This window comes from Pollicipes pollicipes, unplaced genomic scaffold, assembly GCF_011947565.3.
Source record: "Pollicipes pollicipes isolate AB1234 unplaced genomic scaffold, Ppol_2.1 Scaffold_7261;HRSCAF=8764_pilon_pilon_pilon, whole genome shotgun sequence".
In the NCBI taxonomy this organism is placed as follows: domain Eukaryota; kingdom Metazoa; phylum Arthropoda; class Thecostraca; order Pollicipedomorpha; family Pollicipedidae; genus Pollicipes; species Pollicipes pollicipes.
Window position 1 is genome coordinate 23,473,272 of NW_023597054.1, and position 70,617 is coordinate 23,543,888.

Here is a 70,617-nt window from a genome sequence, read left to right on the forward strand (position 1 = left end):
TTATGATTTGTACCCACTCTTTATCTATCTCTGCGTTTTTCAGCACTTTGGCTCTGAATTATTAGTTCATAATGATACTTAAATGCTAAATCATTCTCAGCGCTTTAGTATAAGTGTGTTTCTGGATGGCTTACGCTCAAATCTCCTCTTTTGGGCTGAAATTTGCAAAAGGAAGGTGAATAGAGCTAATTATGACTAAAATAAGCTCAAGAAGTAAAGTCATATAGCATGTCCTGAAGCATCCACTCGAGGGGCGAATAGCCGGGGGGTTAACGCCTTCGGTTCCCGCTTGGTGTCCGGGTTCGAATCCCGGTCGCACCATGCACTTGGGTTCTAATGTGGATTCTGTAGGCGGTGGTGCTCTGCAAAAGGGCACGCGACGACGTGCATCGCGCTTCTTTTGTTAAGAAGCATCCACCCGGCATTTCGTAAACGACCCATAGCCGTAATTTTCTTAAATCTGGACCCCATTCAACCGTTACCCATTTCACGTGGGTACGCACGGGCTTACCCAACCGTTGAAGCCCTCTAGCTGTGATCACAGAGGAGAGTAGGAAAGGTGCTCTCTTCGTGGCATTGTCCTGGACGACTCGCATCTTGCCAGCTCGGCGATTGCTAAATTCACGGTGAATGTGTTTCGTTGGCCTGCTGGCTGCTGAAAGAAGGGACATGTGGGCTCTAAATTGTGCTTTAATGATCATCGGACGGCCGCTTTGATCCAGCGCGACATTAACGGCACTTCGCATCGGAGGGTGGGCCTAACCCAGAACCGTCCAGCTGACGGGCTGCGTTACGCCACCCCCCGCCGGCTGCGCCTGTGAGATGCGCGTGCGCGGCGCAGAGACCCGTGCCTGTGCCGTGGGAGCGACGCCGGCGGCTCCCTCGCCCCGCAGCTGCCGCCGGCCAGCAGTGCGTGTCGCCACCCTAGCCGGCCATCTGACGGCGGGCGGTGCGCCACCTGGCCGACGCGCACCTTTCGCCGCGCGTGGGGCTGGCGGTCCCGGCAGCCGGCCGGCGGCACGGCGACTGTCGCTGACGCGTCGGCCTGCTGTCGCTGCCGCCGCTGCACTGGGCCGGCCTCGGCAGCGGCCTTGTGCTCGTCTTTTCGGCAGATGGTCGCAGCTGATGTCTGCTATTATGTAACTGTGTTATTGTTGCATGCGGTGCTTGTGTTTGGCAGCGTGAAAGGCTCGCCCGCAAAGCAGGTCATCTTAGAATCTGTTGGCGCAATTTAACTCTCTCCAGACAAGGTGCTGGTGCGCTGCATCCGTCCGGTTTTTTGAATGTCCGAAGTGAGCCATTCGGCAGATCTTTATGCAACTTTCGCTGGCTGGGTTTGAAAATCTTTGACCCTGATCGGAGGGCTTGAATCTGTACCATATCAGATCATTGCGCGGTCAGCTAACTCCCAGAGGTCTGCACGCCAGAAATCTCCGAGAAATTAGCGCTTTGCGCCGCACTTTTGGCAATTTCGTATGCAATGGCGTAGCCAGGATTTCGCACGGGAGGGTGCCGAAAAACAGGGGACATTTTCATTTGAAGGCGGCTACTTCGTTGCTATATGGGGCTTTTGGATTCAGGTGGACTGTAAGGGCTCATGATCCCATTTGATGTCCCCAAGGGCCCGTTTTTTATATTTCAGAAGCCTTACAAGCGTCTCGAACTGTCCAAAAGTCCTGGGGCCTTGGATAATAGGGGACCCCGTCACCTCCCCGGGGGACGGGTTTGGGACACGGTCACAAAAGCCCATTCCTCTGCTAGACCACTGTCTAATCTGCACGAGATGACAATGTCTAGGTTTCGAAGATGTGAGACGGTAACATTATCAGCGTAGTCAATGCAGTGGTTTTTGAAAGGATCTTTCAATGTCTAGGTCATGTGATATGGAATGCTAATGTTTATATAAAAATACCCCACGAGGTCAATGCCACTCCATCATGAACTGAACTGACTAACACGTGGCAATGGTGACGTGAAAGTTATGGGACGCGAAAGGTCGAGACAGGGATTACTCGTCTTCTAAGTGTTTTAATTACGGGTCACCAATATCATCATGCTAAACGCAAGAACTACGTTTAGCAATGACTAAGCTCAAAACTCTGGATGTCTTAACTCGTGTCATGACACACACGTGAAATTTTTATGAAAATTTTCTACTAAAAGCTAGTGATGCTGGTTTTAAGTCAACGAGGTCGGTGGAGTCAATGCTGCTGCATGGCCTGAGCGGCTTTACTGGCCGTCTTATGATAAGCGCCGGAGCCAGGGCTGTGCATGACGCATCTCGCGCGCCGGAGATGGAGCTCAATAAGTGCTGGAGATGGGGCTCCATAAATGCCGGAGATGGGGCTCCATAGGTGCCGGAGATGGGACTCCATAAGTGCCGGGGGTGCGTTCCATGAGTGCCAGAGATGGGCTCCATAAGTGCCAGAGATTGGGTTCCATAAGTGCCGGAGGTGGGGTTCCATGAGTGCCAAAGATGGGCCCCATAGGTGCCGGAGATGGGACTCCATAAGTTCCGGAGATGGGACTCCATAAGTGTCGGAGGCGGGGTTCCATCAGTGCCAGAGATGGGGCTCCATAGGTGCCGGAGATAGGGCTCCGTCAGTGCCGGAGATAATGCTACATAAGGGCACTTGCAATGAAGTCAGATTGCCGGACCGCTACAAAGCATACATTCAGAAGCAGCGGAAACCCTTAAGTTGGTAGTCAATAGGGATTGTTTTGTTTTCTTTCCAGCCAACGCAACTGGGGTCGATGCTAAACTTTTCGGACCTAGTCTCTCTGATCTCATCGGTTCCCGTGCCTCCCCATACACAACTTTTTGCACATATGCGCAAACGTTTGAACAAATAACACGCCTTTTGCCAACAATCGTTTGAAAACCGAGTGCTGTCCCTTCACGCCGACGCATTCTTTGCGCGCTTTCCAAGTTCCAAACTGTAACCATCCCAGTCTGCTTTCGGCTAGTAAATGGTCAGGCACACATAAGGCACTCCAACGGAAAATTAGGCGCAGCTGTCCGTGAAGTGCACCGAATGAGAGACACACCCACCTTTAGTGCATTCACATCGGCTGTTGTGAGCATTGCTACCACTACCTTCCTTCGCCGCTACCACTGCCTTCCAGTGACGAGCAACGTGGATGGAAGTTCGAGCAAAGATGCCAGGGAGATACTGAAGATAACTAAAAATCTCAGCGCACTTAAAGTGACACACAGAGCATGGAAGGCTTGAGGCTGCTCTCGCTGTTTATGCTTGCATCATTATGGGCGTGTACGCCACGGAGCTGTGGTTTTTCCGGCCGCGTTTTTTTCCGCTAGACTGTCTGCTCGCTGAGGGTCGGCCAAAGGACCTTCGCTTTCTGGCCGCCGGTATTTTCTGCTCTGCCCATATTTCCCCATGTTTCTACGAGACGGCGTCGTCTTGTCTCCACATGTTTCAATATCTTTAATAGTCTCTGAGTCTCTCAATTTCGTTGTATTCTTGGCTAACTGCCTCGTGGTCTACCTGTTCTGCGGTATAATTCGTGCGCTGCTCCTTATTAACACCGCAGCTTGCTTTCTCCTAAAGGGTTGGGACTACGGCTAAGATGTCGCTGAATTATTACAATGTGGAGCAAAAACTGCTGTGATGAGGAAGGATGCACACATTAATTTGATTGTGCGGGATTGTCTCATAGGAAGTATACTCAATATAATTTTTCGGTGGAACTGTTCCCTTAAATCGTTTCGACCTAGTGTGGTGACGTGGCTCTGTGACGCTGAGAAGCCGCGACGCGGCGACATCTCTGACCAGCGACTGCGTCATTTGCGCGCCGACAGGAGGGTTCACCGTGTTTGCCTTCACGGACGAGGCCTGGGCCATGCTGCCATACAACCTGCGCGCTCAGCTGACGGCCGACCCGGAGCGGCTGCGCCGGCTGCTGCTGCACCACATCACGCCCGTGGCGCTCAAGCTGGCCAGCTTCAACGACAACATGGTGGTGAAGAGCGCCAGTCCCAGCGGCGCCACGCTGCGCATCAACATCTACCAGATGAGCCGCTACAGCAAGGTGAGCCCGGCCAAGCGCCGAGGCCGCCGCTGCCGGGCGGTGCGGGCGGCGCGGCTTGCCGAACGCGCCGACCCGAGAGGCGCGTCCGGAAGCAAACTGTCTCACTTCGCGTCCCACAAATGTTGCTGTTCCAGAGGAGTGTAAATATTCTGTGAGACAGCGGTGTGACGTTTCCTGCATGCAGCTTCGAATCCGTTAAACCCTGTTTCCTTTTCGGCAGTGGCGACCGAGATTTGCGCCGGATAGTTCGACACACATACCATCCGCTGTCCAGTCGCGCTCATCGGGCTCATAATGCCCGTTGTAAGCTCTCATTCCTGGCATTCACGTCAGTTCGCATAAGCTCGCAACTGCGCTCGCGGACCACGCACTGCTACGGGGCCTGCTGCCAAACCCCCGTCACCCGCCCGTCGTTACCAGAACACGAACGATATGTGACGGAGTTGGCGTCTCGTTGCAGCGCGTGGTGACCGTGAACGGGGCGCAGGTGCTGCGCAGCGACGCCAGCGCCTCCAGCGGCGTGGTGCACGTAATCGACAGGGCACTGGTGGCCGAAGCCAGCGTGAATGCGCTGGAGTACGTCACGACGCGGGAGTGCGCCGACCTCGACTTCGGCGGTGAGCTGCCGTGGCGACCAACCGGCCGACTGTGGTCGCAACTGATAGGACAACCGCGCGGATAGAATTGCAGACACGGAAACAGTTGTTAGCGTTCGAGTGCAGCACGCGGTGTGAGCTGGTGGCTTTCAGCGCGCTGCGGCGGCTTGTCGGTGCTGACAGTCGCTGTGCGGTCGCTGCAGGCATCGCCAGCATAGTGGCGAGGCTGGGGGTGACTGAGCTGCTGAGCCAGGAGGCGCCGCTGACGCTGTTCCTGCCCATCTCGGCGGCCTTCAGCGACACGGAGAATGTGTCCGAGGACTTCAGCAACAGCTCCATCGTCATGCAGAGTATGTGTGCTGAGCCGCTGTCAGCGGCGGACGGGGTGCGCCGGCCGCGTACTGTGGGCTGCCGTCGCCGCCGCTCCTCGCCTGCTCTTGGTGCCCGGCGGAAGCCGGTGCCCGCAGCATCCCGGGTCGCTGTGCGGCGGCAGGACTCTCACTCGCGACATCGCTGTACACTGTAACCGACGATCAGGCTGTGATTGGGGTCACACTGTGTGACGTGTGTCCGAACCAGTTATATATCCAGTTATACTTATATCCAGACCAGTTATAATCATATCGTTAAACATTGCTTAGATAGCTTGGGATGTCGTATTACTTGCAAAGGTTAGGTGCTACACCTGCACATACCTGTCGACTACATTCATGCAGCGGCGTACGCAGCATACATACGTGCAGATCGGCATACCGCGCCGACGGGCTGCGGCATGCGGTATCCGACAAGGACGGTGACGTGCCTCTGGCGTGCAGCACTAGAGGCCACTGCGGCGGAGGCAGTGGCCGTTACTGGGACGGTCACGGAGGCCGTGACGGCAGGCGGGCCGTAACGACAGACGGGGCGTGACGGCGACGCCAGCTGTCTGTCGGTAGCCGGCGTCGCGATGCCGGCAGCGGCCGCTCCTCGTTGACCGGCGCTGTGCTGCCGCGTTCGCAGACTCTCTGCTGTACCACCTGGTGCCGGGCGCGTTCTACAGCGCCGGCGTGCGCGACGGCCAGTGGCTGGAGACGCTGCTCGACGGGCAGGAGCTGCAGCTGCAGGTCGTCACCGACGGCTACACGCGTGAGTAGACGCCGCCGGGCGAGCGGCGGTCGCCTCTGTCGCTCGCCTGCTGTAGCAGACGCACCGGTGTCGTGTGTGTTAGAGGAGTGGCGCCTGACCGCGGCTCCGTTGGTGACCGCAGCGGAGCCCGCCTGCTGTAGCAGACGCGCCGGTGGCGTGTGTGTTAGAGGAGTGGCCCCTGAACGAGGCTCCGTTGGTGACCGCAGCGGAGCCCGCCTGCTGTAGCAGACGCGCCGGTGGCGTGTGTGTTAGAGGAGTGGCCCCTGAACGAGGCTCCGTTGGTGACCGCAGCGGAGCCCGCCTGCTGTAGCAGAAGCGCCGGTGGCGTGTGTGTTAGAGGAGTGCCCCCTGAACGAGGCTCTGTCGGTGACCGCAGCGGAGCCCGCCTGCTGTAGCAGACGCGCCGGTGTCGTGTGTGTTAGAGGAGTGGCCCCTGACCGCGGCTCTGTCGGTGACCGCAGCGGAGCCCGCCTGCTGTGGCAGACGCGTCGGTGTCGTGTGTGTTAGAGGAGTGGCCCCTGACCGCGGCTCTGTCGGTGACCGCAGCGGAGCCCGCCTGCTGTAGCAGACGCGCCGGTGTCGTGTGTGTTAGAGGAGTGACCCCTGAACGAGGCTCTGTCGGTGATCGCGGCGGAGCCCCGCCTGCCCCGCTCGGCCGCCGCCCGCTGACCGGTGCCCGCCCGCCGCCCGCCGGGCCGGGCCGCCGGCCGTCCAGCGGACGCCGCTGACGCCAGCGCCGTCGTTCCAGGCCGCATCTCCACCGTCAGCAAGCAGGCGCAGGTGATTCGCGCCGACATCCCCGTCGCCAACGGCGTGATCCACATCATCGACTTCGTGCTGCGGCCGGAGCGTAACCTGCAGCGGTGCGACGCGCGCTGAGGGGCGGCGTGCCCGGCCGACCAGCGGGGTCCAGCTGCCGACCCTCCTCCCGGAACACCTCCACAACCTCGCCTACGCGGACGGAGCTGGCACGGACCGGCAAGAGTTCAGGAGAATATGGACGCCTGTTAGGGCTATAGATGTTGTTACTACGTGGGATTATAACCTCGTTTTATCGTTGTTATGTTGCTAAGCGTTGTTGGCTGACAGGATAATGCGGAAGTGTTGTGAGTGATTGTGATCTGTTCTTCGCTCTTCTCGCTGTCTTTTTCATGCAGCCATTCTAAAAATCCTATTTTCTCAAACGCACGGTGAAGGTGTGGGAAGCAGTCCTTTTTAAGAGGCTCGTCCTATTCGAGGATAGACGTTCGGGCCATATTTTGCCCAGTTTTCGTCAAAGCGTGACCATGACCGTACGGCAATTCATGAAAAAACTGCCTTGCAATTTGGATCCTTCCTTCTTATCCATTTTGGAAGTTCCTACCTCCTTGTATTTAGAGGCACTGTGTGTTTTATTAAAATCACCGTCTCATATGAAGCCATGATCCGAGCGTTACTAGCTTGTGCATGGCATTCTGGTCTTCTTTAGGAGCAGGGTGGCGGTCTTACTGAACAACGTGAACACCAAACCACCCACAGGCTTGGTGCGATCCTGACACAATGTCTAGTCACGCTGGGGGTTGAGGGTGCAATTTGACTTACCAGGTATTTTTGACACAGTTTCGGAGCGTGTGAAGGACGGTCGGCGATCCATGTGGCAACTATGTGGCATCTCACCGTATCTGAAAACAGCTAACAGTTTGCTATGTCGGAGTGGAGCAGATCGACCTTTTCACCAATTATCCTTAAGAGTATAAGGCCTTAAGGACCTTAAGGGCCACGAACTGTGCTAGAATTTTAATTTGGCTGAAACGAGAAAAATATACAAATGCAATATCAGCTATCAGCCCCGCGAAATCCCTAATACTTGACTTATCACTGCACCACCTTTCCGATTTTCATACCGATTTTCCCGCATTGTCTTTGCCTGTGATGCCAGTGCACGAAATGCCGCTTTAGTGGAAGTAAGACTGGGGCGAAAATCGCGTTTCCGTGGGCCCGTGTGATGTTCTAATTTCTCCAAAATTATCACTGTGTAACGGAAGATCTCTTGCGAAGGAGGGGTACTGTATGGATAGCGGAAGTACCCCGCAGCTTTCCTCACGTGTAACTCAGCCAATTGTCGTGGTAGACGCGGCTTCTTGAGGCAACGCCTCGGATGTTCCGGCTGGGAATGCCCTCTGGATGACACACATGGTCAATTACAGCTGTCACACGTGCAGTCGCGCCTTAAATGGCTACTTGATACTGTAATTTTAAGTATCGGTTTGCTTGAAATATGTTCAATTATTGAAGCGCACGGCCCGCTGCTCACTTATGCAGGCTTCCAGGCCTATCGTCGCGGTGAAAGACAGGCCCCCTGGCCCGGGGTGGGACGCCCCACCCACTCGGCCTGCCCCCTGTTTCGAAATTATACACCTACAAGCACAACACGGTTTAAACTTGACTTCCGTGCCAATCCCGCTTTATTTAACGCGACCGCAATGCAAATAGAACAAAAAGAAACAATAGGGTCACGAATCCAGCAATCCCTCCGTCAAAAAGTCTTGGTGAAACATGAGCGGTCTACACGCTGGGCTGGTTACGCCACCTTATCTTGATCTAGGGATCTTCATGGCCAGAATTTTCGATACACGATCTTCCCACTCGTAGGCTCTGCTAGCGGCTCATAACCAGACCTACCTGACTGTTCACCGTGTTACAGGACTCCCTTTAATGACCGTAAAAGTTGTTCAGAATACCTTTCACCTGAACATTTTTCGACAGTGGGATAATTATATTATCGCTACCAATCGTGAAAAAGCGCGGCCAGCATCACTTGCTGCGTCTTGCAGCATGTACACGACATCTCTGGAGGTCTGCGTCGATACTGAGCTCTCTCCAGAGCTCTCTCTAGCGGTGCCTATCCCACCCAGGGACCGGCGGCTTTGTCCGCTCCACGTCTGCTCCAATCCAATGGGTCGATGACGTCATTGTTCATGCAGCATTGTCCGCCCCACGTCTGCTCCAATCCAATGGGTCCATGACGTTATTGTTGATCCAGCATTGTCCGCTCCACGTCTGCTCCAATCCAATGGATTCGTCACGTCATCGTTGATGCAGCATTGTCCGCTCCACGCCCACTCCTATCCAATGGGTCCATGACGTCATTGTTGATGCAGTATTGGAAAATAGGCAACGGCAACGGCGTCTATACTTTGCACCTACCTCAATCCAGCTATCTGCGCGATCCAGGGTGAGTGCTGACTTATTAAAAAGCTTATTTAGCCGGTAGCTATGGGCTACCAACGAATGGGGCGGCACCAGTGCCGGGCTTTGAGGTAATGATGGCTGTCACGCCCAGCGCATACTGTTGGTCGTATGGGCTCTTTACTCACACATGTGCAAACGACAGCGATCAGAGCAGTCGGACGATATATCAAATACATGGATGATAATCACGGGCGTGTTTTATTTACCCCAGAGCGTACGGCGTGCCACCACTGCGGTGGGAATGCCGCTTGTCAAACTCAGCTTCTGTAAAGACATCGGCAGTTGGCCTCTAACCTGTTTTCGCCAGCTAATCGTTCCGTCATGAGGTTCGCCATTAATGGCCTGAGCGCTCGATGCCTTTTTGTCTTGGTCAGATGGAATTAATCCCACGCGACAAAATGTGCACTAAAAGAACTTATACTCGTCATCATGCCTGCTGTCAAAACCTGTGTAGTCTACCTAGACGCGATATTGCTTCTAATGTCAATATTTGCTAGCTACATTTGTGCTCTACCATACTGGCTCACTTAAAAATTGTACCATTCAGCGCTACTCGTAGGTTTGACCTCACTTAAAACAAGAGGAAGCGAACACATGCAATCACTTCGACGGTCGAAATCAGACTGGAAGTTCCCGCTCCGTGGTTTCCACACATAATTACTGCTGCAAGTAATGCGATCGGCAAATCCACGACGGCAATAGTTTCACGTGTTTTTTTTGCTGCTGTGAAAACGCCTTAGTTCAGTGTCGTAGAGTTGCAAAACAAGTTTTGAGGGGCAAGCAAGAAAAACGGCCGTACCAGACCCAAACGCATACAGCACTTTCAAAAAAGCTATCAAGATATCTTCCCCGAATATGACACATTCTGAAAGATGAGGGTCAGGTAGAGTCCGACTGAATATAAAACTATCGCCGTACCCTGACGTTCACCAAAACGCGACATTGTTTGTTCTGCATTGACTTATATATGGCTAAGTGCGCTGCACGAAAATACTCATCTTTCAAAAACATATACCCACCATTGAGATTCTGCTACCTGATCATGCAACCCTAGACGGTCGTTGAAAGCAAAGTAGCCGAAAATTGACCGGGAAGGTGTGACATCACGGGCTGACTAAGTCACAGCGTAGCCAGCGTCAGAGAGTGAGAATAGGCGCTGACGCGCTCCCGGTGTACCTGCAGTGAGGGAATGTTCCGCGACATTTTTTATGTGTTCTGCTATACGTAATAATATAAACGTCATGTCGGGTAACCGAGATCAAGTCAGGTCGAGTTCATAATAGGTCAATGGGATTCGATTTACAAGGATGACAAGCCAAACCATGTAATACATCCAAAATGCAACATCATACAAGTTCCCTTGTAGGTCCCTGTAGCACCCACCCATCCTGGGAGTTTTGTTCCTCTACCGGCGTGTCCGAATTTGGGTTGGGGGCAGAGACTTAACGGAGGGCCGCCGAAACGATGGGTTCCTTTATTTCAGTACAGGCGCGCAACCAGAGACTTGGCGAGGGAGGGGCACAAGGCTCGCAAAGGGCCCCCCGATAGTAAAAACCAAACCATACATCACCGAATATGACCCATTTGTTAATCCGGGCATGCTTTTTCACCCTAAGTTCTATAACTGGAATAGAAGCCAGAAGCTACCGCGATATCGATTCCGCCTGAAATTTGTAGGCAATCAACTGAAGAAAAATTATGTGTCAAACGACTGCATGAAATAAATTACCAGCGTTCTTCTTTGTACAACGGTCCAGTAGACGTTTTCTGAATCCATACAAGTCAGGAGTTTTGTCGGAATCTTTCTCTGGGGTATGGGGAGATGTCAGGCCCATGCGAATTTAGATTGTAGATCGAAATCGGTCAACAATGCGCATTGACTTGGCCAAGCCATGTTTGTCTGGAAATGTTCAGCACTGAATCAAATGTTATTGATGATGCAAATGATGTACGTAGTTTTGAGCATGAACTCTCGCAAACCTTTAAAAACCCGCGACTCCACACGTTGCAGTCTCCGTAGGCAGCGCAGCGTCCGCCCCGTAGCCAACACCAAGCCATGGCCAACGGATGGACGAAACTAGTGACACATTTGACAGAAGTACCCTTGAACGCTATGGACTTTAAAACGTACATATAGAAGGTAGCCCGTCGAAGATTTCACCTGTGCGATTTTTAGATTGATAGATTAAATAGATTGGCCTTTGCAGCACCACTTTGTGTTGCTGCAATCTAGCCGCAGAACTGGAGGAGTGAAGGTAAAATCTCTATTTTTGTGTTGCTGCAGCTGTTGATCTGTCCAGAGGACAGCTTCAAAGATGTTGCAAAGATACGCCGCGTCTAAGGTTTGAACGGTACGAATTTATTTTGTTAAGGCATTCGGAAGTACTACTCCACGACGGTCGCTCTCGCGCGCACGGCACCCGCCGCCTGGTGTTACTTGCAGTGGCCACCGTCAGTCGGTTTTACGGAAACCGCAACCCAGACTTTCGCTGTCCTTGATTCGGAGATTGCAGGCGCGTAGGCTCAAACATTTTGATCATTTGCTTCGCCAGTCCACTCTGCAAAAGAAGAAACGTTCTCAGGCAAACATGGGATGGTCTCATTCGATATCTGAGCTCATTTCGACCCACTCTTTTGAAACACTTGTGAGGCCCATTCCTTGTCTCCGGAAATGAACCCTCCTTGAGAAAAACACTAGGGGGCACATTATTGTTTCCAGTCAAGGGCTGAAGGGCCATTTCGTCCCACTGCGGGGTGTCTTCCGATAGCCATCCTGGCGACACGGGGAGGGATCCCTGGCCGATCCGGAGGCCCCAAGAGGGATGCATCATATCACATTGGTCCCCTCCCTGACGCGGGAGGCGTTCTGACCCGCGCAGACTGCAGATAACCCCAAATTAATGCAGGAACCCCCACTGACGTAATAACATTCCTAATCGCCACAGGTGATCAAATAATTGACACATAGACCCTTGCTCGGCTTAACGGGCTCATGCCGGAGTTGGGTTGGAGGGTCCACCTTTCGGTACCGGGGGCCCTTCCTAGCACAGGACACTTCCGTCGCCTAAACGTTAACAATCGTCATGAGCTGTCATGTTTTTTTCCATTGTCAGAGGGCCCCGACCAACGCAGAGGTCGCTGTCATTCGCGGTCCCGGCACCGTCCCTGTTCAGCACAACTTTTTCTGACAGACTCGAGGCCCGTTATTGACGCATAATACCTTATCCGGCACTATGAACCCCTGAATGGAACAGGAGCTCGGCATTGTTGTAAGGACCTCGATCAATGTAAATCGCGAGCCTGGCATTGTCCCTGCTTGGGAATTGGGCCGCCAGAGCTCAGATCGACACGGAGCCGACTGCTCGGTGTTGGTGACCTCTGACCGAAACAAAAGAATGCTCGTTTTCAGGGGTCCCCAGTCTGGGCAAGAGGCTCTCTAACTGGTCTCTGAGATTACGGCCCTACGGGCGGGTACATGAGATGTTTGGACCATTATGTGGCGCGATACATTAGTGGTTACGAAAATTACGCGTTGCGATAATCCCCCGACTAAATCCACTCATTGTGAGTCGGGTAAGAAAGTCAGACCGAGGTCAAACCCAAATTGTTCTTTTTACTGGAATGCTTGCTTAAAGAGGTATAATTTTAACGCTCAATTCCACTTTTTGCCACAAGGACATCAATAAACATCCTATTTGGACTTCATGAAGGTCCGATAAAGTCGCTGACCTCAGATGGTGGCTATCGACTTTTTGTTTTTAGGAACATACCGCCTAGCATAAACCTTGACGCTTACTTAATTCCAAAAATCAAAACAATGTCCCATGTTTTTAGCCACCGTGACCTTTTGCAGGTCAAATCAGGTGACTGACCTGAAATGAAATCAGTGACCTGATTAGCACTTGGTATTCGGGTTATTACGTACAGGCCCTCCTATCCACCCTGCGAATTTGATGCCTCTAGTTTTCTTAGCTTTTGAAGTCTCAGGTGGGTTAAATTGATCCCACACCCACACCCGAAAGGGGGTGGGGGATCACCATTGGCATCCCACTCCCGCCCACGCGCGTGACATTCAACCGGCTACCCGGGTGCTTGTTAATGGAAGCACTATGGAGCTAAAAACAGACCTTTCAGCACGAACCACGCGCGTACACCAATTAACGCGCGCTGGCCACTTGGCACTGCAGCCACGAACCATCTCGTGCGCGCACGGGTCGGACATAATTTTCAGCCACGTTCCGCGTACCGTTTCACCCGCAAGTGCGCTGACAGAAGAAGACGACAGACAGACAGCCATGGAGGCTCCAACACAGGATACATATGTGTGGAGGGCCGTCCGTGAACCAAATTACATAGTATCATGTCCTTTTTCGACCCTATCCCGCTGTTATGCATTGACCTCGTTTCGTGAATGCCCCATCTTTGGTTATGCTGTGCTAGCAGAAGTGAACTCCCAAAGACATAGCTTGCGTTTGGCCCCTAATTCAGCAAGAGGCGCGAGACAAAAATGGAAGTGTTGCTTGACAGCACCCGCATTGTCTGCTGTATTTATCGTTATCTTAACAAAATTTTTAATCACAGTTTAGGCAACATTATGCTATCCGACTTGGCATACCTACGTTTCGGCAAGCACCTCGGTTACGTTCACTTGGCTCCTCCACCATAGGTGCATAGCGTGATGTATGAATGATCGCTGACTTACTACACCGTTACCTGCGGGCCCAAGATATTTGGAAGAAGAAATGTCTCAGTTAAAATCTTCTTGAAAAAGCCGAGCCGTTGTTTTGAGAAAGGCAAACTGCATGAATGGCAGTGAAATAACGCTATCCTTGAAATGTGCGATTTAGCGACGATTTCAGCGCAACTGTTTCCTGTACGACATGCGCAAAGCGTAGCGCTCACGTGTCTGTCGCCCGCGGTGTTTGGTGATTCGTGAGCGTTTGAGTGGTCGTTTGTGGTAGAGCGTTGACACCAAGTCGCTGACACCATTTCACACCATTTCTTGAATAGAAATAGAAATAGACACAAGACACCATTTCTTGAATATGGATTTATTCAGTGTCATATCTTGTGTTGTCGTAGAACTCCTGTCCTCGTGATCAAGCCAGCATCTCGCAAGGCGTCCAGTGGTACGATTCATTGAGTGGCAGGTATTCGCACAGGTAAGTCATCACATTGCTTTGTATGTGATGATGTTTTCAAGCCAACACCAGTGTATTTGATCAGTGTAGGGCTAGAACTATGCTGGCCATGAAACACCACAGACAAAAAAGGGGCACAGATTTTCAGGACATTGGGTGATGGTAAATGTGAATATGCTCCATTGTTCTTGAATCAGGTTCTGCTGAGTATGGATTTTAGGTATGCCCAGGCAAGTAGCCACCAGGCAAGTGAAAAGAGTTGTGTAAACCAAGTGCTTCCAGATGTAATGTGACCATGATATAAGTCAAATATAAGCACATTGATGGAAGCTTTGGCATTGGTTTCCCATCCTGAGCTGCTTTTTGTGATAATTCATTACCACATCAGGCCATGGAGAAAACTTTGATTCTCTGTGTATCATGGTTTTACTTTTCAGATCATCATGCCATTTTTCATCAGGAAGAAGTCAAGTTCAAAAGTCAAGGCAAAGAAAGACAAAAAGAAGGTATGTGCTGTATTGCAATATGTAGGTGTATGCAATTTAAATGTTTTGATGTACAAGTGTATAAAGGGCATGTGATGTTCTACCACACAGGGATGTACATTTCTATTTGGTGGGGGTTCCCTCAACATGGGCTCTCCCCAAGTTTGAAAATAAAGTTGATCAAATCTGGCAAGAATCCTGTTTGTTGGCATAGCTTGGGTGGGGGTGGTGTCACTTTTGACTGCTCAGCCCTGCCAAAAATCATATTGTGAAACTTCTTCCCTGTTACTACATGTTTGTCCACATGCCTTAAAAGATGCATATAGCAGCTCATTGTGTTTATTAAAACATCTGGTCAAAATTATTTGGTCAAACATTGAGCTGGGAGCCAACATGTTGTGATACACATGATAAGCATACAAGTACACCAGGGCACTATATGTTTGCCATTCTGTCTTCATTTCCACTACCTTCTACAGATCCTGGCACTGCGCTGTTTCACGCAGGTAGGGCAAGCATTTGTGTGCCTGCTTTCTTGTGCAAGAGGTTGAGATTGAAATAATCTAATTTTTGCAGTTTGATTCACATTTGTAGCTGTTCTAGGTACTAAGATATAATGCAAAACATGAAAATGGTTGATAAGGGCCAAGTCAATCCGTCATGGATCATGTACATGTGACACATGTCATGTGCATGTTGCATGTTACACCACAAGTTTTTTCAATTGATACCCTATCAGTGCATGCCACTCCCAGGTGTGTCTTAGTCCTACATGCAGAGCTGTGGTACAAAAGGAGTAAACCCCTGGAAAAGAGGAGAATCCATTATCCTAAGTCAAAACATGAAAATGAGTCGCTCCACGCTCTGGGGGCCGAGATGTCGTACAAAAAGCAAACACCATTTACAGCAAAATCCTTCTTGCCTGCTGTGTGAGCGCAACAGGTGGCCGGTGTTACCGCAGATATGGTGTCATCCAATAGCCTGTTCCATTGACACTCCCGAATCGCATCGTACCCCTCATGTGCGGAGATATGGTGCAAAAATGAGAATGGTCGCAAACTAAAAAAAACCATCTTGTCAGCTCGTTTCTTTGCGTAGCATAACTCAAACATGCCGACCATAATACAAAATTAAGGACTTAAGGTAATTGTGGAGTCTTTTCCATCAGTACCCATCAGGCATGGGGATGAAGCCAGGCTTCTGGCTTTGTAACCCAATCCAAGGTGGAGACAATAACATGAAGCTCAAGTCGGAGCCTCAGCTGGTAGCTCTCAAGCTCTTAACTGCAAAGCTGAAGCTGAAACTGATGACGGTATATTTTATAAATACGAAGCCAAATCCGAAGTCAGTCACATCAAATATTGTACACGCGAACACGGAGCCGATGCCAGGGGCGTCGTGCATAAGAAGTGCAAAGCCAAGGCAAAATGATCATAAGTTTACAATCAGAATGCCGAAGGCGACACCGAACCTGGTGGGGCGGGGGGGGGGGGGCGGCGGTATTTTGCGCCGCCGAAACCGTTTTGTTATGTGCTAAAACTATAGTACCAGCAAAAATCACAAGGGTTTTGTGGAATAATTGAGGCAAAGTGTCACACTTGGACGGAAATTGTTGTGGACCGCTCGTGATCGTTTTCCGTGCTAGTGTTTGCATAATGGACATTTAGATTACCCGGCCTTCGTACGGTGTTGATTGGTCCCAAGAATGGCCACGTGGTTTTGGCTTCCAGCCATGTCCGCATCGCAGCCTTGGAAAGTTGTGCGGTACTTGGGGGTAAATGAACAGACAGACTGTCGTATGCCGCAAATGTAGTGAATAAGTCAGCATTGCAAAGCCGGAGCATTTATATCCGCATGGGGCCAAAGTTGTAGCATCCAAAACATGTTCAATGTTGATGCCGAAGCCGAAGCCAGCTGCTAAAAATGTCGGAAGCCGAAGCTGAGGCTGAAGCAAACCGCTTGAACTGGCACGAACCCGAAAACAGCCGGGGGAATTGGTTCAAAGTTTAAGCCAAATCCGAAGCCTTAAGAGGGCATTTACGACTTCGTGCAACTGAAGCAAAAGCCAGAGCCGTTTTCGCCCCACGCCTCGTAACCATGCAAAGGGCATCACTTGGATCAGATCGCGTCTGCTTTTCAGATGATTGCAGCGAGGTATATGTTGTGCAGGCATTAAACCCATGCTTTCTCGAAGTTTAGCATCGTGCTGTATGATTTTTTTCAGAATTTTTTTGCTATTTGTCTGCATTCTTCTATATCTTGAAAGCTTTCACTGTGTTCCTTCGCAAAAAAATGGACAAATACAAACGGCCATCTGCAGTCCAGCAATTATGTATTGACTTCTTGTCATGACATGCTCTCCGGACAAAACGTAGGTATGAAGCCGGGTGCCATTTAAGAAAAAGATACTAACCTGTAAGTATGCTGAGCCTGTGCCCTCATTCTATAGCCGTCAATTGCCAAGTTTTGCCTTCCAGCAGCGACCAGTAGAGGCGCCAGCGGCCAAGCGTGCCCGGCTGGTGGAGGAAGAGGATGAAGAGATCGACAGTGATGAGCTGGACGATGAGCCTGTGGCGGCTGAGGAGCCGGAGCTGTCGGAGACCGAGTTGGAGACTGCTCAGGAGAAGCGTCTCCGCCTGGCCAAGCTCTACCTGGAGGAAATCGAGAGACAAGGTAGGTAGTCAGCTTTAAATTGACATAAGAGGGCTAAAGCCGAGGTGTTGAATGCTGATGGATGGCACACAGCTTGGTGTTTGTGCCGTTGTGGGCTGCATCAAAGGCAGCTCAGGTGTAATGTGAATAGGTGCAATGTCTTTGATGTTGCCTTATTGTTCTGTCGTTGGTGTTGCCGGAAAAGCACACTAATTTTCATTCGTGTGAATAATGTAAGGCAAAATCTGGCAGCTGGATGCCGTAAAATGCCATTGTTTAAAGACTTATTGAAGCAAGGCGTGTTTAACATGTCAGGTCATGCATTCCATCGCTTGTTTGAGTTGTTATGACATATGCTGGTACCTGAGAATATTTTTAGAAGACTTGAGTCGTTATAACATAATCGGGGCAGCCCGCACCTCATTGACAGGCAGCGACGGTACTGTTGACCAGTAACGCTACTTTGCCTCACTCGTGACGGGGAGGGGGGGGGGAGAGGCCACACGGGTCGCGGTGTACCGTCTCACCGCCGGGCTCCGGCCGTCTGACCGTCCAGAGCGCGGCCGGGCCGAGTCGGAGGCGGCGGAGCGGGCCGGCCGCTCGGTGTCGGAGCGGCTGCGGCAGGACGTGCTGGAGCGGGCCGGCCGGCTGCAGCGGCCGCTGGCCGACGCCGTGCGCCGCCCAGAGCCGGCCGAGGTGCGCCGGCTGCGCTGCCGCCAGCTGCAGCTGCCCGTCACCTGCGCCCTGCTCTCGCCCGACGACCGTCACCTCTACACCGGCTCCAAGGACTGCGCCCTCATCAAGTGTACGTACGCCGTTCGCCGTACTTACCGTACCGTACGTCGCCGTATTGTACGTACGCCGCGGCCGGAGCCCGTGGCGGAGGCAGCGCCAGGGCTGGAGGCGGTGCGGCCTACACATGTCGCGCCAGCTGACCACAGTGCTGAACAAAAGAGAGAGAACAGGAAGATGATGGGAATCCTGAACGAGAGATTTTCTGCTGTTTTCAACACGTTGGGACATGCTTTCATTGGCCCCACCGAGCTGTGACAACAATCAGATATGTATCCGAATATGTTATGTATTGAGTACCAAATGTAACGCGCCGATTCGCGTGTTTTGATAATCCACTGAGGCGAGTAGTCCGTCTTCACAAGGGAGACTGACCGAAATCACGTAATCGCACCCAAGATCAGGAGATCGGATTTCCTTATGCATTGCTGTATAAGACCATCTGTTACATAGCCGAACGATCTGATGTGGTCTCTTTGATATGCTCATGAAATGCTCATGAAAGCATGCTGGGGTGGACAGCCACAGTGCTGAGCTAGATGACACATTGCTTTACCAGGAGGGGCGGGAAATAGCTGTATGGACCTTCGTGAATTTATTGGTAATGATTACATTTATTCGCAGCTGGTTGTGCAAGAATGCCGTCGTTGACGTATTTTGGTTTCGTTCCACATACCGTGGCTGCTTACTGCAAGCCACGAGCAGAACAAACATTTGTTGGAAGTATTATTGTAATCGCATCGTATTCTATCTATTGGTTTGCCTACTGCTAGGAAACTACTGCGTGATACGAGTGAAAATAATGATTGACAATGAGTCGAGCGAAGAATAGTATTACTCTAGCGCTTGGTCACCACACTTCACTCCAAGGGTGATTGTGTGGCGTGTAGTCATCATACGAAACATTCCTTATTGGAGTTTGGTAATTTATCGTACTCTGTAGCGAAAAATTGCGCTAGCGTTGCTAATGGCAGCAAGCGGCGGTAACTTCAGGTAGGCAGTCAGCAGGTGTTAGATTATATGCTAGCTTGGCTGCGTAGCTTTGCGTATGTACGCTTTGCATTCGCTGGTGTAAATGTTGTTCTCGCTTAAATCATGGGTGAAAATTGATCCTCCGTGCCGAATATGTATATGAGTGGCTAACATCTGCTCGTTGGCAGGGTGTTTGGAGACGTGCCGTCGCGTCCAGGTGGTGCCGGGAGGTCGGAAGGGCGAGTGGCTAACGTCTGCTCGTTGGCAGAGTGTGTGGAGACGTGCCGTCGCGTCCCGGTGGTGCCGGGAGGATACCAGTGGCTAACGTCTGCTCGTTGGCAGGGTGTTTGGAGACGTGCCGTCGCGTCCAGGTGGTGCCGGGAGGTCGGAAGGGCACGGAGGACAAGCACCAGGGCCACACCACGCACATCATGTCCATGGCCATATCGTCCGACAACAAATACCTGGTATGAGCTCACGCCAGTCTTGGCTGTTCGGAGCGGAAAATATAGAGCTGTGTTGGGTGTCAGTGATAATGCATGCTCGCTTGTTCCATACATGTCGGGCAGTAACGGATGGTGTGTGATCCGGCAGAGGGAATGTCTTGGTTCAGCTGTGCGGTGACGGTGCTGTGCTGTTCAGCTGTGGGGCGACAGCTGCTGTATGGTTCAGCTGTGGGGTGACAGTTGCTGTGCTGTTCAGCTGTGGTGTGACAGCTGCTGTATGGTTCAGCTGTGGGGCGACAGGTGCTGTTTGGTTCAGCTGCAGTGTGACAGGTGCTGTGTGGTTCAGCTGTGGTGCGACAGGTGCTGTATGGTTCAGCTGTGGGGCGACAGGTGCTGTTTGGTTCAGCTGCGGTGTGACAGGTGCTGTGTGGTTCAGCTGTAGTGTGGCAGGTGCTGTTTGGTTCAGGTGTGGGGTGACCAGCGCTGTGTGGTCCAGCTGTGGCGTGACGGATGCTATGTAGTTTAGCTGTGACGTGACGTACGCCGTGTATCGCCAGGTGAGTGGCGACATGAGCCACCTGATCCAGCTGTGGGAACCGGCCACGCTGAGCCGGCTGCACGTGTTCCGCGGCCACCGGGGCGCCGTCACCGGGCTGGCCTTCCAGCGGGGCACGCACCAGCTGTTCAGCGCCTCGGCCGACCGCATGGTCAAGGTCTGGAGCGTGCACGACCGCTCCTACATCGAGTCGCTGTGAGTTCAGACGGCAATGCGCCGCACGCGAGAGAGGTGATGTGGTCACGGGGTTTTCGCCAACCGACCGGTAATGATTAGACAGTGCTAATATCTGTGTCTCCGTTCTCCTAGTTTTTCTCCGAAGAATAAGGCTATTACTACTGTCTTATCTATGTGAATAATGTCCTTGCGAATGCACTGAACAGGTTACGACTAGTAACGATGTGACTGGGCGTGCCAATGGCGGGGCTGCGTGCTGCCTGGGCGGCGTGGCGGCGCGGACGGGCCGCCGTCCGCGCCTCTGTCGGTGCGACGGTGACAGGCTGTGGCTCGCGCCGCAGGTTCGGCCACCAGGACGGCGTCACGGCCGTGGACGCGCTGAGCAGGGAGCGCGCCGTCACCGCCGGCGGCCGCGACAACACGGTGCGCGTCTGGAAGCTGGCCGAGGAGTCGCAGCTGGTGTTCACCGGCCACCGCGACAGCATCGACTGCATCAAGCTCATCAACGAGGAGCACTTTGTGACGGGCGGCCAGGACGGGTAGGTGGAGCTGCAGCCGACGGGAGCGGCGCGTAGGTCATCGCGGCACTCCGGGGCGTTCCGGAGTGCCGCGATGTGATCCACGGCGGCTCTTATGGACGCCGGGGATTCTTCGATGGGCCTGCGTGGTGTTCACTCGTGCTGCCGTTCCCGAAGACGCCAAATATGCATTTGGCGTCAGCTGTGGTGTCGTGCGTTCCGCGCGAGATGTTTTGAAGTTATATTTTCTTTTACGGGTTTTTGGATTGTCACTTGTTTTCTCTTTTGTCTTAGAATGCTCGTAGCATTCGTTTGAACTTGGGAACTGGCGTTTGTGACACATGGCCCCGCCCTGCCAGCCTGAGGTGTCCAGCCGACACTGCCCACATGACTCGGCCCGTCCGTCTGCCGCTGTCCTGTGTGGTGACCGTGGGCGCCTCTCCGCAGTATGGTCTGCCTGTGGAGCGTCGCGAAAAAGAAGCCGCTGTGCTCGGTGCCGCGAGCGCACGGCCTGGACCCGGACAGCCGGCAGCCGCGCTGGGTGTCGGCCGTCGGTGCCCTCGTCAACTCTGACCTGGTGGCGTCCGGCTCGTGGGACGGCCAGGTGCGGCTGTGGCGGTGTGCGGCCGGCTTCGGCTCGCTGGCGCCGCTCATGGCACTGCCGGCCGCCGGCTTCGTCAACGCGCTGGTGTTCAGCGCCTCCGGCGACCGGCTGCTGGTGGGCTGCGGCCAGGAGCACCGGCTCGGCCGCTGGTGGCGGCTGCGCGACGCCGCTAACCAGGTGCTGCTGCTGCCGCTGACGGCCGGCGCCGGCTCCGAGGCCGCGTGACCGGCGGCCGGGCGCTCTGCCAGCCGGCCCCGGCACCCGCTCGTGTCTGTGATGTAGTGTCCTCAGTGCCCCGGGAACATGGACTGTCGCCGGTCTGGGGCGACGGCCCAACTGACTGGGATGTGGTCGCCGGCGGAGACGTGGTGTTGGACGGATGTTGCGCTCAGCAATCGCGACAATACACGACTTGTGCGAAATGAGTATGATGCGGTGTGCCGGCACGCGCTGCGCTGCAGCACTGTGGGGACCGGTGGTGGTGGGCGTTCTGCATATGCACTGCAAACTGCATATTGCACAGGTGTCGTGACATGACTTGGCATTTAGTAGTTAGGTCGGTTCACAAAGGAATGCCTAAAAACACGTGTTGAAAGCGGGTGACACCACAAAAAGTCGCATGTAGTTTGACGCATACCCGAGGGTCCTGACATTGTAATCCAAGACAACCTGCTCGTCGGAATGTAGATTATTCGGAAGGTACAAATGCCTGCTTGGATGAATTTAAGCTACCAGATGTACAAGAAATTCGCAATCTATAAACCACTGCTGTGTCGCGTACAAAGATGGCAAAAATGTTGCATGCTAGGCCAGGAAACATCCACCAAAATTCCTCGTGCTCTTGTTTTCTAAAAGGACACCCATGGCAACCAGACAAGAACCGGGAGAATGAGGCATATCCATGGTATATCCAAGATATTTCCGAAGGGTATGACTTAGCAAAGTATGACGCGGGCATTGTTCGGATCATAGTCTGCGATGGAAGTTCACCGCGCCCAACTCGCGTAAAAAGAACGCCCGCGTGAACATAGCAGTAAGTGCAGACGTCAGATTTCGGCCGAGGGCGCCGTAACAGTGTTTCAAGACTTTAATGAAGCACAAACAAATCAAAACGTCGCAACTGGGAGAGAAAAAGACAACATTGACTTTAAATCCTTACGCAACAAAATAGTCCTCTCAACGGCAGCAGTGACCTTAATATATACATAGAACGGCTTGTTCATGAAAGCAGTAGCACCAAGGCACTACTTGGATTTTCGTCGCCTGCCTCTTGTGCGTCAATCCCGGTAGCGCTTTCCCTACAAATCTGTTTTTTTTTCCGGTTGAAGGTTGGGGAAAACTTTACTCACGGTGCGGTAAATGTGGTATCACTTGTCGACCAGAATCGCTGCCATTTATGCGCGCGAGAATCCATCCGCGCGTAATTTGGGTTTGTGCCTTGGGGCTTGTGTCTGAGTGGCGCCTTCGAGGCGATTATTCAGTGGCGATAATTCTTAAGCCGACATATTTCACCCATGTGCCCAAAGACTCAAAGTGTGACCAGGTGCAGGCATTGGTAGGTGAGGATGGAAACTTCGACTGTTACGCATATTGAGTCTATATCTTTTTGAGTGTGCACGCACCAGCAACCAACAGCTGGAATTAGGCGTTATGATTGTGTTGTAATGTAACCATGCAAGTCTAGCATAGCTTGGGCCGGTTTGTAGAATTGGGCTTAGGATGACATTGTTTTTATTTTATTTGCTGCCTGCTAACCACGTTGCATTCAATATTATTAACTTATTAACCAGACAGTTATAACCCAGCCTCAGTTTTCAAAATCCATGTGCTGCTCCTGACACCTCCCCATCATTGCATGCAGAAATGGTGGCACACATGCGCTATGATAAGGTAAGGCTAGATTTGGCTTAGTGCTTGGTTGATGTTGCTTGAAAAATGTTTTTTGTAGTATTTTTGCCTGAAAGTATCATTACAATTTCAAAATTCCTTGAAAGATTGTCTTTATGGGCTGAAACTGGCAGCAACCATTCACTACCATTGTGCCTGGAGTGGCAGTATTTACTGTGGGGAAAATGATGATATAATCCTGTTAGTTTTTTATTACCTTTGATGTTGTGTTGTTTATACTCATTTTCTTTTTACGTAGGTCTGTTTTCAATAGCTGCAGAAAATACAATTATGTTAGGCACTGAGCTGTGTATATAAACATTGATGTTCCTACCACATTCAGTTGGATGATATGAGCTATTTGTGGAATAAAGTAAGTGGCAAAGTAGTTGTATTGGCATGTGTACCATGCCAGTCTGCAGCTTTCCACATCACTGCAATCTTTTGCAAATACTGTGATGCAGGTCACCATGTTCACCTTTGAGCCTAAAACATTTGCATTGCTTAGCAGTTACAATGAAGTCACATCATATTTGAAGGCAATACATACATCTTGGATGATTAGGCTGCATCAAATTGGGCTAGGAAGGCTTACAAAACAAGTTAAAACAGGTTGAAAACATGGATCAGTTCTGCAGTACATTGTAATAGTGGCAGACTGAAGGATAGTAACCTGCCTAGCAATAATGCTGGCTTCATGTGTTCTTCAAGTTGCATGGCATGTGGTTCTATATCATGGCATATTACACAATTACATGGAAAACAATTGATTAGCATTGTCATGTGTATAGTTGAAGCACACAGTGTGGAAGGCAAATATTATTATAATGTAGTAACTTCAACAGTTTTTGAGGAAACCATATTTGTTTGTAAAAATGCATTGTAAGCATGACAAGCAGCAGCCATCATTGTTATTTCACGAAGTGTTAATCAAATGTGACAGGAAGCTTATTTGCTGCATAAAGTCTGCACAATTTGCTGTAGGCCTTCCAGACCTCATTGAACTATAAAAAGCTTATTTTACCTTTCCAACTTGCTAAGTTTTGTAGCATTTTGCCCAAACCTATGATAGATGCAAGAACAACCCAGACTTAGTTTAAATGCTACTTGTCAGCAAATATTAGTTGGTCACATTCTGACACTGCTGTTCCTATCATATTGTCTATGTTATTCTATATTCCTTTTGGGGCTCTAAATCCCTGGTGGTCAGGTTTTGCAAACATTTCACCTTGAATACAGTGTGCTTGAATGACCTCTATATGAAGTTATACTTGCATTGTACCATGGCCACACTTGACACTTCCAGTCATTAGCAGTGCAGCCATTCACACATGTTAGGGAATCATGGGAGGGATGGCTGAATATGCAATGTACAAGATTCCTGTGTAGGCCTTACAGCCACAAGCAAGTCAACCTATTAGGTATGCTAGTTTTTCCACTCATCACCTGCTCTAATTGCTTTGCTTCATGTTTATGTATGAGGACTGCACATTTCTTAGCTGAACTATGTATGCTCGCTTGTGTTGAGAGAGAGTCTCGTCCGTTTCAGAGATGATCTCCCCGGACGAGATGGAGTTTCTGGCGGAGGGCGGCACGCTCAATATCATCCCGAACTTCCAGCAGGACCGACTGTACCTGATCGGCGGGGACGTGGGCCCTTTCCGGCCGGCGCTGCCCGTCACCGTGCCCGTCTGGCTGGCCGTCAACCTGCGACAGCGCAGCAAGTGTCGCATCGTGCCGCCCGACTGGATGGACGTGGCTCGCCTGCAGGTGGGCATGCTCCGGACCCGACCCGACCCGACCCGACGCGACTCGACTCGACTCGACTCGACTCGACTCGACTCGACTCGACTCGACTCGACTCGACTCGACTCGACCTGACCTGACCTGACCTGACCTGACCTGACCTGAACCCGTCTTCGTCCTCGTCCTCGTCCCCGTCTCCGACTTCGACTCCGACCCCGACTCCGTCTCTATCTCTGTCTCTGTCTCCGTCCTCGTCGTCGTCCTCGTCCTCGTCCTCGTCCTCGTCCTCGTCCTCGTCCCCGTCCCCGTCCCCGTCCCCGTCCCCGTCCCCGTGCCGATTCACCGAGCACGGGGTGACGCCAGTGGTGCGTGTTCCTCCGGTAGAGTGGTGATGTTGGCAGCACAACCTGGCGCCTGTGACGGCGTTCCTTTCTTACGTCAGTTACGTTCATGACGTAGGTATGCGTAACGTCGGCGGCCAGTGCCTCTCTGTTATGGCGGTCAGGTCAACTGCTCAGCGTCATGGTCCTCTGGTTATGACCCTGGATCTCCTAGCCAGGCTCGGCCTCAGTCCTTACGTTTGAGCTGCAGTTCGTGTCGCAGTGCTGCTCTGGCACCCATGCTGATGGTCCATTTTACGATGGAATGAAGTTTTCACTCATGTGTTGGTTGGTGTAGCCCTCCAGTGTTGACTGATCCCGTCACCACTGGCCGGTTCTCAGTCGTGACACCAGTCCCCTGGTGGTGATGCTCATGATCCCTCCAGTGATGGCTGATCCAGCCACCTTTGACCGGTCCTCAGTCGTGACACCAGTCCCCTGGTGGTGACGCTCGTTATCCCTCCAGTGGTGACTGATTCCGTCACCACTGGCCGGTTCTCAGTCGTGACACCAGTCCCCTGGTGGTGACGCTCATGATCCCTCCAGTGATGGCTGATCCAGTCACCTTTGACCGGTCCTCAGTCGTGACACCAGTCCCCTGGTGGTGACGCTCGTTATCCCTCCAGTGGTGACTGATTCCGTCACCACTGGCCGGTTCTCAGTCGTGACACCAGTCCCCTGGTGGTGACGCTCATGATCCCTCCAGTGATGGCTGATCCAGCCACCTTTGACCGGTCCTCAGTCGTGACACCAGTCCCCTGGTGGTGACGCTCGTTATCCCTCCAGTGGTGACTGATACCGTCACCACTGGCCGGTTCTCAGTCGTGACACCACTCTCTTGGTGGCGACGCTCGTTATCCCTCCAGTGGTGACTGATTCCGTCACCACTGACCAGTCCTCAGTCGTGACACCAGTCCCCTGGTGATGACGCTCGTCATCCCTCCAGTGGTGACGTTCGTTACCCCTGCGGCAACCTTCGTCGTGCTGCCGACAGGAGAAAAAGGAGGAGGAGAAGAACTCCGCACATTTCACGCCCATGCCCAGCGATCACTACATGGAGGTAACGCAGCTGATGATTGACGTGGCGCCTGGAGACCTGCCGCGGGCCGATGAGATACGCACCATCATCAAGGTATGCCCCGCCGCCGACACTGTAGTCAGAGACTCGGAACGCGCGCGACGCTGGCCTGCATTGGGACGGAATTATGCTGAGGTCATGGTGGGAGGGGAGGAGGGGAGGGCTTGTCGCCGCGGCGCGCGCCACATGCAGAGTGTTGTCACGGGCCGTGCCGCCGCTCACATGCGGCTTGAAGGCAGGTAGCCCTTCACCCATCGCGGTATGACTCGGCCCCGAACGGGTGGGTTCCCAGGGAATCTCGCGCGTCGACCTCGCGCCCCGATGTGCGCGACCCTTAACGTTGCTGGCGGCGCGAGTGCGTGTGTCTGAGCCCCACCTAAACAGCGTGGTTTGGCGCGTGGAACATGCGCTCCCCGGGTCACTCTCGACGTGAGGTGATGCGAATGACCTGAGTTGCAGGTTTTATCCGGTTTGCTTTTGGCTCCGACACATGGAAAGCAATGCATCCCTGCGGTTCACGTAGCGCTGCCTTTCGATTCCCTGAGCTTTCAACACGACAGCTAAGGGCTTTTTCTCTGCGTTTAGTGCCGCACGGTCTTTTGTGCGATCTCATGGCTCGCTTTCTCGCGCACCATCGAGTGGAGACCATCGCTAAGGATGGCTTGTTGCGTGAGCACTTTCCCGCGGTCCAGGCGGTCCGAACTAGGTTTAGTAATGACTTTTGTCATAGCCTTTTAGCCAACAGCACTGAGTATTTCAGCGTGTCGTTCGATGTGATGGCATGGCCGCTTGTCGTCGGGGTCCTCCCCCTCCCTTTGTCAGGGAAGTGCGGAGCCTTCAGTAGGGCTCAAACCCAGTTGGTTGTGTCTTGAAGGGGCCGTGCCTGTCACGGGTACACGGGTACGGCAAGCCAGGTAATGTGGTGAGCACTGAACGTCGCCATGCTATTACGTGCTGAGGCAGCTGATGATGATCTGTAGCGAGGGTTATTCCTCAATAGGTCTGCATATGCTGCTGGTTATTTGCATGCCTTGTATCGGGCCAGCTGCACAAAGCTTTGATCAAAAGATGCAGTTTGGCTTGCCTGCCAGAAACCTTTAGATGGCCGTATATCTAGCACGTTGATTGGCCATCGTGGCTCTAAGTGGGAAGGCGCGCTCTGTGACCATGGCTTGAGCAGTGGATGGCTGCGAGACGCACCTGCCCGGCTGCTGTCCCCAGGACATCTGGGACATCCGCGTGGCCAAGCTGCGCTCCTCGGTGGACGCCTTTCTCAAGTCCAACTCGTCGTACGCCAAGCTGGACCACCTGACGCTGCTGGAGCTGAACACCGTGCGCCCGTTCCTGAACCACTCGCTGGACCAGCTGTACCGGGTCAAGAAGGTCAGTCGGTCGGCGCCTGGGTCGGAGACGCGTGGCTTGTTCCGTGGCGACGTCCCGCGTCCGCAGCTGTCACGGCCACTGAGCGCTGCCGCGCAGCAGCTGCAGCGGCTCACTTCGAGGGGCATTTACAGCGCTCAGAGGGTCTCTCTGCCGACAACGTCGAATCCCATTTAGCCGAACTCATCTGCTGCTGTATGCTGAAACTTGACTGCAGCTAGGGTGGCCAGGTGCTCTTGGTTTCCGACGAACACCGTGCTGCTGGACTTGGCGTCACTTATCAATGTTGTGTTCATCGCTGGCACCTCATGCCATCGGTTTCCATTTCCTGTGTGCGCTATAGTTGTTTACGTTTAACGAAATCTAACTTCAGGTGGCTAAAGCCTCATTTCAGTATGCCATTACAGGTTTTTCGACCGGCGACGGCGGCGACGATTCAGTATTAGCTCCTTTTCCGATCCAACCTCTTACGTCCCTAGTAGGGAGCGCAATGAGGCTTTGTGTACGGTCTTGGAGATGCCACCACAGATGCCATGCGTGATAGATGTGCGATCTGGACCTGATGGTTGCCGATCTCATTAGCATGTACCCACGGTATTGTGAGACGACTGCATGAAGAAAGGGTAGGTATGTCGTCTTCTAATATGTATGTAAACATCTCCCAAGACACACCGCTACTGTTACAAGGTCATCGCTCACACTGCGACTCATCTTCGCCAGGACACGTACCGGAGTTTGACGCAAGACAACAGTCGGCTGGCGTCGTGACGGCCGTGGTCTGGCCGTGGACAGAGGCCCTGCCGCCGCCGTCGTGGCCGCTCTGGCTTTGGATCGTCAGTCGTCGCCTCGGTGAGCCGGTCGTGACCGGCCTGGTCTGGCCGCTGACAGAAACCGAACCGCTGCTGCGGGCGCGGAGCAGGACCGCCGTGAGAGCCGCTGTTAGCTCGGGGTAGGACGGCCGTGAGAGCTGCGGTTAGCTCGGGGCAGGACCGCCGTGGGAGCCGCTGCCGTTAGCTCGGGGCAGGACCGCCGTGAGAGCTGCTGTTAGCTCGGAACAGGACCGCCGTGAGAGCCGCTGCAGACAGGTGCGGAAGTCCGGACGGCGAGCGGCGTCGACCGCAGGGCCGGGGCCAACTCTGGTGGCGGCTCCATCCGTTGCCGTGCAGCACACCACGCCCACGAATGACAGGCCAGACTACGGACGCCAGCGTCTGTGCGCGTTCGAGGCTGGATGGACGTCGCTCGCTACCATCGCGGCGTGGTGCGGCCAGCCGACGCCAGTGACATGGACGGCCCTTCTATCAGACTGTGCTTGTGAGGCTTGTCTTGCGATATCGAGCCTGATAGGCCGCTATACGTGAGGCTGACCTTTGTACGGTGCAGTGCGCGCCAACTGCGGTATCAATTGCGAGTTGCGTGGGTCAGAACCTCTGCAAGCATTTTGAATGGTTTTGCACCTTTGTTTTATAAAAAGCAAGGCTGGTCAAGCATCGCCTGGCGTCCAAAACGTTAGTTTTGAGGCAGTCAGTTACAGTGTACTAACTCGCTGCGACTGACTAGGGGCATGATTCGTAGAAAAGGTGCCACGCGGTTTGTGTTCACGAAAAAACCCACGAGATAAATGGTCGCACCTTGTTACAATTGCCGTGCCTGGTGGTCTCCACGTATGACTTGTTTTTTAGTGGCTCCGTTGCGTCGTTTTGTATTTCTGGGTCTGATTAATGCAACTTGGGCGACTGGTCATAGCTGTGTGGTTATATTTTACCTGTCACGTGATACGAAACGCTAGTTTTGCAAACAACCGACGATAGTGAGGAAAGCCCCTGAACCTCTCCGATCTATGGAATGGACCCTGAATCCCTCTTGTGGTGCCGGACTCGTTGGGCCGGGTAGCCGGACGACTGCCGAGCACAGAGCACAGCCCCGAGTTGGTGCGGTGGGCGGGTTACTGCCGCGCTCGCCGCTACAGCTCAGCGTGTGATCTCAGCTCACGCCCGCCGCTACAGCATAGCGTGTGAGCCCAGCTCACGCCCGCCGCTACAGCTCTACATGTGAGCTCAGCACGCGCCCGCCGCTGCAGCATAGCGTGTGAGCTCAGCACGCGCCCGCCGTTGCAGCTCAGCGTGTGAGCTCAGCATGCGCCCGCCGCTACAGCACAGCGTGTGAGCTCAGCACGCGCTCGCCGCTACAGCAGTGTGCGAGCTAAGCTCGAGCGCGCCCGCGGCGCGCGGAGCTCAGTGGTTGCCGTGCGTCGTGAGACGACCGACACTCGGCCGCGGTGTGAAGCCGGCCGCCATTTCGGCCGCCAGGAGATGCGGCGGCCGCGCCGCGTTCAGGTAGTAGGCCCAGTAGCAGATGTTGAACAGCACGAAGGCGGCTGGGTACACGATCAGCGACGTCTTCTCGAAGACAACGGCCACGTGACCCCAGCGCTTGTCGCGCTCGTCCCCTTGGTCGCGCCCGAGCGGCGTGGAGGAGGACGAGGAGGCGGCGGCGGCGGCGGCGGCGGCGGCCATGTCGTCGGTCTGCGAGTCAACGGAGAAGCTGACCGTTGCCCGGCGGCGCCCGGTGGGCTGGGTGGTGCGTAGAATCGGCCGGTGCTCCGGCAGGTAGGCCCGACTTGGTGCGTCGAAATAGTCGGACGGCGCGGCTTCGGGCTCGTCGTCGGGCGCGCCGAACAGGTCGTCGAACACCTGGCGGTTCTCGACCAGCGCCACCGACACGGGCGCCAGGAAGCCGAGCGCCTCGTGCTTGTATGCCTGCGAATCGATAAAGTGCAACCGGATATCGACCAGGCAGTGGACGACGGCGACGAATACAAATGAGTAGCACACGACCATCCATATGTCAATGGCCTTGATGTAGGACGACGACGGCGAGTGCATCTCGACCATGTTGAAGAGCGCAGCCAGCGTCAGCATAGTGGTGATGGTCATGATGATGCGGCCTTGCGCATACGCCGGCGGAATGAGGAACGTCAACCACGAGATGATGACGAACAGCACCGTAGGTAAGTAGACTTGCAGCACATAGAATTGCAGCTTGCGAGAAAAGATGAAGACCACGCCGGCGCGCGAGTAGTTCCCTGTATTATATTGCATGGTGGTTGCGTTAAGCATCCGTACGCTGAAAGTGAATTGATCGAGTTTGTACTTTTCCTGTAAAACAATGGGCTCATCCGGATCCCAAAGCACTTTTTGATGAGTGTCCTCAAGACGCCAGCTTTCCATGTACATGGGGCAGTACTGAATGTCCATTGGGAAGTTGTCAAAGTTCATCATGCACGATATGGCGAAGATGCCAAACGTCGTGAACTTAACCTCTCCGACATTACTCATGCGAAAGGATGCTGCTCTCATCAGGATTTCTGGTTCATATACGCTTTCGATCCGCGTGATGTAAACGTCGGGAATCCACAACATATCCTTCGCTCGCGATGGCCGATAGCTGGCCGAGTCATTGTTCACGCGTTGAACGTCAGGACAATCATCGCGATATTCTGGAGGTGCCTGCACTCTAGTGTCTTTCCAGAACTCACTAAACGTCATACTTAGGCTTATTGTTTCAGTAACTTCATCAACACCCGTTATCTGCATGACTTCCAAAGATATTTTAATCGGCAGTGAACAGAACTTTTTCTGTTCTTTCTTCGTTGCCGTGGAACACTGAATACCATGCTTGCGCTTCACGGCAGCAAGGTCTATGGTTGGTTCCGTGAGCCGGTTGTAATTGTGGCAAACTGGGAGCATGCGAGCACATCTCAGGTGGTTGAAACTGGACGAATTCCCAGGATTGTTTGGTTGCTTTGTTGAACCCGTTGCATTTAAAAGCATTGATCCACTGGAAGCTGTTTCTGTGGTTGTTAACAGTGTGCCGTCACCAATCTTCAGTAGTAATGCACACGCAAAAGCAACAGACAGCATACATTTTTTCGATCTTCCAGCTAGTTTAAAATGCATTGTGTTGTCTTGCCTGGTGTCTTGAACGTCGCGCAAGTTTCAAGTCGTCCATCACGATATTTCATACGGTCCTAGCAGCCTCATGACATCAGGTAACGAAAACGCCGTAATCGAATAAATCGGTGAGCTTTGAATGCCGTGCCGAAAACCCTTTGCTTAACAAAGTGAAGCCCATTATAGCAAATGAGCAGTTCACTGTCCGGAAGTTGTTGTCAAGTTGGCGGCCGTTGAGCGAAAAAAAGATTGGTCAAGCACGTGACATTCAGTAGGCATTCATCGGCTTCCGGCCGGATTCCGGATTTCCCGAAGCATTCACGGTAAACCAGAGGTATCGTACGCCAGCATCTGCCAGTCTCGCTTACGTGTAATTGATTGGCCCGTGCTTTAAATATAAACGTCAGAATTCAGGCGTCATGATGCCGTTACGGGACAAATTTTGTCGAGTCATCTTTTGAGTCTGCCGAATTTCGAACCATACCTGCATGGCAAACAGCGAGCGCCTAAAGCGAATCGAACTCACCCATCCACGCCACGGGTGGGTGAATCAGAAAGCAAGCACTTTGACCAACTGAGCTATCGGGCATCCACTCATTGCGTGGATTTCCACCTAGAGCTATCAGATGACACATAAACGTCGACGCCGTAACTGTGGTAGGACTAATGAATGAACTGGCGTGTGTTCAAAAGATTTGGTTACTGCTTCTGGGTGCGTGAAGTGTTCCGCAAATTTCATTCTTTCGGTGCTAGTAATAGCAAATTCTGCTAACTTGACAAGGAACAATGACTATAAACCATGTTTTGAACATGTGGCCACTTTCGGGTGGTAAAAAACCAATGCTTCAACCTGATCCAACTCGTTAATAAAATAGTTCACGCTGTAACGTAGCCCAAGCCCTAAGAATTCCGTGACCTATTCGTAGCTGCCAGAATTTGGCTGCTCTCGGATGGTAAGAGAACTAATGCTTCAACCTCACCCAACTCGTTAAAAAAGATAGTTCGCGCTGTGGCGTAGCTCAAGTGCTAAGAATTCGGTGACCTGTTCTTAGCTGCCAGGATCAATGCACTTGAGTCGACCGAGAGCGACGTTTCAAACCCATCCATCAAAGCATTTTCCCAGATCGGATCTGGACCTTTCGAACGGATGGATTTCTGGGATCAGAACTCACGCCGAACGGTGCTTGTTGTATGAGCTCTGACTCTACCATCCGATCGTGCAATATGGCGGATTTTGTTGGCGAAAGTTGAACGTCCGGCAATGTTCAACACAGTCCGTCCTGCGCTCTGACGTCACTTGACCTCTAGGGCGACCGCCGCCACGGGCCGCAGGCCAAATCTTTCGAAATGAGATAGCGAGTGCCTATAGAGTGATTCGATCTCACCCAGCCACGGGTGGGTGAATCAGAAGGCAGGCGCTTTTACCAAGTGAGCTATCAGACATTTATTGAGGACGCGAACTCCCACCGAGGGCTATCAAACGACAGGCAAACATCAGAGCCGTTGGCCGGTGGCCTTCTGGCCGGCCGTTTGATGGCTCTGACAAGGCATTTTATTGAAACGCCGGAGTCCGTTCTTCCATCACAATGCTAATGCTAGCGGGGTGTCGAAATTCGTGCCTCTATATTCGGCGCCTGGCAAGGAACCGGCGAGTGTGAGCCGTGCTACTCACACTCGCCGGCCGTCCTGGCAAGGAACCGGAGAGTGTGAGCCGTGCTACTCACACTCGCCGGTCGTCCTGGCAAGGAACCGGCGAGTGTGAGCCGTGCTACTCACACTCGCCGGTCGTCCTGGCAAGGAACCGGCGAGTGTGAGCCGTGCTACTCACACTCGCTGGCCGTCCTGGCAAGGAACCGGCGAGTGTGAGCCGTACTACTCACACTCGGCGGCCGTCGTGGCAAGGAACCGGCGAGTGTGAGCTGTGCTACTCACACTCGGCGGCCGTCCTGGCAAGGAACCGGCGAGTGTGAGCTGTGCTACTCACACTCGGCGGCCGTCCTGGCAAGGAACCGGCGAGTGTGAGCCGTGCTACTCACACTCGCCGGTCGTCCTGGCAAGGAACCAGCGAGTGTGAGCCGTGCTACTCACACTCGCTGGCCGCCCTGACAAGGAACTTTGTCATGAAGAAGGAACGTAAAACGGACGTAGTACATAAAATCGTTGTAGACTGGAGCTGCTGTCAGCTTATTTTAGCGACAAAATCTCAGTTTTTACGTCAGCAAGTGGCCTTTTGGTCGGCTTTTTTATTTGACCCTCACAAGGCTTTTTGTTGAAAACCCTTGGTGCACTCTGTCATTATAGCACATTTTGGCGGCGTGTTTGCACTTGCACAACTGTTTTTAATCGACCAGCGAAAGCAAAACTTGCGGGTTTTGATACTACCAGTGCATGGTTGTCAAACGGCCCCCATACATGTGCAGTAGGTTTGTGGTGTCCCCTTTGTAAGCCATTCAATATATGCCTCATGGGATATCTTTTTAAATGGTGACTAAACGCTCCGCCTTGTCTGAAAACAAAAACACGTCGTTTCGCTCACTCATCGGTCGACTGGCTTATTTTTATTCCTGTTCCATTCTCCTACACGCAAACTTGGAGTATTTTGCGACATTACCGCACGCAAAATTAACGCGCACTCGGGCGGGAAGGTAAATTTGACTCCCCCCCCCCCAACGGTTTTTCCGGAATGTTTTCCCAACAGCGCGGTGAAGCGGCGCCAAAGTATGCATAGCTGCAGACAATGGGTTAGCGGATCGTTTGGCACCAACAATTTAAATGTACCTTGTAAGATACAGCAGGTCAAAGTGAAGCGAAGACAAATTCTAGGAAATGGTTCAATTTGACACAACAACTGAGCGTTAGACGAAGCCATACGCCTCTGAGATAGTTTCTTAGGCGAAAAACCCTTGGATTAAAAAATTAAACTGACCTAGGGTCAAGTATGAGGGTCGGACCAAGGTCAAAACCAGCCCGTGTTTGAACTAGAGTTTGCTGCATGAGGCAATTTTTGGCGCTCAATTGAAATCTAGCAATAGCAGCAACCGCGTCATACATCTTTCATGGACCTGTTAAAGGTCTGAGTATGTCACTGACCTAAAATGGCCCAGGTCCACATTTGGTTGTGAAAAACATGCTGCCTAGCGTAATCCCTGACGTTTATCCAAATGGAAAAATCAAAGGAGTCTTGTATCATTTTGGTCCTCATGATCTTCGAAGGGTTAAACAATGTTACTGACCTTAAATGAGCACCAGGACCTTTTGCTTAGAGAAAGCACTGAAGTTCACGGTGGTGGCATGACAAGGTTTGGGACACTTTGAGCACCAATCCGGATTTGAAGCTTTTTGACAATATTTGACTCGAAGGTCATGACTTAAGAATCTTAGATTTTGACACAAGTGATTTAATGTACAAACACATCCTGTAAATTTGGTGTATCTAACTCCCTTAGCGCCTGAGACCCCAGTGGTTCAAATTAACCCCCCGTCCAAGCGCAGGGTATTCAGCCTATTTTAAGTCAAGCCTGAGTGAGCCTGTGTGGGTACCGCTTTGGAACGCCCATTTCGGTATGGTTGGTAGAATTTCATTGGCCACCACATAAGCTTATCTATCCTTTGGATCCACAGAAGGTCTTATCCAGGGACAGAGGCGGATAAAGGGAGAGAAAGGCTCTGAAAGGTATTAGGATCATTGAAGCGCTAAGTGCATACCTAATTAAATGAACGGAATATTACACCAGAAGGGAATCAGGTCAATAAAAGGCAGCCATTGACTGAAGGTACGGAATTGGCGAGACAAAAAACTGCTGTAAATGCTTACATAAGGTTTTAACTTTTGTCTAGCATTTCACTTCAGTTTCTGTGAATCGATGCTTATTTTCTCAGTAAGCGGGGGATTTTTGGCTGAGCAGCAAACTTCTAACGGAATATTTACTGCGATTGAGGTCGATCAGATGATGGAGGAGCTGAAAGACGAGATACATATCAGCACGGCTACAACAGATGGCTCTTCATCTTTTATCTCTCACCTTTGTCGCTGGACCGGACAGCCGAATTTTTTGGAAGGGGTTTTTACATGGCTGAAAGAGTCGCCAACTAAGAAAGCCACACGGTCTCTTGCCAGAGGTCCACAAAGCAGTGAAAGGCCTGGACACTTCTGCTAGTCCACGACTCGAAGCAGTGAGTCGGATGTATACAGTCCATGCGTTTCTGCAATGGCTTGTCCTAAAGATCGTGCGGCAGTGCCCAAGTCTTTAAAAAAAAAAATAATTCACAGCCGGCGGTGCCGCACCGTACAAAAAAAAAAAACAGTACACTCGATGCATGCGACCATGAGGCTGGCTTTGGGTTGCCCTGACATTGACATTAGCTGTAAATTTTTCCGTCGTCACATGGTGACGGACCTATGAGGCATCGGGGGCACAGCCTAAGCGTGCCACAGCGCAAGAGAGGCGTGGACGTACCCATCACAGCCAAATGCTGATGGCGGAAGGCACGTGCAAACATTTATCGGGAAATTGGTGGGCAGTATCATGTCGACCTATGTACCTGGGCAGGAAGCGACGCGCGTCCCAGGCCACCCCACTGAGTACTTATCATGATCCATCACGGTGAAGTGCACTCAGAACTTCCACACGCTCCCAACGGCGACTCCGAGGACTCTGAGGGCTCACCATCTGTCCACTGAGACGGAACGTGTGGTAAAAACAGGGAGGTCATGTGTGACAGTGAGCACGCCGAAGCAGAATATGTGAGCGAAAAAGTTAGTTCATCGCATGAATTAATTCCTGCGTCAAGTCCTGTTGTATGATGCTTCCATGCCAGATATAGCATGCTATTGCAAACGGCTCATGATGCTATGCTATTCGCTACATGTGGAGGTTACACGCTAAGTGATGCGGCCCTATGTGTTGTCGTGACGGGCATGCTGTGGAAATGCCTTTCTGTGGCAGATATTTGACTTTTTCTCCTCATAACACTGTTTCTTCGCCATTTGAAGTCCTTGCTTGTCATCAGAGACTATCAGTTTCTTAATATATATATATATATTCATTATTATATTATATATATTAGTATATATATATTATATATATATATATATAATTTCTATGTATATATAATATTATAAGAGCTACAAGACATCAAACATATATTGCATATGTATGTATTATATAAGAGATATATATATTTTATAATATAATATAATATATATATATATAATATATATATATATTAATATATATATATACAGCACATACATAAGCATATATATGTACATATGTATACGTATATATATATATATATATATATATATATATATATATATTCTTATGCCGTGTGCCTTCATTAACGCAAGTCTTGTTATATCCAAGACCAAAAGTGCATTTAATCAGTTTCTTAATTTCTTGCCGGTTTGCTCGATTGTTTTAATAAAATCCTTCGTTATTTCGGCAACTTATAACTCATTTCACCTATGGTCATTTATGTGGGTCTAAGGTAGCTAACTGTTCAAAAATAGTCGTTTCTCATTCTCAAAGCAATGCAAGTCGGGCGGAAAATATTCCAATATGGTAAAATGTGAGGCATGCTCTATGTGACATAACCAAAGGCGAACCTTCAGTTATAGATTATGCATCCGAACATCAGGCCAAATTACAAAAGGCATTCAAACGCACGCACATCACTTTCCCAAGCAGTTTGACACCATGGCAAGTTCAAGGCACCGAATCACCCTGCCGTTGCTGGGTGACTAAACAGGTCCAAAGTGATGCGTGTCCCAAGCTGTTTGTTTAAGTCAGGCAGCCTTCCTGTATTGAGGATGGCTTCGAGAACTTACAAACGACATTTGTTTGGTCATGATTTTGGAACCAGTGTGTTTTCATCTAAGTCAGAGTATAGAAATTATTTTATTGTGAGTTTTGCCCATATGCTTGCTGGCGCTCCCCCCTGCAGGTGCACAGTTATGCACCGTGATAGAGATGTGGTGATTCCAGTATAGGTCGAGTTGCGGAGCCGGCAGCCTCCGTAGGGACTCTTTCTTCTTATTCCAAGGCACCTCTAGCTTCCTTTGCCGTGCCGAAGCGGAACGACTTGCTGCATTTCGTATTTTGAATTTGCAAATCAGTCAAATATGTGGGTGCGTATCAGTGGCAAACTCACTTGACTCACACTTCAGTATTACCGTCATCGTTTGCGATGGTTCGATTGAGGACATACTCAACTGTTATTGTTGCTCTTTCACAGATGTTTGGTCACTGGCGACGGATCTCGCGTTAGCTAATATCTAATGTAATTTGTCATGTCAGTTTGTTTGTCAGTCAAAACTGTCCACATTGGGCTTCAGTTTTAGCGTGTCCCCTCTCTCCCAAAAAACACACACGCTGAACTTCCTGGCCAGAACTGTGAGTGGGGCGTGGCACTGGGAACACAGCTCGCCAGCGTTACAAGCGCTTCGCTGGCAGGGTTGCCATTTTTGTACATTATTGGGGGACAGAACCGAAGGTTCGGCAACCTACACCCGCCCTTTTTTCTCACCGGACTTAGTCCAATTTATTTTGATGAAGCGCAATATACGCTTTTAATCTTTGTATAATTTACAGCAGTCTTTAATTTAAGCAGTATAGAAGTCATGCAGGGTTGGATCCAGCGAACAAATACTGAGCGTATGCGTCTTTTCCGATCGGCACGTGAAGGCGCCCCTTTAGAGTCTTCCTTAGGGTACCGATGGCGCTCTTCTATGACGATCAAGGGAGGCGGCACGCATTTTGGTTGTCGGGGACGGGGACGGGGTTGGCCACTGAAGGACTTGGTCATCCCCATATTCCAGAGCTTTTCGCTTTAACCTCACAGACCATTGCGTGTCTTATGGCACTAGGTATGTGAAGTTTAGTGCATCGTTATCCGCTCAGCTGTTATGATTTTTATCTTGTGGTGAGAGCAGCCACGACTTTTTATGAGAGTGGTACGGGACGCCACTACGCAAGGAAGAATCAAAGAAGATAGTTTTCGTGTTATGGTCATCTTCTGCCCACTTTTTTGTAGCATTCCAGCCAAAGACATTGGGGGCCAAGCCAACACTGGGGGGGGGGGGGGCAGCTCAACATTAGGGGGGCGGGGCCCTCACAAAAGAATACAAATCGATACCAGTGTTCGTTGGGCAAGGGTGTGGAAGATGGTGCGCCGCCACGACTGTGTGCAGGTGCAGAAAGCCTTTTTAGCGGCCAGTGTCCCATACCAATATCGGACATGTTTGTTTGTCGCGGCCATGTGTCGTCGCGCGGGACCTGTGGTCACTTGCGGCGCGACACTCCTGGAACGCCAGGCTGGTGCGGCGTCACGAAATGAAGGTTTGGGGTTCCTTCACCAACAGGACAAATCCAGAATTTTGTTGGGGTGGGCGGTAAAGCAATTGTGGCGCCCTTGCATTTTAGCTCACCTTTAACTAGTTGGCTTTGGGCCCTCCAGATGGCCTACTTTGATTTGGTGTCTATGGTAAGGAAAGTTTGCGGTGCCCAGATATCTTTCAACCAGAAATCAGAAAGAAAGAAAGCCTTGGTACCCCCTCTCCCCGGGGGCCGATCCGGAATTTGGTCAGAGTAGGAGACGCAACATTTTTGTGACCCTGGAATTCGGTGCCCCGTTGAGAATGAAGGTTTCGTATCATCAGGAATTGAATACCTCCGGCCTGAAATGAAGGTTTTGGAGCCCGGTCAACATGACATTTTGGTGCGTGCTAGAGGCACCAAAACCTTGTGGAGCCCCAAGGGAGGGTCATGGCTCTATGCCCTTCCGCTCCGCTCTGGATCTGTTCGTGAAGATAATTATATACTGGCTTTGTGCAGTATATCTAATATCGCAAAATGATTGCTAATACAGGGAGATGAAAAGTGGAACCGGCCACAAAAACAATGAATATTCACCGCTCAGCTGGTCGTCCCCGTCTTGACGCTTCTCAGTTTGGTGCGAATCCCTGGACTGTTTCGCGCCCGCTTCGCTGATCCTCAAGCCACAATACGCTCAAACTCGGCGGAAGTCTGGAGCATGAAATAAAGGACACAAGCTTTCAAAACCATGGTCAAGATGTTAGTTCCAACAACAAGAATCACGAAAAAAATTTGGGCCGAGGAAGATTGAGCACACCATCTGCTATCTCGCTTGTAAGGCAGGGGATGGCAATGCACGAAACCTCGCGTAAAGAACATCTCTATTTGACCTGAAAGTGTATTTTGTACTGAAAAGAACTTGTCAGTTGGTGCTGAGAAAACAAACACATTATACAAACATTGAACCCTGTCGTAAATTCGATGTACTTCTTATTTTTACCACACAGGGGTTCAACCAGGAGGGGGGGGGGGGGGCCGTTCTCCGTCTCAGCCAGGATTTTTATTATTTTCACCACACATGACAGAAGGCTCCCGAAAAATATAAAAATCCCCGGAATAAGTTCTCATCGAGCTTTGGGCCTCCTCCCTTAACAAAATAATGGCTGCTACCCTGCTCCCAAAGGTAGTGGTATGAATGGGCGTAAATGAGTTGACCATTAAATTATGGAAACAGCTCCCCCACACATATCCACCAGGTCCACCTCTGCTCCGAGTAGAGAAACTGGCTCTACCACTTGAGCCATGATCGGAGCAGCTCCTGGGCATCACTTGGGTCCTGATCGGAGCAGCTCCGGGCATCACTTGGGTCCTGGTCGGAGCAGCTCCGGGCATCATTTGGGTCTTGATCGGAGCAGCTCCAGGCATCACTTTGGTCTTGATCGGGGCAGCTCCGGGCATCACTTGGGTCTTGATCGGAGTAGCTCCGGGCACCACTTGGGTCTTGATCGGAGCAGCTCTGGGCATCCCCTCGAGCAGTGGGCCACGTCTCTCAGACTGGGTAAACCATATCAGCTGACTCCCTCCGATTTTGCAGAGACACTTCGGCAATCAGCCCACCAGTCTAGTGTGTCACGTTTGCTTAACATTAGAAGAAGTGCACATCACGGTTGAAGCACGGGAAACATTCACTTACCACTAAATGCCTCCGACGCCTCCCCCTCTCCCCCCCCCCCCCCCCCCGAAGCCGGCGGCCATAAGCCGCACACATTGGCGGAAATGCGGGCTGTTCGAGAATATTCACGCACAACATTTAATATATACCTACCAAGGCTCAATTTACGATGTTTTCATGAAAGAGAAAAAGAGTAGTATTATCTATAGAAGGCGGTAGGGATTGGCTTCAAAGAGTAAAATTTAAGTTCAATTACATTGTTATTTGACACTTGCAAAGAGCTCAAAACGGTATTTTTCACCTTTTATTTTATTTCTATTCATTGTTTTATTCTTTATCTTTATTATATTCACATTACATTTTTGGTATACCTCATTCATTTTATATAGTGTTTATCTTTTACTTTTCATCAAGCACTGAAGGAAAACAAAATCATTTTGCGGTCTACTTCAGGAAGAACGGACAGTGCTTCGTAGTGCTAACTGAAAACGTTGTAATACAGGCTTCTTGAGGAAGTTGACTTTTCCTAAGCTTCTTGAATCGTCACACGAGCTTCCGCGAGACAAAATAATCAACTGCATGGTCGGGCTAAACGAACTCCCTCACAGCGGGTAAAACGACTGGATTACAGCGTTATCATTCAATCACGAACACACCATAAAGTGCATACATTTATGTGTAAATGTCGCTGATATCGGTATGCTGAGAACTTTGAGAGAATCGCGAAGAGTCCTATGGTGTTCACGGCGGCATGTTGAGAACTTTTTGAAATTAGCGGAGAGTCTTAAAGTTTCCGCGAGAGGGTCGTCCCTGCTCATGGTGCTGTGAAGTGACACACTGCCGTCAGATGAGGCCATGTAGCAAGGTGTCTCGTCGTGGAGACCATGCAACATCCTCCCAAGAGGACCTACAGTGTAAGTTTTGGAATGCAACTATCCGTGCAGTATCTGCTAGGAAAATATCGAAGATCCATGCGATCGCCAATAGTTTGTGTTTCTCCACAGTTTATAATTACGTGCCGGCTACTTTGCATGCGATTGGGAATATACTCTTAAATGTCACGTCATACGCCGGGAATATCGATTTTTCGTATAACATTGGAGAAATGTATTCGTTTCTGTTGGCAAATCACGCCAAGGCAAAATTAACTCCCGTTTTCGAATGTGCCAGTTCGCATATTCTTCTCTTGCATTCGAGAGCGTATTTGGCTTATTAGATGGCTCAAGGTATATATCGTTACACAGTGCCACGGGTTTTCAGTTGTATTTACGCTGTCTAAAGCAATCGTCCGGGTTTACAAAATTAGGCCCCGAAGCTTGCCGTCATCTACTGCGGCAGTAGTTCAAACGCTGCCGCCAGGGGCGTTGGTGTCACGCTGGCCACGGCCGCCCCCTAACGAGTTCAGGCAACGATCATCACCGGAGTCACCGCCTGCGCGCTACTTGCTCGTCATCAGCGGCCCCAGTATGTCCATCGGCAGGGGAAAAACGATAGTGGAATTCTTCTCGGCCGAGATGGTGTTCAGTGTCTGCAGGTACCGCAGCTGCAGCGCAGCTGGACTCTCATTGATGACGTCAGCCGCCTCCTTCAGAGAGCGCGAGGCGCGCATCTCGCCCTCGGCGGCGATCACCTTGGCCTTGGCCTCGCGACTGGCCTCGGCCTCTGCTGCCATGGCGCGCTGCAGCTGCATCGGCAGGCGCACGTCCTTGATCTCCACCCGCTCCACCCTGACGCCCCACGGATCGGTAGCGTCGTCCAGGGTCTCCTGCATGTGCAGCGAGATCTCTTCGCGCTCGCACAAGATCTCGGCCAGTGTGCGCGTGCCGAGTGCGTTACGCAGCGTGGTGGCGGCCAGCAGCTGCGTGTTGCGCGAGTAGTTCTCCACATTGGTAACGGACACGGCCGGGTTGGAGACGCGGTAGTAGACGACGGCGTCCACGGCCACGGTGACCGAGTCCTTGGTGAGGATCTCCTGCGGCGGCACGTCGAACGACACGCTGCGCAGGTCCACCTTGGCGTACGTGTCAATGCAGGGCAGCACGAAGAACCAGCCGGGGCCGACGGCGCCGCCGCTCCGCAGCCGGCCCAGCCGGAAGATCACCGCCCGCTCGTACTCCTGCACGATCTTGATGCACATCCACACGGTCAGCGGCGACGTGACGATGAACAGCAGGTACGAGAGGCCGATGATCAGAGCCGAGAAACAGTCGAGGGATGAGTCGGCGGTGTTGCTGCCCATGACCACCTCCGACTGGGGCCGACGGCGGCGCGAGCTGCCCTCCTCCATCTCTCTCGGCTCGGCGTACTCCAGTTCCTTGTGTGCCATGGTTAGCGGCGTCGGCTCGACACTAGCCGACTCACACCAGGTGCTGGCGTTTTATCGTGCCGCCGCTATCTGGCCAGCGCCGGTGAGGGCTGGCGCGGCTGCTCCGATAGCGGTGGCCGACGCAGCCGTTATCGGTGCGGTCGCGCACTCGTTCTGCTCACGCAGCGACCGGGCCCCGTCGCGTGACCCGCTGCGCAGTTCTGATAACGGCAGCTGCCAGCCAACGACAACGACAGCAGCCGATTCCGAAAACGGCAGCTGTCGGCTGAAGGCCTTTGGTCAAAACTTCAAACATTCTTCACCAACCATAAATGCAGCACGATAAACCATTTAAAAGACGGCCTCGTAACTTTCTTGCTGACTTCTGGCCTGTGCTGTCTGCCGTTTAATTTTCGCGGTCGTCGGATAGGCCAGTACGAAAAGGCCAGTGTTGTTTCTCTGCCAGGCCGTTCTCCGCGCTTGATACTGTGGTTGTAGGGCGTGATGAGTATGTGGCAGTACACTGCAGGGCGTGTAGTACTTAAGTCGGTGCGTGGCGCCAATGGCAGTGGTCTCACCCGTACAAAGAAGGCTGCACATTTCGCAACGAGCGCAACACAAATGATCAACTTTGTCTGCAGTCGTCGCTGATTAATAGCTCGTGCCAAACATAACATTGTCGACATATATGATTTCTATAAATGCACATTTGTGATTGACTGTATGTCGACGTACAGCCAAAGATAAGCACTGAGCGACCAAAACTGTTCTGCACCAATCTGTTGCAGAATTTCTACAGTACGTCACACATTAGAGCCATGTTTGTGTCGGAGGACGTAGACATGTAGTTACTGGATATTTTCAGAAGTTACTCGACTCAGGTGAAAGAAGATAGCCTGAATCGCATTTTTGAGCCCTTCATGATTCATCCACGGACTGCATTGATTCAAACCACAGTCGTTGGAACGAACAAAAAAAAAGATCAAATAACGTATGGTCTAGGGTTTTTACTCACGTCGACATTGGCCGGGACAAACAACAAATATGACTTGTTTCCATAATACACAAATTTTCCGTTCCTATGTTGGCGAATTTGAGTGTTCTAAAGCGCAACGATCTCATAAATAGACGCTTAAGACGCGCTGGAGACTACCAGCAGTTAGTTTCTCAAAGCAAAAGTACAATATTACGTCAAGTATTAAGGTGTACTTGCGATTTTACAGACTATGATATATGCGCTAGTTCCTCCTGTGCTCCAGTTGGAGTGTGTGCAGATTGCCACGAGGCTGAACTGAATGGTCGCCTCATAGATTAATGTCATGCATTTACGTGCGTGTTATGTTCCCAAACTCTTTGAAAAGTGTATATATACATACCTATATATATATATATATATATATATATATATATATATATATATATAGAAATAGCCTTATTCCTCGGGTAAAATAGGAGAATAGAGATATAGTTAGGTTAGACCTAACTATACGTACCTATATGGAACCTAACCATATCTTCATTCTCCTGGTTTTTCTCCCAAGAATAAGGCTATTACCACTGTCTTATATACGTTGGTAAATTTCGTACCATGACTCGTGCGTTTCTAATGCCATTTCTCGCTCAGTGTTTGTCGAATATTGGCAAAACACTGCTGGAAATGAGTGAATCAATGGCAACATCAGTAAAAAAGTAGCAACATTCGTTTACATTTGCGTATAAGACACTGTCGCCAGCCCCATCGCATCCTGCTGAGCGGAAGACGTTTTGCCGCTCTGGCCCGGACAGTTTCCCCAGGTCAAGATAGCATTAAATTGCGTTGTTTATCAAACCCGACGTCTGTTGCCAGCCGACCGCGTGTTGGCGTTAACCAAACGCGATGCTAAAGACCCCAGCAGAAAAACGAACTTCAGTGTCACATTATGCTACAACAGACTTCAGGGCGCAGGCATAATTTCCTTAAGAGGAGAAAGGGTTAAGGCTGTCTAACACGGATGACATTCGATATCTGGTTTCTTTCGCATAGATTGTACGCAAATTTATCAAGGCCCAGCAGCTGACTGGTGGTGGACCCCTGCCCTGTGTCAGGAATCTCAGTATAATCAGGTGCATATTATTTCAAGGATTCCTTAATTTTATTTCGTAAGAAGTCGATATTCATGGTATATATAGTTGATATTGTCATCAGCGACAACTGCTGGATGTCGATTTATTTTTACACACCTTAGGCAAAAGCATACTCGATTTCTTACCATTTCTTGTGTGTTTCTAATGCCGCGTCCTGCTGAGTAGATTTTGAATATTACATTGAATTAGACCAGCCTTACAATAATAAGATACGTTTAGGTCGCTTTGTCAAATGTAATTTGAGTGTGTTTTCTGTCGTATCCAAGTGTGTGTCGCAACACGCAAGAACAAAACATAAAATGGGCATCAGAGACTAGCCAATGTTACTGTTGACAGCGCCTATGTATTGCTATTTCCCAAAAGTCACATGAAATGTTAGACCCATCTCAGAGTTGTGCCAAATATTGCCAAAACGCTTCTGAGAATTCCTAAATCAATGACGGCACCAATAAAGCAGTCTTTTTAAGGAACCATATGGGTATGGGCTATTTGTCATACGGATATAACATGTGACACGGATATCAAACACAACAACGAAGTCTTGAAAACTGACACCTCTCAACCTCACCCACTGTATTCTTGGGCATACTGTATACCCACTAGCTGGGCAGATGCATAATGCACGAATTTCCACACAACATTTCATGTGGACAACCATGCTGGCTGGGCAGTTTACTTTGAACAGTAGTAAAGCGATCACTTAAACGACCCAGATCCCGTGGTTAATAATTTCGCGCATCGGTTCATGAAGCGGGACCGATTCATCCTGCTTCTGTCGCAAACCAAGTAAACCAATTTTGAACCTTATGCATCCAAGCAGTCAATGGAGCAGGATCCAAATCCGGCAACCGGTCGTTAACAATTTCAAATCGTTCCTTTTTTCAAATGTCTCACAAGTCAACTCAAAATCGATCCTTGAATAGGATTTGATTTCGGTTCAGTCAGGCACAGGTCCGCTGCCAACGGCCGATAGATAGATAGATAGATAGATAGATAGATAGATATATATATATATGCATATATATGTATATATAGATAGATAGATATATATATATATATATATATATATATATATATATATATATATATATAGCACGTATCATGTACGGTTTCTTTTTACATAGAATTTAGCAAGATGCTGCTTTACGTGCTATCGCAATGAGCTGCCACGCTCCCTCATTTATGGCACATTTGGCATTACCGCTGTTGGAAAACAGCTGTTAAAAATCAATTTTAATTCTCCAGGATTACAACTTTTCCAAGCGTCGTGGATCCGTATTTAAGTTTTTTTTTTTATGAAGCCGCGGTCCTCCAAAGTTTCTGTACAGATAACGAAAGGACCTCCTGGGATCTCAGCCTTTCCTGATTTATTTGTTTTGACAGGGAAATCTCCTTAGAATCTAAGACTTATTTCATATTATTCCAATGCTTCTTTCAGAGCATAAAATTGCTCTTTATGTCAGCCGAATGATTTATGGGGATGCGGGCTCATTTTTTGCCTATGCCTATGTCTGCTGCAAACTCTACGTTTTGCCATGCACTGGTTGTTTTTGTGCGTAATCAGCACCGATAAGTGTTATATCAACAGAAAATACATAAATGTGTGTAAAATGATGCCATGCTAGCTTGCCGACATTACATGAAATAGGAACAGTCGGTGGCTCTCAGCCCGAGCTGATGACTGGTTGACAAACGCACGGCTTTCACCGTGGCCATTTCTCATGCATCTATGAAAGGAGCATGCTCAAGCATAAATCTCTGTGGCTAGAGGATCAGAAGTCCAACTTCCGGAACGAAGGTGTAGTTTTTATTTCAGGTTGGTCGGGGGTCTCTAGTTTCCTCCCCTCCCCCTACCCAACTAGGGCTCCAGGCCGCCTTCAGTTGTGGAAAGAAAGCGTGCCATATCCTCGGAGAACCCCTTGTTTTGATGTATTTTAGGGAAGGTTGCGTCATTTTTCATTGCTTATTTTCACCCTCCACCCATTTTCGAAATTGCGTCCCTGCTTCCGTGTAGTTAAACACGGAAGTGTGTTACTCACGAATTGTACACACGCACACACATGCACGCAACCACGCGCACACACACGCACGCACGCACACACACACATACACACACACACACACACACCACACACACACACACACACACACACACACACACACACACACACACACACACACACACACACACACACACACACACACACACACACACACACACACGCAAGCACGCACGCACGCACGCACGCACGCACGCACGCACACACGCGCACACGCACACACACACACACACACACACACACACACACACACACACACACACACACACACACACACACACACACACACACACACACACACACACACACACACACGCGCGCGCGCGCGCGCAGAAAAGCTCCTTACTGAGCTTTTAGATCCAACATCCGTACTCTTAACACCCTGTGCAGGTTAGTCAGGGGCAGTATCATGCAATCCTGATATGCAATTAAGAAGCAACAAGTGATGCCAAAGCCAATATAGAAAAAGTTTGCTGATGTAGCCATGAACTTGTTTTCATCTGGTTCAGCAAAGTGACGAATTCAACTTTAAATCTTGGCGGTGGATCAAGCACCAATTAAGAGCGAATTCCTACGAGACAAACCAAAGACAAATAAAATTACTATGCCTCTTAAGGGCGACCCCACTGCCCTCCCCCCTCCCCATCCTCCACAACCACCCCACCCACCCAACTGGGTAGGCCACCGCTCAAGTGGCTACGTGCCGTTTGGTAGGATCCTGACCGGCAGTGGACTGCGCCGCTCCGGCTTATCGCCTCTCACGCCCAGACGTTATCGGTAAGCGTCACGGGAACGAATGATTACGTCACTCGACCCCACATGACGTCGGCGAATGACGTCTGAGTCACGCCTGACGTCAGCGTCTCGTCTGAAGTCAGCGTTACCACGAATGATGACATCACTGATGCATGTTTCTTCCTGACCATTCGTGAGCGGCTGACGTCCAGTCACCCGTGTGTGGCTTCCTATCAACTGGGGAGGGAATGTGATGGTGGGCTCTGGCATCGGCGGTAACGTGATATGGCGGTGGGTGGCGAATGCGGTCGTAATGCAGTGTTATGCCGTGCTATACAGTGTTAAGGGTAATATTCCAAAACAGGAGCGACCATTTCGTCCCAGTTGAGCTAGAGAGGCGAAAAAAATAGCGGCCGTGTTCTTTGTCACGAAAGGAAGGTAGCAGCTTCGGCTATCAACTTTTATGTTGTTTTTTGTTAGCATTGTAGCGCGATTTGCAACCACACCTGACAAAAACGCTACACTGTCCAAAACCTCCACGGTCTCCCCCTGTTAGGCCTTCGTTACGCTTCATCAGGTCCCCTCCACCCGCACCACCATGTGTGACGTAATCTAGTGGACGGACCAAAAAGATATGGGCTTGGTTTACTCACGTCGAACAAAAAGTTGTTATTTCACTGGCCTCACTGATCGGATTCACTACCTCACACGCAGAATTCACTTTTTCTAAGCCTTCGAGGATCACCGTTGTTAACAACCGTGCGATACAGCTCCGGCTCTGAGAACTAATGAACCAAGAGGATTTAAGGTGCGACCTCTGAGTGAACCTGCGTTTGGCCGGTCGGTCGCATGTAACCTAGCGGCCATGCTGACCGTAGGCCTTCAGCTAATGCATGGTTTCTGCACGGCATCAGCTACAGCACCCCGTAGGATGGCGTTCGTCAAGCGAAGCGCTATGACTCGAACTGGAACCGCTTGCCCTTTTTGACTGCTGTCGCGTAAGTGCAGATTGTTTACGACCAACTATAAATTATGCCTGACAAAATGATAACCGGAGATAAAATAGGTAAAATCGTCTCTCAGCACAGTGTTTTTATTTGACAGCTTTATAACACTTAAATGAGACTACCAAGAAGTGTTTTGACACCATGATTATTGAAATGACCTTATATCAATAAACTGTTGTGCAATAAAAGATTCCACAGAATAAGGCAACAGCTTCACGTATAAAATAATTGACTATCGTCCTTGTATGGTGGTTTAGTACGTATGCAACGTTTATGCCAGATTACTCTCCGTCCCTCGTCAGGCACAACAGAGTCCAGAAAAGGGCCGGGCGATGTTTGGCTATCAGCCTTATGTGCGTCACGATCCCAACGCTCTCCTCGGATTTTCTGGGATTCAAACCAGGGTCTTCTTGATTGCTAGTCCAATGCGCTACCAAATGAGCTAACCGGGAAGAGAACGTCGCGTGCCCACTAGCAAACGAGATGGGAACGATAGTCCAAACAATTGCTCCATCAGCGATACTTAAATCTCGTCTCAGTCCTTCCGTTAAACTGGGCGACAGCTTGTTCGCTCTTCTGAACCGCTTGAGGTTATCCTCCAAACGGGATCAGGCTGCGGAACATGCAAAGCAGGTTCTCGAGGCCCAGATACACTCCGTGCTTATTTACATGTCGGATATTATTGCGCGATACAGTAGTTATTCAGTGGTTTCCCAACGCGTACAGTGGTTATCAATTAGAAGTTGATTTTAGGCACGACTGTACCGAACATCCTAAAGGGTCGAACCCAGTTGAAACAAAACTTCATAATAAGATGTAAAGAATGTCCATGCAAACCGAGAGCAACTACAGATCACGAATCACTGAAACGAATTAGGAGGAAAGACAAAAACAAATGGAAAACAAAATGATGATGGTAACGTCATTTGTTGGCAAAAGACTAAGTGGAAAAGGACGACAGAAACGCAAAGCAAAATAAAGTTCACTGTTTGAAACCCAAGGTTATTTTGATAATATATTTCCTTCATCTGTATGCCCTAATGCGTTCTTTGTTCTCCAATTAGGTCGACACATATTCTGGAATCGCCAGATTAGAACCATATTTCAGGTACGACCAGATCAGACCTAACCACAGCCAATCCACATGTCATGCGAAGCGGTGGGACTCATCGGAGACAGCGTCGCGGCCAGGTCTGCCACAGCCAGCTAATAATGTGGTCTCGCAAGGACAGTTGCATGACGGCCAGCCCCGCCAGTGACAGTATGAGGACAGGACCCTTCAGGACCAGTACAACTGTTGGTCTTACCAGAACTAGAGGAGCGGCCGGTTCCGCCAGTCACACTGTGACGAAAGACCCCCTCAGAAGCAGCGGCCGGCCGCTATATCGACGCCGCGGCTGGTCGCCGGCGCTGTCCCGGCCTCAGTCAACCTGGCGTAACTCGCCTATTAGACAGCCCCACCGTACCAAGCGCAGCGGACGGTCCGAAGCAAGATCCTCTTGTCGTCTCATGCCACGTTAAAGACGAAAGATTAAACAAGCTAGGGAGTTTTAACGAAGACTGGTGGCTATTGTGAACACCCGTCAGTGGTAGCTAGACTCTTTTTTAGCAGTGCCCTGCTGTTAAAGACAGTATCTTGACCGTCGAGATACGTCGTAGGGAATCCCACATGAGAGTTCTCGGGGAATTGTGAGGCAGTCCGATAGCGTCTTTCGAAGTGTGAAGAGGACTCTAGAAACTCTGGCTTAAAGGAATGTCACGGTCTCCTTTACAGGTACAGCGCTGATGAAGGGGCGCAAGTTACAAAGGACTCATTAAGTATGTTGTTTTTAATAAATATGATACTTTAACGGGATCTGTTCTCTTAAACACGCCCTGGGAAATAAGCTTTTCAACAGTTTGGCCGGTGGTTCCTGCCGAGATTCTTCGAACAGCTTACGATAGAGTCTCCCTGAGCCAGGCCAACCGCATCAGAACTCTTTGAGTGCATCCTTAGATCAAATCTGTTTGTAGTGAAACATACTGTCACGCCATGCAGCGCTGCTGGGGCAGTTTTGGCGTTCTCCGGAAACACAGCACTCTCGCTCTTAGGAATTCAGCATTCGCTGGCATTCTTCATTTGACAGGGGTCCGGTGGACTCTTTCTAAACCGATAGAACTCAGAAGATTTGTCAGAATTTTTATCTGGGCTCACGGAGGTATTAAGGCCCCCGAGAATGTAGACTTGGGATCTCAATAGGTCAACAAGTCGCCAAGTCAACATGACCAGGCCATGTTCGTCTGAAAATGTTCCACATTGTGTCATGATCGATTAATGATACAAACGCTGTAACATGGTTTTGAACACGCGAGCTCGAAAAATTTTCAACAAGACTGTCGACCTCGAGTTGCAGGTCCTTGGGGAGGTTTCAGAGAAATAGACTAAGTGGACACATAGAATATTACGTTTGGGTGACAATAATGGCTTCCCAGCCCCTGGGTGGCTGGCAGTGGTGGTGGAGGGGGGGGGGGGGGCGGCCCCCAGCTGGTCGGGATTTGCCTGATGTCACCGGGCGGATTGAGGTTGCGCTGTGCCTACCAGGTCCCGGTGGCCATCGCATCCACCACCCGCAGGGCCCAGTTGGGTACCGGCTGGCCACGCGAGAGGATGTCCCAGCCTGCCCGGGTGGGACTGGAGGTCGCGACCGACGGATCGAGGGTGTGTCTGTTCGGCCCAGGCCGCGGGCACTGGCCGCTGACCTCTCACGCTCGCTGACGGCGGGTGGCTACCAGCGACACGTCTTCAGCCAACGACGGTGGCCGGCTGCCACCAGCCGGCTACTGGCGGGTGTGGAAATGCCCGACGCCTTGCATGTGGGTCCAAAGTAGTGACGGTCGTGACGTGCCTGGTGGCGTTGATCACGGGATGTGTTTGAGGAGATCCAGAGGGGCCCGAGCACTCGTCGGGACCAAAGATCGAGGGCCTGATCGGAAGGGTGAAGGGCCAGGACTGACTGTAGTTCACATTAGGGATACCCTCCCGCCCGGCCAGAGGTCACCAACGCCGAACAGTCGGCTCCGTGCAGGCTCTGAGTTCTCGGGGCCCATTTCCCGAGCAGGGACAAGGTCGGGCCGCGATCTTCATTGGTCGGGGCCCCTGAAACAATGTATGGCCTCTGTATTGGTCAGAGGCCCACAGTGCCTAACAAGGTATTCGGTGTCAATTAGCGGCCTCGGGTCGGTCATGGAACATAAGCTCAACGGGGACGGAGACGGGACCCTGAACTGACAGAAGGCCTCCTGCGCTGGTCGGCGCCATCTGAAAATGGAAGCAAACATGAGAGTATATGATGAGTGTTCTCGTTGAGACAAGGAATGCCAGGCCTGAGAGCAGGAGTGTCCCTTTCTAAAACAGGTTAGGGCTCAGCCGACTAGGTAAACCTAACCCACCCCAAAACCTGATTTATTACCGAATTTATACTTTTTTTGTAAATTCGGAAGCTTGAATTTATGTTCCCAATGTCAAGGATTACTTTTGAAAACATTTGGGCGAATAAAGGACTGCTTTGCAAAGGAAAATATTTCCTATTTCATGTCCATGTGAAGCTGCAGCTCTATAAGAGACTTAGAATTAGGCTAATTCCCAAAAAACACCTTAGTTAGACGGTCCGATGTAATCACTGGAGGGAGACCTTGTTTATCGTTGCATATCGTTGTATAACGACCTCATTTACGGAAAATGTATTCCGTGCACTGACAGGAAGCACCGGCACTTAACAGTGAAATTGAGCTTGTACGGGCCAGATAGACATGTGGATAACTGGAAAGAGGGAGCAGGTAAAGCTGGTGATCAGATGGATCACTAGAATGGCAAACGTAACAGACAGCAAGCCATGCGCTTGTGATGTTCCAGCATAATGAGTCGGGAGTTTGCTGGAAACCATCGACCTTCGGTTTAGAAGGTCGAAAAGGTCTTCAGTTTACTGGTTGAGCAACGTCAGCAAGCAAGCACTGATCACACTGAGTTTCGGAGCTGTGATCATGGTCGGACATCTTCGTTAATTCCGGTAACACTACGCTAATTCTTCTTTCACTCTGGAGCATACCGCATAAAATGTGCCGATTTTATTCCTCGACATCATTTTTGTGATGGAATGAGGTGGAAGATGCGCTGCAAAACTATACTTTAAGGCAATGGCCGCCATCATTTTGCATAACATTACGGCACACATTTATGAGTCTAAGAAAGTAGCCCCTTCAACCCAGATGCGGAAAGCGGCGATGCACTTTCTGCTCCCCAGCCGTGTGAGAAAAGCCATGCCTTCTTTTCCGTGAGCGTGGCTACCCGGAATCCCGAGTGAGATCCGCCTCTTGTGCAATACTCTGTAGATTTAAAACAAGGCAGTGCGCACAGGGTTGGATACACCCTCTCCTGAACAAATTTATGGCGCGTATTAATATGTAAGCGACTAATTGTTGACGGTTAAAAACGCCTGCGTAGATACGTCAAGAGCAAAACGACCGAGAATATGGGATGCCGTTTTAAGACATAAGAAATTGCGCGCGCGTCCAGAGCGCTTAGCTAGACTTCCATTTTCTGTCATGCTTTCCCCGTTCCCACCCACCCATCGTAACTTCCTGCGTACGCCCCTGTTTAACAATACATCAGGTTCGCCATCAAGTCATAGGAAGGCCAAACTAACAACTTGCACGCAGATGTAACTTCCGATCATAGATAGCTATGATCATATGCATAGCTATGATAGCTATGCAAACAGGTGAATAAAACCGTACCATCAGTTTATTTGCACGGCCTTAAGGCAGCGTGGGCGGGTGATGCTAGTCCTAAGTCCATTGCAGCTCGATGGCCGTCGAGACCCCAACGTGTCCAGCTATATCTATCTATCTAACTTTACATATATATATATATATATATATATATATATATATATATATATCATATTAATACTAGTATATGTATATGCATGTGTTTAAGTCATCTCTTGAGTAACAATGCATTGCAAAATTGCCACAATCATGCGTTTTCGATCATTTAAATCAGTGTGGTTCGAGTGCGACATGCAGCCAATTCTTTTCCAGAGGCAATCGGGATCAATTTTGTGTATCCCTGATGGAACCCTATATGTGCACGTTCCAATCCAGCAATCAGCAGCTGAGTGACAAGACTACGACGCTACTGGCCGGCGTGAAATCTCGCATCATGGATTTAGCCCATCTAACCGACGCACCTGATCGATTTTATGGCGGGCGGCTCAGACCGGCTGGTGTCGTGCCGAAGCGGACATCGGCTGCACTAGACCGGTTGGACTCGGGAAGCCAACACTGGTCTGATGATGACGTGCCGGCGATCGTTAGCCCCGGCCACCCAACTCCTCCCAGTGCGCGTGGCGACCCGGACGCCCGTGCGGTGGATCTGCCGAGTTGCATTGCTTCTTGTCGGCAGCTGGGCACGGAGGGCGTCCGTCTCTCTAGTTTCTCTTTCGCGCGATAGATGGCAGCAGACGCAAGCAATCAATATCATCCGTCCCGCCGTGGCTTTGCTGTCCGGCTTCGGACCAGTGGGAACCTGCATCCTTTGGGAAAATCAGTGTGCAGTGGTTGTGTGAGCCGTTGTTGAGAGTGGAGCGGTGACGCGGGCGGCGCCTCCGAGCCGGCGAGCTCTACGCAGTGCGTGTCCGGACGGGCCGCCAGCCAGCCGTGCTCCCCGCAGTCAGCCAGGCGCTCCCCCCACGCGGCGGGCCAGGGAGGCGTGCTCGTCCAGCGGGGAGGCGGGCCCTCTCCGGACTACGGGGGCGGCGGGAGCGGCCGTGAAGAGGCCATGTCGGATCCAGCACGCTGCGTCGACTGAGGTACGGAGCTAGCCGTCAAGACCACCCCGAACTAGCAACTTTCGCGATTTCGGGTGACGTAGAATGGGATATGGATTCTGCCTTATCTTTCGGCACGATGGTGTTAGACACTTTAAGGCATTCGTCAAGCTCCAAGAGTTACTTGGCTTGGTTTTCTTCGGACAAAGAAAACATTCGGGATCTAAAACTGGTTTCTCGAACCCCACGAACACCTGAAATATTACCTTTTATCTGCTTTGTTTTGCACTACATAATGTCAGAGATTAAAACGCTGCGATGATTAAATTACCAGCATGATGCTCTGATCTTTTGGTCAGATTATGCAACAAACTGCAAAATGATCGCAGTGCGAAGAGAAATTGCATTTTCAAAGCAAATTTACGCGGCAAATTAGGACAGTACGCCGCAACCTTTTGCATCCGTAGCCAAAATCACTCCTGACAAGGCCAGCCCTTTTGAGGAAAAATGCCTGAACTGAACTATGTATATAAACTCCACAAGCAGTGGCTGTTCATCGGCAGGTAATTCATCTTGTGGTTGTCATGGATGCCATTGCGCTGCGGCATGTGCAGACACGTTAACAGTACTCACAGGATGATTTTAACGGAATGCGCTGTGACAGGAAAAAGCTCCTGCAAAGATGAGCTACTGTCATGACAGTGTGTCAGATTACAAACGTCCTACAGCCGTCATAGCTTATGCATCGATATTTCTCTAATGAACTAGCTGGAGGGGAAACAAAGGCGAGTGCAGAGTAAATTCGAATTCACAACGGGCAGAGAGAGTGAGAAAGGAAAGGGGATCGTCGCATGCCTTTGGCGTTCGAATGCTGCCAGTACACTACGGTCTTCGTCAACTCCACCTCATTATCTCGTGAGTTTCATTCTGGGTTGCCGCAGCTGTAGGTAAAGAGTCGGTGACCCTTCATACACTGTGGCCGGACGGTCCCAGGAGATGTCGGCACGGCTGTTTGCCCTCTGTACGCACGAAGGCGCTACCCCGACTTCAGAACTCTTGCAACAAGACAAAGCCATGACCGGAGCGCTGACCTGGCGTGACCTGATCTGACCGGGTCTGACCTGACCTGACCTGCCGCCGGACGGTCGCAGCACGGCGGCGCGGCCGACGCGTGCTGTGCAGGGTCTCACCACACCTGGCCGCCGTCGGCCGGCCGCCTTGCCGAGCACATGCCGACGCGGCCGACCCTTGACCCGGTCAGCCGCGTAATGGAGGCGCCAGTCAGGACAGTCGCAGACCGATCGCCCGGCGGCCATGCATTATGCAGCAGCACTGCGTGACCGCCCGGCGCGGCCAGAATATCATATCGTCCCCGGTCATTTCCGGCCGCGTCCGGGCGCGGACGCGGGCGCGGCGCGTGGGAGAGCCGCGGGGCTGCCGCGGCGCGTGGGAGCAGCAGCCGCGCGCGACGCGCGCTGCCGCGGAGAGGGGAGCTGTGGAGGGTGGAGGAGAGGGGGGGGGGGGGGCGGTGTTCATGTAATGCGTCACTGTCAACGGCGTCAGAATGAGAGACCGGAGAAGCTCGGTCAATGGACCGCCCGTGTAATGATTCCCGCTCCCGAGGGGGTCCACGGCGATGACCTAGTTGACCGACGCCGTCACGCCGACGACGTGATTTGTGATCTCCCGTTATGAAGATGGAGCCTTTCTTGCAGCAAATGCGTGAAACGTTTGGCCGCGTTTCGAATTTTTGCGATGATCTTAGCCCCAGGACGCTGCCATCGGCGAATTTTTGGCTTAACGCCGAAAGCTTAAGACCACCGCCTCTCGCCCCCCTGTTCCGAAGCCATCGCCCGAGGCCCCAGCATTCCGAAGCCGTCACATCAAGCTCTCATCTCCCGAGGGCTTCACTGTGGCCACTCACCTCCTGTGGTCCTCCAGCGAGCTCGGCCGACGGTCGCCAATAACTCGTCGGCAGCTGGCTAGATGTCTCTGACATCGGCTGACCGGCCGGCTGAGCACTGCCCCGCCAGCCCGCGGCGGCAGCTGAGCACGGCCAGTTAATAGTCGAATCGATAGCTGCCAGGGTCGTATGATGCGGCCTGTTGGTTGGCGACACAGACTTCCGGCGCCCGCCGAGGGTGGCACCGGTCACCACCCGGACCGCGGCGGCCGGCCGCTCAGCGCACAGACTTCCGGCGCCTGCCGAGGGTGGCACCGGTCACCACCCGGGCCGCGGCGGCCCGGGTGGTGGCGGCCGCGGCGGCCCGCCAGACAGACTTCAGCTAGCCATGTCTCCTTGGCGCGGAACGGCAGCCGCGGAGCTCAGTCGCCCTCGCGTTGAGCTGGCAGCACTAAGCGGGGCTCAGTCAGATTGGGCGGGCAGCACCAGGCGGGGCCCGGTCAGGTTGGGCGGGCAGCACCAGGCGGGGCTCGGTCAGATTGGGCAGGCAGCACCAGGCGGGGCTCGGTCAGATTGGGCGGGCAGCAACAGGCCGGGCTCGGTCAGATTGGGCGGGCAGCACCAGGCGGGGCTCGGTCAGGTTGGCTGGGCTGCCGCCTGCTAGAGGCAACGCATGCGGAAAGGCAAGACACGCATCTCTTCTAGAGTTCACACTAGCAGGAATGTAGTCAGCTCTAGCTAGTTGACCACTACCTCATGCCTAGTTGGTGGGGGTGGGTTGGGAGCTCTAGCTTCTCCGCTGACTTAGGTTCCCACAACTTTGAGAAGGAAGTGGACGAAATCCAAAAGAAAACCTTTTGTTGGCATATCTTGGGTGCGTGTCTTGCAATCACAGCAGGCGAGGTGAATTTTCATACTTTTCTTTAAATTTTATAAAAGCTGCACATATTTTTTTCTGTTAGGATCTGTTAATGTATCTATAAGAGTGGTGCTCGTGGTATTACTAAACATATTCTCATGTACCGGCTCATTTTAGTGGGTTCATGACTCATCTTTTCTGCCGGACGCTGAGGCAGAAATCAGGTTTTGGCGTCCCATAGCGTAAAGGAGCAGGGGCTTGATGACATCCTGTAGCAACTGGATATTCCAGATGGTCACGCAAGCCAGTCTGGACTGTGTCAACTTATTACATGTGGGGCAAACAAGCAACAAAAACCACAGTTAATGACGTAGTAGCATGTGAACAGTTAAGAAGCTCACACAGTTTATAATTATATAATTCATGGTTTCCACAGGTCACATAGCATATTACAAATGTTACCAGATTGACACAAAACTTTGGCAACCCCCAACGTGCGCGATAACCAGCGTTAGCGCGTCTAAAATGGGACAATGCTTGCGTAGAACGCAAAGCTGCAACCTACCCATGTCGTTTTCAGATACCTTAGATCAGCACCCGGCTGACACCACCTCAGCCAACCAGCGACACCCACAACCGAATACACGCGCTGTAATCGCCGAGACGTCCGCCCGCCCGCTATACGCGAGCGCAGTAAGGTGCTAGGCTTGAAAATACTGTATCTGCCTCCGTGGCTACAACAGCCAATCAGCGTCGAGGTAACAGCAACGCCTCATCCGTCAAACCATCCGCGTCAAGTTGAAGTATCGCAAGATTGTAGAAGCATTCAATATGACGGCGAGGCTGCTCTTTCGAATGTAGTCACACTGCCACATTAAGCTGTTAACTCGGCATGCACTTTGGCGAAGCCTTCATAACCCTCATACTCACAGGAAAGCGCAAATTCGTAGGTGTTCATTCAAATGCATTTTACCATGATCAACGCAGTACGTCTTCGGCATCATGATTGCGCTAAATTATGGTTGCGTTAGTATCGTTGGCCACGGTTTGATGCGTCTTCGGGCTTTGCATTACATCTTTCTCAATCTGACAACCGTTTGTCTTCACATTCAAACGGGGCTGTTTTGCAAATGCATATTTTGTGCCGCTTTAATAAAATGATTCGTTCTTTACCCCGCACAAATACTACAAGGAAGTGCTAAGCCAGCATTTCCACACAGCTCGCTGGGCAGCACCCGAACGTCATACAAACGTTCCCACGCAATTAAAAAATGACGTATTGAGCAGCATATTTACTAAATAAGGAAATGGTATTATCCAGGGCTGCACTTCAATAGTACTGAAAAGTATACCAACAGTTATAAGTGAGCTTGTTCCAGCATATCTTATGTTTTTTTCTTCAATATCTGCAGACGTCGAGCATTCCCTTTAAAGGTTGCTCTTAACAACATTTCACCGTTTACTAAACGTTTTCTTCAATACGCCACCGTTTGATTTCGTCATGGAACGTACTTAGATCACAGAGTGTTTTTGGAACCCAAATGCCGTTATACACTCATATTTTTGCCCTTCATTTTGGTATTCTTGCTCATTTATTCTTGATTTTATATCGTTTGCTTGCATTCGCATACACGGTCATGGCACCATTTTTAACACGCACCCGGGTGGCCGGCTGGATGACCCTTCGCACAGGGCGGGATCAATTTGACCGCCGCTGAGATCTCAGGAACTAAGAGAGCTAAAAACATTTAATTCACAGGGTGTCTTGACCTGCGCATGAAACCAGTTTGGTCAAAATTTGGGGTTTCTATGCCATGACCTGGCCAAATAAGGTCAATCAATGTAAATTTCGGATTGATCTCCAAGGAGCCCCTAGAAGCTAAGTAACTCTTCTAGGCAAAAGGACACATGCTCAGTTAAGGTTAGTGGCCTTGCTAACCGTTTGGAGGTCATGACGACCAAAACCATACAAGACTGCTTTGAGTGTTGCGTTTGAATAAGCGACAAAAAATACGCTAGGAAGTATGTATCTAAAAACAAAATGTTGACCTGGGCCATTTTCAGTAAGTGACCTGTTCTGTTCTAAAATAAGTCAATGGAAGGTGTATATGCGGTTCCTGTTATCAATGAACTCGAAATAAGCACCATATGCTACCGCATACAGCAAGCTCCAGATAAATAAAACAGGTTGGTTTTGACCCTGGTCTGACCTTTATAACTGCCTTAGGTCAACGTAATTCGCTCATTCACCATTGACGTTGCCTGAGAAAGCATTTTTAGAGATGTACAGTTTCGTCTAACATTCCGTTGTTGCACCAGATTGAACGATTCCCTAGAAATTGACTTTGCTGAAACCATGGTCTGACTTTACCTGCCATAAGTCATCGACCTTACAAAATACATCTAAATTTTTGATGCCACACGATCCGCCACTCAATTTTCTATAGCTATGCAACATTTGGCGCTGCTACACCTCGCCGTTCGGAAACCATTCCGGAAAAATCTTTAGGAGGGGTAGTGCCCAATTTGACCCCGACCGAACGCGTGTTGAGCTCTCCGGCGGGGGTCAGTTTGACCTCCCGAGGTTTTCCAGAATTATTTCCGAACGACGCGGTTTAGCACGCAAGATTTTGGACATCTGTAGACAATTGAGTAGTGGATCTTGTGGCATCACAAATTTAGGTATACCATGTGAGGTCACTGATCTATGACAGGTCCAAGTCAGGTCGTGGCTGTCAGCGAAGGCAATTCCTAGGGTATCATTCAACCTGATGCGACAGCGAAATGTTAGACGAAGCCATGCATCTCTGAGATAGGCTGTCAGACAACACAATAATTGCGTTTTAGATTGCAATGAATTCCATTAACCTGAAGTCATGTATGAAGGTCAGACCGAGTTCAAAACCAACCTGCTTGCTTATTCGAGAGCTTGCTGTATGAGGTGGTTTCTGGTACTTATCTTGAATTTATTGATAAAAGGAACCGCATCGGACATCCTCCATGTGCCTTTTAAGGGTCAGAATTAGTCACTGACCTCAAAGTACTCAGGCCAATCTTTTGTTTTTGGAAATGTACAGCCGATCATAATCCCTGACGCTTATTAAAACGCACAAATCAAGGAAGTCTTTTATGATTTTGGTCACCATGACCTTATAAAAGTCAAACAAGGTAAGTGACCTCAAATGAACATCAGTGACCTTTCGATTAGAATGGGTATCCTTGCTCGCGGTGGTTGCATGGGGAGGCCTGGACGTACTTTGGACACCGATATAGAGTATGCCCCGAGTCCGCGATAACTGTGGTTGTCGCGACCGCCGAAGTTATGGCAATCGCTGTCGACATGACCACCGCTGTCGTCATGACAACCGTTGTCGTCAAGACGACGGCAGAATCTGCTGAGGGCGGCCGTGGTCAGCTGTTATTGGTTGCAGGTACCACTTTTGACCTGCAATAAGCCGCACATTTAAGGCCTGTGGGCTTAAAAGTGACACCTCTACTAGTATGAAGTCAATGAGCACGGACGTTTGTCATTGGCACAGCGTACGGCAAGGGCTAGTTTCCGAGAAGTGTATGAGCTTCGAAGTTTAAATCAGTGCGTCACTATAGACCATGTGATGCTCCGTTTCCCAATGCCAATATGTGCCTCGAAAGAGCTTCAAACGACATGAGGGAAAAATTAAAACCATCGTATAATGTTCCGTTAATGCGCGAGATAATGACCTTATGTTGGCATAACTTCTTCTCTAGTGTTTTATATTTCCTAGAATTCATTACATAAGTATTTTGACCAATCAGTGAGCTGCAAACATCACAGAACATACACGTTGCAAAAGCAAGGAAAATTAAATGTATCACTTTCATGGTAGTGAACAGGACGATCAGTGAGATTTCTCCCGCAGGATATGGTACTTCAAATCGAAATTCTTGCCTTTTCGGAAGCATTGGCGGAAAACTGGTATCACTGATAAAATCGGGCGCGTCTGATCTAAGAACAATGGAAAGGCACACAAAGGTGGCTGCTACCCTTAAGCTTATAGCGTCCCAGAAAAACTACATCCATTTGGTCCCTAATTACACCAGAGACGGAAAACAAATGACGGGCGTCCAACGTTTTTTGCCTTTAAGTTGCAGCATGATCTTCAGCCACACTTGAGCATAACGTTACGTTGTCCAAAGCCTCCTACTTCTCACCCCGTTTTACTTCCGTTGCGCCCCCTCCCTATCTTTCCTTCCACGCGAATCGTAATTTATGGATAACATCTGCGGTGTATCACACGAACAGGCATTGAGATTCCCGTCAAGGTAGGACCAGAGCCACGCCAAGATATAAATGGGTAATGTCCGAATGACGTCATCCCAATTAAGCAGGTCAAGAGATGGTGGCGTTCTGAAACGGAGGTGACGTGAGTGTGATAGCTCATAGACGAAACCACGAAACGGAAGACGCCAGCGAAGGCACTTGCCACGGTATGGAAAAGCTGCGAAAGATGTCTCTAAGGCATCATCGTCTTTGGTCTTCTCGGAGTCGACTCGATACTTAAAGTGCACATAGCGATGCTTAAAGCACACATAGGTTTGCTTAAATCGTGCGTTTCGACACCGCAGTCACTTGCTGGAGTTTTGTCCATGATACATGACCCGATCCAAGCCCGCACTGGAGATGCTATTCCATCAATTCCGGCTCCAGTGGCTACCAGTGCAATGGTTCCTGGCGGTAGGCATGAGTACAGCTAAGGCATTCGGTAGCTAGTTAGGCATTAGGTATTCGACAGCCCAGGCTGTCTGTGCAGCTCATGCGTACCGGAGCCCCGAACTCCAGCGCGAGTGTGCCGCGCCGAGGTCGCCCCGCAGAGCAGTGCAGACGGAGTGGGCACAGCTCGAGTCGAGTCAGCTGTCTCTGAAGTCGCATCACTGGCCAGTCACCGCCGTCCCAAGTGGGCCGGAAACGTCTGCGTCTGCCAGATCAGTTGAGCAGCTGGCTGAAGCGGATGACCGCGGAGTTTTTTTTTTGGGGGGGGGGGAGGGAGCAGCCACACGTCTTAAAACGACACAGCTCGTGGAAAGGGATTTCGAGATCCCGCACGGCTGAATATATTTAGCGGGTTGGTCAGAGGCCTTGAAGAAGTGCAGTACACTCGGTCGGCACAGTAGCCTATAGAAACCTGAAAACAGCCTAGGGAAGCCCGCAGTCCGCTGCCGTCGCCAAATCTTGTTATGCAGCGTAATCTGTCAGCGGTTGCGGCGCCGCGGGCCGGCACGGCGAGCAGCACACCTGGCGTGGCTGTTGCGGACCTGCCGCCGCCGGAGCTGGCTGCCGTCGCCAAGCGCGCGGCGGCACGTGAGCCGACTGGCCGCACCACAGCCCGCCTCGCTCCCTCCAGCGTCGGACGCGTCCTCCGCCCGGCCGCCGCCCGGACGTCGCTGCCCCGGCTCCCGCGGGACAGGTGGCGCGGCGCGACGCGCGCCTCGCGCGAGGCTGAGGAGGCCGTCGGCGCGGGGCCGGCCGGCGCCGGCCGTAATCAGCACCATCGGCCGCTGCGGCGTCCGGGCAGCGCCGCCGCCTGCCGGGCATGTGTCGGGGAGCGAGTGGAGGCGAGGGGAAGGGCGAGACAAGTGGCTCGACGGCCGATATCGACGCCTGAGGGGCCGCTGCCGCGCCGCTTCGGCGGCGGCCGCGTCCGACGGCCGGCCGAATCTCTGCCCTCTGCCGCGGCTCTGCTCCCTTTCGGTGTTGCAGTGAGAGTCGGCATCGTCCCGGCGGGGTCGCAGCCATTCCTGGACGTCGGGATCTTATCTGCGGCCCGCACAGAATGGCTTTACTACATGGGTGCTCACTGGTCAGACACAGTCGACATTCGACATTAGTGCGAAACCCATGCAGCATTGATATCAGGAAATGCAAATGACATTTTTGAACACCTTGAACACTTTCATTTGCCTCTGTATGCAACGAATGACAATTAAAAGCGTTTCATCTCACGCCACCGTTTAGCGCGCTATGTCTGCGGAGCGACGGACAATGGAAGGGATCCACGACATACACCAGCAATGATCGGCCAATTACCCCAAAGCCGCTGTTCCTCTCAAAAGCAGGAAACCTTGAATGAATCCTTGACGCACTTCGCTCCAACGTTCTCCGTTAGAATCTGAACCTACAGTTCAGCTATCCACAAACGACAAGCCTGCTAGATCGGCAGGACTTTTAAACTCATTAAAACATACATTAAGAAGCTGACGATACTTACATTCTTCGAGCCAGTCAGCTTTTCACGACATGAATGCAACCAACAGTAGCACACAGCCTTGCATTGAACCTATTGCATTATCGCGTGTCGATCGTTCGAGCCCATCTGTCGTAAATGGCACGGGACTTTAAATCGCCGCGTAGCAATCTGATCATGCTTATCGCAAGATGCTGCGGGCAACCACGATTCTTGTCACTAGCAATAAGCCTAGTTATTTGGTATTTCATACCGTTACCGTTCATACCATACCGTGTGAAGTGAGTCTTAGCTGAAAAATCTGTGAAAGTGCTGATCTGAGGGGTATTGGAAAAACACAGTGTCACCACTGATCTGTGACATCAGCACCGGTGTAGCATGGTCTGAAGTAAACATACGTCACCTCATAAAAAACATCCTGATTAAAACTACTGTGTTTGGCAACATCTTGCGGTTCTCCTTTTTCATACAGCAAAACATCAACGCTTCGACTTGTGCTCTACACAAGCCCACGTTGCAAGCGTTAGCGAGTACAGACCAATAATAAACTTTGAGTTTAGTCTAGCTGAAATGGTCCATTTTGATATGATCTGCTCTGTTGTAATTTGTTTCCATTTCCACAATTTTGTCCCCAATTGGTTCGCAAAAGAGTTCATTTTTGTCACCGATCATATTCAGTAAATTAGAAGCTTTTTAACCCTTGGCTGTTGGCCCTACTAACAACTGTCGCTCCCTTCTAACGACTGTCAGTCCGTATCAACGAGTGTCGGCCCCTGTTGACGGCTGTGGGTTCGCACCAATGAGTGTCGGCCTTTGCTGATGGCTGTGGGTTCGCACCAACGAGTGTCGGCCTTTGCTGACGGCTTTGGGTTCGCACCAACGAGTGTCGGCCTTTGCTGACGGCTGTGGGCTTGCACCAACGAGTATCGGCCTTTGCTGACGGCTGTCGGTCCTTACCAACGAGCGTTGGCCCCTGCTGACGGCTGTCGGTCCTTACCAACGAATGTTAACCCCTGCTGACTGCTGTCGGTCCTTACTAGCGAGCGTCGGCCCTTGCTGACTGCTGTCGGTCCTTACCAACGAATGTTAAACCCTGCTGACGGCTGTCGGTCCTTACCAACGAATGTTAAACCCTGCTGACGGCTGTCGGTCCTTACCAACGAGCGTCGGCCCCAGCTGACGGCTGTCGGTCCTTACCAATGAGCGTCGAACCCTGCCGACTGCTGTCGGTCCTTACCAGCGAGCGTCGGCCCCTGCTGACGGCTGTCGGTCCTTACCAACGAGCGTCGGCCCCTGCTGACGGCTGTCGGTCCTTACCAGTGAGCGTCGGCCTCTGCTGACGGCTGCCGGTCCTTACCAACGAGCGTCGGCCCCTGCTGACGGCTGTCGGTCCTTACCAACGAGCGTCGGCCCCTGCTGACGGCTGTCGGTCCTTACTAGTGAGCGTCGGCCTCTGCTGACGGCTGTCGGTCCTTACTAGCGAGCGTCGGCCCCTGCTGACGGCTGTCGGTCCTTACTAGCGAGCGTCGGCCCCTGCTGACGGCTGTCGGTCCTTACCAACGAGTGTTAACCCCTGCTGACGGCTGTCGGTCCTTACCAACGAGTGTTAACCCCTGCTGACGGCTGTCGGTCCTTACCAGCGAGCGTCGGCCCCTGCTGACGGCTGTCGGTCCTTACCAGCGAGCGTCGGCCCCTGCTGACGGCTGCCGGTGCATATTAACAGCTGTGGGTCCCTGCTGATAGCCTATGTGTTTCTCGTCGATCACTGGCGTCTACGCTTGGCCAGTGCTGGCCGACATCTGTGGCGGTGGGCCGGCGCCGATCGATATTCGCCATCCCGCAGCCACCCCAGTCTCCCCCGGGACGCCCAGCGGGGCGCCATCGCCGTTCTGTACAATCGTGTACATGTGCGGCTGGGGATCAAGCCCCGAAAACTGTGCGGCGGCGTTCGCGAGCTGTGCCGGCCAGGCGCTGAGACACTGCTGCGTCCAGAAGCACCCGAGTGTCGCCGGGGTCAGGCGGTCAACGGAGTGGCCGATTGCGGCTCACTTGGCCGGTGCCGCTCCGAGATGGCGGCCATCACTGCGACTGTGCAGTGCGCTGGCCTCCTGCTGGGTCCGGACGTCGGCTGATCCGGACTTCTCAGGCCTCCTGCTGGGCCCGGACGTCGGCTGATCCGGACTTCTCAGGCCTCCTGCTGGGCCCGGACGTCGGCTGATCCGGACTTCTCAAGCCTCCTGCTGGGCCCGAACTTCGGCTGATCCGGACTTCTCAAGCCTCCCGCTGGGCCCGGACTTCGGCTGATCTGGACCTCTCAGTCCTCCTGCTGGTCCCGGAGGCTGGCTGATCCGGACCCCTGAGGCCTCCTGCTGTGTCCGAACGTCGGCTGATCCGGACCTGTCAGACCTCGTGCTGGGTCCGGAAGTCGGCTGATCCGGACTTCTCAGGCCTCCTGCTGGGCCCGGACGTCGGCTGATCTGGACTTCTCAGGCCTCCTGCTGGGCCTGGAGACTGGCTGATCCGGACCTCTCAGGACTCCTGCTGGGTCCAGAGGCTGGCTGATCCGGATCTCTCAAGCCTTTTGCTGGGCCCGGAGGCCGGTTGATCCGGACCTCTCAGCTGAAATCTGAAGGCGCTGCCCCGCACAGCCAGACCTCAGCAGCACGGCCGCCTGGGTATTTATATATGAGACGGTCCTGGCAGCCGGCGGCGGGTGGCGCCGCAGGCATGCGCGCGCGCCGCCAGTGTTTGTGCGGCGCCGGAGCGGCGCGGGTGGGCGCGGCGCGCGGGCCGGGCCCTGCGAGGGTCGCCAACGCACCGACCATGAGGCCCGCCGACGACGAGGAGGCCGACCATGACGTGCACGACTGCCCGGTGTGCCAGCGCCACCTGAGTGGTTCCTACAGTGATGTGTCCGGCTGGCGCGGCCGCGTCTTCTCCTACGGCCGGCGCTCACCGGCGCCGGGCCCGCCAGCCGCCATGCAGCCAGCGCAGAGCTACTCGAGCGGGCTCAACATCCAGCTGAGCAGCGGCCGCGGCCGAACCGGGGCCGAGCGCGACCCTGGCTCCTCCAGCTCGAGCGCCGAGGCGCTGGCCGGCCGGCGCGTGCCCGGCACGGCGCGGCCGGCTCGTTACACGGACGGACCCGCCTCGCCGGCAGCCGTCGGCGCGCCGCCGCCGCCGCGCCACCTCAAGGCGGGTACGTGCTGCCAGCGCAGCGCAGGGCGGGGCGACCGCGTTGTCGGCCCCACAGCTGCCGGCAGCGGCCGCGCCCGCCCAACGGCGCACCTGGGACGGAGCTGCCACTCGTTGGCGTGCCAGGTGCTGGCCGAGGCGCGGCCAGAGTCGGGGTTACGTCGTTGGAATGTTTGCCCGGTCTTAAGCTTTGGGCGCAACTTGGCTCAAAAACCTGACTAAACAATGCGTTGATTGCTAACTACCCATCGGTACATTAGGACGATACGGTTATCCAAGTGATTCCTATTGCGCATGCCTCTTTGTCGATCCTCCGGTCTTTCTGTCGCCATTCGCCCATGAGCATTTGTGGCTTCAAGGTGGTGCGACACATAAATACCAACATGGTGTGCGGGCAGTCTGAAAGTGGCCGTTGGAAATGGTTTCACGCTTTTCACGATACGAAATTTCGCACGCACCCGATGATTGTGTTAAAACGACATCCCGACTGCAATCAGTGATAGCCCACGTCTTGCGTTTAATGTTTACTCCTTTGTAAGTACTTTTGGCAAGGGAGCAAAAAGCAATGCAAGGCAAGCAAGGAACAATGACCATAGCTGTTGATAAGTTGCATTGTTTTAGGGAACGTGACGTACGTCGTCACACCTCTTCCAGGGAGCCCCAGCCACCGCATTCACTGGCCATGCCAGCGCTCAGGAGCCATGACGCAGCCGGGGTTGACATTGCTTGAGTGTTATACGGATGTGTCATGGCGATGACGTCATAGCGATGACGTCATGGCAGGCCGCTTGGAAGTACCGGATAATATATTTTAGTACTTAGTCACCCAGACGAGTAATGCGGTCACTTAGCTGTGTAAAACAACTACCGCAAACGTTGGTCATTGCACTGCTATGGGTCAACACATGCGAATCAGTGGATGGCGAGTTTTCATAGCATGCTTGTTACAGATGAATCATAGGTACAGTGAACCACGGCAATAACTCCAACTCTGTATAAACACCTGCACCCCTCAATACTTCAAGGCATTTTGTAGTGACCTTGAAAACATTTATTTACAAGGAAATCTTGCCATATCACTCCCGTTTTGTCGTCATGTTATAAGCATGCATTGATGCCAAAACGAAGAAAAAATGTCGAACTAATTTTTTAGTATTTCTGTTCAAGGATCGTCTACAGATAAACTGAGACTATGCGTATCAACTTCCTGATTGTGATGAACAGGGAAGGAAACTCATCGCAATATTAAAAGGGGCAAAATGTGATTGGAATCTGACACAAACTCATTGCGCCTGTTGTATCTCGCGATGGCGTGATGAATTAGCATGTGTCACTTGGTCGCACAGAAAAGCAACAGCCTTATCGTCCAGGATATTTGGTTTCTGACCAGAGGAACATGAGACTTTAAGGCTTGTGCAGTTTGCTTGAAAAAGCTGATAACACACTTGATGTTTTATTCGCACCTTACTTGCTAAGCTTGACGGTTTGGTGGGGCTGCTGACCAAATGAGCTAAATATTTCATAGAATTTGGGTACATTTTTGCACAATGTGTGGAACGGTGGTCTTACAAATGTAAGTGGCCGGCGCGCTGAACGCTTTAATCAAATAACTAAACCAATTAACTAACGTAAGGTCATTAGGGGTTATCCGTATTGTCATGACATAGAATGTGAATGGCTGCACATAGACCAGTCTGAACATCTTTGATGTGGATGCAGAGCAAAAGTACCTTGAACATAACTTTATGCGGCTTCTGAGATGTAACCTGACATGATCATAGCCCTCAGTGAACCTCAATTAACGCTGGCAATCGCTTTATTCTCCTTGTGGTATCACCGTCGTCGTTGGACTATCTATCTCTTAAATGGCGACATATGTTGTTTAGCAACAAAATAGTGGATTACTGGATGAACTGGATGAGTGAATTTAGAAGAACCAAATTCTTAATCCGCGCCCGGCCGGACGGGGACATTTACTTCCACTGAGATATCCAACTTACAGATGCCGTATGAGAAACACAAAATGCCGTTTACAAGATCTCATCAGATAATGAGGGATGCACACCAATTTTTTTACTTTAAGTCGAATGTGAGGTTACCAGAGGTCAAGAAAGGTAAAAAGGTCGTGTCGATGGATGCAGTTAAAACATATATTAGCACGGCAAGATGGATATTGGGAGCACGAAAATAAACCTTAAGGCTGTTGGGAGTCCATTCCAACCATTTCTGTTCTCCCACATGGGTCAGGCCAGATGAGTTCAGCGTTCAAAATTGATTTGCCAGTAGCCTACCAGAGCGGCACCTTTCTTTACGATGGGTTTCTGACTAAGTTTACGTTATTCCGTGCAGCTGTGGAACAAAACTATTCCAGACATACATTCCAGACATACCACTTTAAGGTGACCTCAAGATAATCTGAGGTCAACTTGGGTTAAATTTATAACCCATTCAAATGACAAAACGAAGTGCTAACCGGGTCTATGTGAGCAGGACAATGCTTCTCTGCGGTCAGAAGGGATATATTATACATCTACAGGTACTCAAAATCGCATTGCTTTTATCTGCATTATACAGAGTTCCTTCGAAGCTTGGCAATGTTTTTGTAACAAACTGAGAGCAGGTACATTGGTACATAACATTAGACGTCATCAGCTTCACAAACACGATAAGGAGGTGGTCACACTCGTCGCACTCGTTCATCTAGCCTCTCCGCCACTGACAACATTGTTGATGGGCCTTGGACCTCATATGACCATTCATGTCCTCGCATGACCTATTGTGATCTAATGATGTACTATAATCACATTGCGGCCTGTTTTAGTGAGGTATTCGTATTCTGCTTCCAAAACAGCCTTAACAAGCAGCCCATTTGGAGTCTAGCATGTGTTTTGTAGAAGGTGCCCTTGGAGATAAGTCATAATCTGGAACTAAGTCATGTGCTCCGTGATCATATAATGGTTGTACATATAAGTTAGCACTCTTTTCCTCATACTGTAATACCAAACCTACACAAAAATGAGAAGGAAGCTGTATTATTTACGACAAATGGCAAATATTGACCTGACTTCAGGTCTATGACCTCGTATTTTCCGAAAATCTGTAAGCTACAAGCTGCTAAGATTATCATTTATGTTATCATAAGTAGTTTGAACAATGGAAATGACACACAAAACCGTCACGTGTGGATAAAGTTGTTCAGAGTTTGACCTTTTTGACTTGATCTTGTTACTGATCTTGGGAGATCGGAACTTCAACTTTACACACAGGATGCCAACTTGATTGATGAGCAGATACTGGAATCTTGTTTTGCTACGAGCGTTTGTGTTTGACCTGGGTTCGAAAAACCGTAAGGGGAAGTCAACTTCCCCCTCCGGACGGGCGTGGGTCTGTACAAGGTGACCCGAAAAACGGACCCCAACTTTCGTCAGGCCTCATTTCTTTGTTTTCTGTCAAAACTGAATGGAAGTTTGGTTACAAGTAGTTTATTGTGCTTAAAACATAATAGCAAAAAATGAGAGTCTTTGGCTTTTTCTTCTTCACGCTAGAGCAGGTGATCTAGATGACATCTATTTAACTCCGTGCATTTCTTGAGGCGTCAAAGTTATCGATGACGCGTCTACAAACCGACCGAGGAGTGCCCCTGG

At 51.2% G+C, this 70,617-nt stretch overlaps 6 protein-coding genes across 7 annotated transcripts in view; 4 read left to right on the forward strand and 2 right to left on the reverse strand.

Annotated features, from left to right (window-relative positions):
- The first annotated feature begins 3,848 nt into the window (after positions 1-3,848).
- On the forward strand, positions 3,849-6,793 carry LOC119113265 (periostin-like). Its single transcript, XM_037237626.1, has 5 exons — positions 3,849-4,050; positions 4,511-4,667; positions 4,850-4,996; positions 5,646-5,771; positions 6,520-6,793. The coding sequence occupies exons 1-5, from the start codon at positions 3,862-3,864 to the stop codon at positions 6,648-6,650; spliced, it is 750 nt and encodes a 249-aa protein (XP_037093521.1). The 5' UTR covers positions 3,849-3,861; the 3' UTR covers positions 6,651-6,793.
- Positions 6,794-13,931: 7,138 nt separating this feature from the next.
- On the forward strand, positions 13,932-21,534 carry LOC119112393 (U3 small nucleolar RNA-interacting protein 2; the record flags this gene model as incomplete). Its single annotated transcript, XM_037236573.1, has 8 exons — positions 13,932-14,164; positions 14,581-14,649; positions 17,106-17,301; positions 17,837-18,085; positions 19,387-19,511; positions 20,048-20,241; positions 20,565-20,762; positions 21,189-21,534. Coding segments are annotated over exons 2-8 (1,371 nt in total), but the record flags the coding sequence as incomplete, so codon positions are not given.
- A 1,292-nt stretch (positions 21,535-22,826) lies between these two features.
- Positions 22,827-29,346, forward strand: LOC119112251 (DNA replication complex GINS protein PSF2). Of its 2 annotated transcripts, none has more exons than XM_037236352.1 (5): positions 22,827-22,900; positions 24,782-25,002; positions 26,353-26,490; positions 27,658-27,819; positions 28,537-29,346. In XM_037236352.1, the coding sequence occupies exons 2-5, from the start codon at positions 24,784-24,786 to the stop codon at positions 28,582-28,584; spliced, it is 567 nt and encodes a 188-aa protein (XP_037092247.1). In that variant the 5' UTR covers positions 22,827-22,900; positions 24,782-24,783; the 3' UTR covers positions 28,585-29,346. The 2 variants fall into 2 exon arrangements, with proteins under 2 accessions (XP_037092247.1, XP_037092246.1); XM_037236351.1 differs by having other exon boundaries at positions 22,834-22,904.
- A 151-nt stretch (positions 29,347-29,497) lies between these two features.
- On the reverse strand, positions 29,498-31,402 carry LOC119112249 (glycine receptor subunit alpha-2). Its single transcript, XM_037236349.1, has one exon. It carries the CDS (start codon positions 31,362-31,364, stop codon positions 30,051-30,053), a length of 1,314 nt encoding a protein of 437 aa, XP_037092244.1. The 5' UTR covers positions 31,365-31,402; the 3' UTR covers positions 29,498-30,050.
- Positions 31,403-42,005: 10,603 nt separating this feature from the next.
- On the reverse strand, positions 42,006-43,105 carry LOC119112250 (band 7 protein AGAP004871). The gene has a single exon (XM_037236350.1). It carries the CDS (start codon positions 43,081-43,083, stop codon positions 42,196-42,198), a length of 888 nt encoding a protein of 295 aa, XP_037092245.1. The 5' UTR covers positions 43,084-43,105; the 3' UTR covers positions 42,006-42,195.
- An 11,440-nt stretch (positions 43,106-54,545) lies between these two features.
- Positions 54,546-70,617, forward strand: part of LOC119111858 (unconventional myosin-Ia) — a gene marked incomplete in the record, with an annotated part of 106,475 nt that continues 90,403 nt past the window's right edge. The window contains 1 exon segment of the mRNA XM_037235694.1: positions 54,546-54,837.

Coding starts and splice junctions, on each gene's coding strand:
- LOC119112250 (XM_037236350.1), bottom strand. CDS start 43,083: ATGGCACACAAGGAACTGGAGTACGCCGAGCCGAGAGAGATGGAGGAG.
- LOC119113265 (XM_037237626.1), top strand. CDS start 3,862: ATGCTGCCATACAACCTGCGCGCTCAGCTGACGGCCGACCCGGAGCGG. Junction 4,668..4,849: donor CGCCGACCTCGACTTCGGCG/GTGAGCTGCCGT, acceptor CGGTCGCTGCAG/GCATCGCCAGCATAGTGGCG. Junction 5,772..6,519: donor CGTCACCGACGGCTACACGC/GTGAGTAGACGC, acceptor CCGTCGTTCCAG/GCCGCATCTCCACCGTCAGC.
- LOC119112251 (XM_037236352.1), top strand. CDS start 24,784: ATGATCTCCCCGGACGAGATGGAGTTTCTGGCGGAGGGCGGCACGCTC. Junction 26,491..27,657: donor AGATACGCACCATCATCAAG/GTATGCCCCGCC, acceptor TGCTGTCCCCAG/GACATCTGGGACATCCGCGT. Junction 27,820..28,536: donor AGCTGTACCGGGTCAAGAAG/GTCAGTCGGTCG, acceptor CATCTTCGCCAG/GACACGTACCGGAGTTTGAC.
- LOC119112249 (XM_037236349.1), bottom strand. CDS start 31,364: ATGACGTTTAGTGAGTTCTGGAAAGACACTAGAGTGCAGGCACCTCCA.